This window comes from Solanum verrucosum, unplaced genomic scaffold (genome assembly GCF_900185275.1).
Source record: "Solanum verrucosum unplaced genomic scaffold, falcon-dt-bn FXZP01000230.1, whole genome shotgun sequence".
Classification (NCBI taxonomy): domain Eukaryota; kingdom Viridiplantae; phylum Streptophyta; class Magnoliopsida; order Solanales; family Solanaceae; genus Solanum; species Solanum verrucosum.
In genome coordinates, this window is record NW_026019954.1 from 1180163 (window position 1) to 1244051 (window position 63889).

Genomic DNA, 63889 nt, shown 5'->3' on the forward strand with positions numbered 1-63889 from the left:
GTAACCAGAAATAAATGGTAAGTAGCCTACGATAACAAAATCATTATATTGATGGTATTAAAGAGTCATTACATTAAACAAGTTAATTGTAGAGTCATAAGTCGAAATGTTGAGTGATACATATGAAACATGATTTTGGCGGCTTAGGTGATAAATCAACATCAAGATGGTACCATAATTAGAATAAGCAAGGTTGTTTGCAAACGAATAATTAATTATCATATTATATATCAGGGTAGTGGGTATCTGTCGAATTCCTAAGCGTGGAACAAATAATGGTTATTAAATCTCAATCACTACTAGTATTAATTTTGTTTTGTCCAATCAATTTCTCTATACTTTTCCTTCTTATTTTGTTAATTAATAATATTGAGTTTTTTTGTCAAAAAAATTAATAATATTGAGTTTTATGCTTTTGCTAAAGCCAATATTCGTGAGACACAAAGGACGTTATATTATTGGTAGTTTCTCTCTAGGTTTTGTAAAAATGGGAGCTAAAATTTGGATTAGTTTAAAGATTTACTAGTATTGAATGGGTAAATTATCAAATTTAGGCCAGTAAAAAATAATTAAGTGGATGAAAGTGTTATAAACTTATAATTCACCCTCCCTATTTTGGGGTCAATTTGGGACAAGGCAAGATGAATTGGGGAGTGTTAGGTGAACTGAGCAATTAAGCCGATTTTGGAACCTCTATTTAAGACATAGTCGAAATTTATAAATTTTTGTAACAAATTCAGACATATATATGCGATCAAAGTTAGAAAAATTTGCCTATGAAGTTATAAATGTATATAATTTTTATTTTCTTTTATGGTCTCAAACTCCAAAACAGGTTGACCATAAATATTGAAGAATTTTGTTTAAACTAATAATAACTATATATATATATATATATATATATAAAATATGTATATCAGCTAAGTGGCTATTACATAGAGATTAAAATAGTTAGTAGCTGACTTGTAAAATTATGCTCCCACTCCTATTATGTCTAACTTAAAGTTAAGTCTTTCTATACTGGCCAGTGATTTGGGCTTGGAATTTACATGTTGGAAGTCTCAAGTTTGAAACCTTTTTGCCAGGGAAAGCAAGGAGTTTGCCTTCTGGATTGAGCTCATCGCACTGGACTTGTCTAGTGCTTGTAACTATCTTGTGTGGTTTGCGAGATATTGCATAGGAGCGAAGGTTTTACCCTATGCACATCCAAATGATAGCAACTACGGATTTCCCATTTTCATCCAAAAAAAATAAGAGTAAAAAATTAAGAGTCTGTTTGAATTGCTTTAAAAGTTAGTCAAACTTATTTTTAGTCATTTTTAGTTTTTTGAAGTGTTTGACAAGGTTTAAAATAAGTTTAAAATAACTTTAAAAAGGTTTAAAACCAAAAGTAGGACTTCCCTTTCTTTTTATTTTATTAACTTACAAGTCATTTAAGTTTGACCTTTTATTTTTTGATTTAAAAATTACTTTTTTTAAGTCAATCTAAAGGCAAGAAGTTGTGAATACTTTGGTAGAGATTTTGTTGCTATTGTTTGCGATTAGAGGAATCTTTGGACAATGAGCATGGACATGAACTATTTAATCATGTAGCCGTTGTGTGTGGCCCAATTGCCCCAATCTCATGACTCCAAGTTACAGGGAATTACAGCTAATGACAATGGAAATGGGTGGTCATGAATTTTTTTATATATTCTGCTTGCGTTATGGGCCAGCATTCACGATCAATAGTTAAAAGGGAAAATTGTATATAATAGCAAATTATTAGTTTAAATTAAATGCTATAAATATAGTTTGATTTAATTGTATCCCATAGCAAACTGTTGCTAATTCACCTCTCTCCTGGTGAATCTCGCTCGCCACTATTGTTCTCTTCCTCGCCTCTCTCGCTTTTTATACAAACACAAATGTATAAAATGCGTTTGTGTTTGTATAAAGCGAGAGAAAATTATATATATACATATATTTTCGTTCCTCTCTCTTCCCTCTCCCATATCTCGCTCGCCACTCTCCCAGATCTTGCTCGCTCACTCGCCTCTCTCACTTTATACAAAAACGCAAATGTATAAAATGTGTTTGTATTTGTATAAAGCGAGAGAAAATTGTATATATACATATATTTTTGTTCCCCTCTCTCCCCTCTCCCAGATCTTGCTCGCTCACTCACCTCTCTCACTTTATATAAACACAAATGTATACATTGTGTTTGTATAAAGCGAGAGAAAATTGTATATACAAATACAAATGCATATATTTTTGTCCTATACACTTATGATTATACAAATACGATCTTCCCCTGCTCAGTTTTCTTTTGTCTTTCTCTCTTTCTCGCTTTATATAAACACAGATTATACAATTGATCTTTTGTATATGTATACCAAAGCAAATTATACAACTACTATCTTTTGTAGATGTATAGCGAAATTATACAACTGCTTTCTTTTGTATATGTATAGCGAAATTATACAACTGCTTTCTTTTCTATATGTATAACGAAATTATACAACTGCTTTCTTTGTACATGTATAGCGAAATATACATATTTATGTTTGCTATGGAGCGCAATTATGCAAATTATAGCTATAACATACAAATATAATTTTTGTGTTTCCTATATGTGAAAGTTGCTCTAGTTAAAATTCGCTTATGAGGTAAGAAGGATCAAACGTTCAAGATCACTCATTTACGATATGACCAGTTTTATAAATCACCCATGACCCACCGATATATGGATTATATTTATAAAAAGTACACCACTAATGAAGCATATGTAGAGAGCTTCCTCGATTTCAAAGGTTTTCAAACCTCTTATTGTTAAGATGTTAGGACAAGTTATTGAATCCAAATTGTGTACTATATTTTCTCTCATGTTTTTTTTTAATCCAAGAAATCTGTAGTCGCTATTATTTGGATATGCATAAAATAAATCTACTCATATGTAATAACTCGCAAACCACATAAAAGACTTGAACCATATCAGAAAAGACCACAGCGACAAACTTTGACTAAGAAGGTTGATGGTGAGAAAAATCAATCCCAAGTCTCTTATATGAGAAACCACTCACCTAACCAACCCAACCCTTAGGCGTACTTTTTCTCTTATGTCATTACTCTAAAATTATCGATAAGTTGTTTTGTAAATAGTAGTATCATTTATGCATTTTAGGACCATTTTGATGTGATAGTTATACTTATTTTTTAGCAAAATTATTCCATAAACTGCGTCCACACTCCAATAATCAAGAAAATGCAATTTTTGGCCATTGACTTTTGGTAGATAAAAGAAAACGAAAAAACTAACCTATAAAGTTTAAGATTGTAACCCTTTTTTAAAATTACAGAGATAAATATAACTATTGTCACACCCCTTTTTCGCGCACGGCGGATAGGGTCTTTCCAATTTAAGCGACAATATTGATTAAGGGATCATTTTATTTGTTTCAGAGTCGCTAGTTGGAATTGAGTTATGGTGTTCCAAGTCACCTTTTTAAAATCCCTAATCAAAAGGAAATGACTCTTTAATTTGGTCTGCGAACCAGAAATTCAGGTAAGGAATTCTGTTGACCGAGGGAAAGGTATTAAGCATCCCTCGAATCCCATGGTTCTAGCACAATCACTTTTATTGACTTATACTTATTTTAAAATTATAATTGGATATATTTTTACAGGCCATGATTTGCTTATTTTTCAATTGTTGAACTTTATTGGGTCTCAACCTAGATGCGTAACCGCATTCTTGATCTTGACATTTAGAGACATAACTGTCTTCTTTGCATCACACCTAATAATCTATTTTTTCTATAAGTCTCTACTTTAAATTAATAAAATTTAATTATATTATTGAACAAGGTGCGTCACCGCATCCTTGATTTTTTTTAATGTCTCAAAAAAGATGCGCAACTACATTCTTAACCGAAACAAATATTTTTAACGTACCTAAAAGTTTGTCTAATGTTAAAAGAAAATACTTAATCTTTATAAAGAAAAATCAAATAAAATAAAATACTAAAATTCTAGGATAATATTTTGGATCATATTCATATCTTTTTATTTTTATATTTTTACTACTCGTAAAATTAACATCAACATTAAGTATACACTTTCTACTCAAACAAAACAATAACGGATTGTTAAAAATAAATCTCATTTTTTGTTTGTTAAATTAAAATAACAATAATTTATTTATTTATTTGTTTTTTTAGCCTAACTATACGTACTTTATCATTATTATCTAAATCAAGACAAGAACAATGTTACGACCCATTCATTTTTAAGAGATCACAACTCACGAATAAAAATAAATAAAATAATCACCGATTAAAGTTAACTTCATTCATTAAACAGAGATAGAACGACTAACAAATTATTCATTTCAATCAAATTATGAATAACACAAAATATAAGAAAACTTATCATAAAATTACATTAAATTCCATGATTAAATTAAAGAGATAAGACAAAATTGAACCTTAAATAAAGAGAATAAGTACCGCAAAATCTTGATCGAACTTCGATTAGAACATCCATGAACCTTTTTACAGATTGTATGTAGTGGTATATTTGTTTTGTATTTATATGAAAGAAAAAAAGGATCTGGATGAATTTGATGTATTTTTAAATGAAAATAAAAGAGATGTGAAAGTTTTTTTTTTGTTTGCTCGTGTGTTTTTGTTTTTGGGTTGTGGGATTTTTGGGTTTCTTTTTTGTCCGGGAAGTGGGTAGTGTTATTTTTTGGATTTCTTTTCCTCTTTTTTATTTTATTTTATTCTTTTGGTGTTGTGCCTCTGTGTGTGTCGTGTGTATTGTTTTATAGGGGTATGAAGTATTGTATGCTGTGTTGTAGTAGTGTGTGTAGACGTTGGGGTAGTGGGGTGAGTGAATGGGAGGAAAATTGGGGGTGTGGGTAACGTGCAGGTGGGTATGGGAATAGGTAGTTTTATAATTTTTATTATTATTTTTTTTAAAAAACATTAAATATATATAAAAATAAATTAAATTAATTATTTTAAATAGAATATAAGAAAAGCTGAATAGTTAGTCTAAAACTATAATTAATAAACCCTAACTTATTTATTAAAGATATTATGGCCAAATGACCCCCCAATCTATAACCGAATTTCCAACTACACACTTATACTTTACAGGGGTCCTATTATCTCCTGAGCTATTTTAAAATGGAATTATTTTCTCCCTAAAATGTCATTACCATGCATCTGTCTTGTGGTGAAATACACGTACTTGACACGTGTATTTCACCATTTAATGATTATTTTTTTTTAAAAAAGTTCTCATCCTTCCTCTTTCTTTCTTCCCCAATCATTTCTTCAACCTAACTACACTAAACATCATTTTTTACCTCAATAAATTTCTATATCTCTAACATTTTATAAAAACGAAAATTCAACTCACCTTTTCATCTACTCCGAATCTCAAGAGTCTAGAAGATAGCAATCCTAATTAATCAAATCTTTCATCCAACTAATTCAACAATTTTCCACATTTTTTTACATTTCGTTTGATTTTCTTCCTTAGACAATTTCAAATACACATTAAATAGGTCATGAACATTCGAGATCAGATTCATCCCTTGAAGATTTCGCCGACAGCTCAAAATAATCGCGGATGAGAAGACCAATTTGAGAAACCTCTCTCTCTTCCCCACTCTTTATTATTTCTCCCTCTAAAACTTTCATGATTAATTTATAATTTGAGTTTTTGATTTTGCTTCTTCTTGAATTTTAGAAGAACATGTAGGATCCTTCTTTTAAAATGTAGAAGAAATTGTTTTGTTTTAGTTTCTTTTATTAAGTTTGAAAATATTTTTTAAATATACAATTACTTCACTTTAATTTTGTTACTCTTGAATCCATCACTTTAAAAATAATAATTAATGGGTATGTTTTTTAAAACTAAATAAATTTAATTTGTTAGATATGTCCTAAATAAGTTTATTGAAAAATTATTTATTCATTAAATGCATTTGTTGTGGATAATTTTTATTTCAAACATCCATTGAAAAAGCTTCAACAATGATAATGGTGAAAAATGTTGTATAGATAAATAAGAAGAAAGAGATAGAAAAAAGAAAAATAGAAAAAAAACGAAAATTAGAAAAAAAAAATAGGCAACTCACTCTCTTCTATGTGATTCTATTTTTGTTGTTTTCAAAACATTTAAAATAAACTTAATAGAATAAGATAAAGGTCAAAATATTTAATTTAGATTTATATAATATTTAATCTCTAAAACTGGTATAAATTTTTAGATTCGATCAAAAATTACGTGTCTACAACTATTTTCTGTTTTTAAAACTATAATGAAGAATGTGTTTTTAAGTTGAATCCCTTCTTTTCTTTAAAAAAAAAAATGGTTTTGAGCTAAATTATTTTTATCAAATTTAAAAAAAAACAGGTTTACTCTTTAATTACGCAAGGGAAATTTGAACGGTAAACATACATGCAACGACTTTACATAACTTTGTTTATTTCTAACCAAATAAAAAAGTCTGACTTTTATTCATTGTGTAAAAACACAATTGTAATTGACTATAAGAACGAAATAAGAATCCAATAAAACAAAATAAGTCGCTTATTATTACAACATATTCAATTTTCAGTATATAACATTTTAAAAGTTTTTTCACGGTCAATAAAGTTAATTAATTTAATAAAATAAAAAAAGTGACAAATTGAACATTGTACTTCTATATAGACATACATTTGACCATTATTATCTTGTTTTATGGGTTTAGAACTTTCTTAGTACCTTCGTCGTAAAATAATGTGCATAGAATGAAGTTATCTACTAGTCAAATTTGCACCAAATGAAACAACTTGTAATATATTGGTTACTTTGCTTTTCTTTTTCTCCTCCTAATGCCTATACATCTATACTAATTATTAATTCAATTCTTTAATATAATATCCTTTGTGTGTTGATTTGTTCTTTCCTCCACGTGAATAGCACATTAGTCTATTAATTTCTAGATTACTACTAGTATTATAAAAATTTGCCAATTGACTTGAATCTCAACTCTCAAGTATTCTATATATATCAAGTTTTCTTCTCTTTGTAAAAACCCAAACATAAAAACTCTTGATTACCAACATATTATTCGATCCATAATTACATATCGATGACAAAATCCATTAGTATTTTGCAAAGTTGTACAAGTATGAACAATGCCTGCAAGTCCCATTATAGCTCTAATAGTAGTTTTAGCTTGAAAGAACTTAATCTCAAATGCTTTGGAGGCCAACAACATAGCTTGTCACTTTTCACCTCCACAAAAGGACGTCTACATGGTGATATAATTAAGAGGTACACATAATCTTGTGTTTTTTCCCCCTTTCTTTCTCGATCTGTTTTGGAGCAACGGTAAAGTTGTCCCTCTTCTCTGACATATTGATAACGAATTCAAGTCGTGGAAACAGTCATTAATGATTTTCTACAATTCTACATCATGCCCCTTGGGTGCTGCCCTTTTCTGACCCTGCATGAACGCAGAATGCTTTGCGCACCAAGTTATAGGTCCTCATTTAATTTATTTTTTTTTTGCCTATAGGAAGTTTGTGGTATGCTGCAATGGTTCCTTGCCTACTCCTCCCTCTTCAAATCCATTGTAAGTTTAACATTTATCAGATCTGATCTCATCTTCTACTAAAAATATTAAATAAACAAATAAAAGTATAATTCAACTTCTCAAATAAACCTATTAATGGCTTTTAATAATTACTTTTTTAAAAAATCTTTTTTATTGGTGCAGGACTGGCTGGGTTATAGGAATCCTACTATCAATAGCTTTACCATTCTTCCGCCTCAAATGGGGTTCATTATTGCAAATCAAAAGTAACATTCCTAACCAAAAAGTTTACTATTACTACTTTATCGAATTTGATAGAATATCTCGTTTAAAATTTTAAGTTATAAGAGAAAAATACTTTATATACTAATTACTTAATTACATTATGTCCCATGCACACGACATACCTCCTGATCACTCTTGTATTATATTCTCCGATATATCATGTTGTGTTGTATACACATTATATAAACGATTATAACACATATTTTATTTACTTAATTATATTATATCTGGTGTCGAACAGATAAGGTGGAAGATGTAATAGAAACAATAGAAGAAGTGGTAGATGGGGTGGAGATGATGGCTGAGAAAATAGATGAAGTAGCTGAACATATTGGGAGTGTTTTACCAGAAAGCCAACTCAAAAATGTTCTTAAAGCTGTTGAAGATTTCTCTGAAGATACAGCTGAGGTTGCTCATGCTGCTGGAGATTTCATTGATCAGGTTTTTCTAACTACTCCACTAATTTCTTAATTAATTTAATTAAACACCTCCCTTAATTCCTAGCGTGCAAGCACTAATTATAACTTTATTAATTATTCTTATCTTTTACTTTTGGGGAGTAGGTACGTTTCAATTCTTGTTCTAATTAAAAATTTATTTCTTTAGATCTAGCAATTATTGACTTATACATTTCAAAAAGATAACTTTGGAAATTTAGATTAATTATCTTTAGTCCATAACACTTATTGATGAATTCTGATTTAGTCTTTATAATATAGAAATATAGAACACATTAAACTTTCAATTAGTTAAAAATTGTGTACTTTTGATGATAACCATATATTTGTGTATATTCACAAATTTACGATAGTTGTTAACAATTCCATCATTTAATTATTTTAATTATTGATGTATTATGTTAAATTTGTATTGTTACTTCATTTGACCGCTTGACAATAATTTAGTTTTATGAATAGTCAAATGTAATATATTTTCTGCCTAAAGAGATAAAAATACAAATTTTAATTAATTTAATGTTAAATGTGTTGAGTCAGACTAGAATCAAAATTTATCAAGAATTTAAGGATAAAAATACTATCATCCCTAGTTAATAAAATCGGTAATAGATTTGATATATGGATTAATCATCCTCTAATCTCTCTTCCAGCCAAGAGCCAAACTTAATTATACAACTATCACAGTCTGACCAAACAATTGCTTTAATATAAAGTTCATAATTTGATTAGCCTAATCTTCGATATAAACAAATTAAAAACTCTTCTAGTGTTCATCGACTATGACTTGAACATAAGATTATCATACTAATTAATTTGCTTTCTCCTTGAATTGTCCAAAGGAAATAGTCAAATAAACCAAGAAAATTTGCTTTCTTTTTAAGATTTCCTTTTCTAATTAACCATATCTACCTCTCAATAAATTAATCCTCTATCAAGATATATTGTTTAACTATTTTAATTATATACAGAGATAATATCATATTTTTTTCACGATCAATACATTTGACCAGTTATATCAAGCCACAATTACTTGATTTTTCATATCATACTATATTACATTTGAGTTAAGTTCTGTCGATCAACGATGTGCTAAATCTTTATACCATCAGATAAGATTGACCTATAACAATAAGTAACTCTTCATATCAAGTCGATATAATAATCCGAAAAACAAAGTGATAAAGATTGAAAACTTGCTATATGAGTTAAATTGCAATGCTAAAATATTTCAACGATCAATGTATAAAACTTTAATCCGTTAAATTTATTTGAAGAGTTTCTTCACTAATGGTGCAAAATAATGAAATTATATTTGTATATATATTTATATATAGATCCAAGGGGAGGACGTAGAGTTGGTTGAAGAAGTTGATTTGCCAAAAGAACAACTCAAAGATCTCTCAGAAAAAACAGCCAAGGTTGCTCATTCAGCTGAAGATTTGAAAGATAAGGTTTGATTAATTAATTATTCTCTTAATGATAATCTTTGTTAATTAATTAACAGCTTCCTGGTTATTAGCACACTTGATTATTAATTAATCCCACGTTACTTCTAGCTAGAGTGCAACTTTGAAACGAGGGATCAGTAACAATTTGTATTTGGTCAAAGTCACGATTTAAAATTAATGTTTGTTGACCTTTAAAAAGAAAAAAATAATCCTTGGGACTGATATTATTTTTAAATTTCTTCTTAAATCTCCTTTCTATCAAGGATTAGGAATCAAACTTAGACAACTATCATATAAAATTGCTTTAATAGAAAATTCATAGTTTTGTTAACCTTTATCTTCTTCAATATAACCAAATACAAATTGTTCATCAAGTTTGACTTATTCAATATTAGACTTTTATCCTACTATAATCTAATTTTCCTAGTTCCTCCATATTAGAATTGCATTTTCTTTCTCCTTGTCCAACAAGATATATATATAAAAAAAAAAAACAAGAAAATTATGTTTTCTTTTTTCAAATTTTCCTTTTTATAATCCTACCTATTTTAATAAAATCGTGTATTAGTTAATATCGTGTTTAAGAGAACAATACATAACACTTTTTTGTTTCAATTTATATGACGTAATTTGATAAAGTTTAAAATTAATTTTCTCTGATGATAAAATTATAAAATATTTAAAATTAAGTTATTTCTAAATATTATTTTTTGGGAAATAAACTAATATAAATAATATACGTAAATTATTTTGTCTAAATGCAGGTACAAGAGGTGGGGCTTAAAGCGGAAGAGATCTCAGAGAAGAAGTTGGTTGAATCCGCTAAAGAGGAGGCCAATAAAAGTTTATAACACCTTGTATTAAAATAAATATAGGTCCCTCTATATAGGTTTATAACACTTCTAGTCATTTGATTTTTGATAAATACTAATAGTAGTTTTAATTCTTGTAATATTTGATTTAATCATATTTACTTTTTAATTGGTTGAAATGTGTCTGATTCCTTTGCTTATATATATTCAATTAAGAGAAGAAGTTAGAATTTAGAGTTTATAGATTCTGAACTTATCGCCAAACTCATAGTCATCAAAGTTATTAGATATGCAACAACATATTGTATGTTTTTTATATGTCAATTATATATTTTTATCTAATTGTATATATATATTTTATCGGACTACATATATTTTATAAAAAAAGAATCTTATTATTTTTTGAAAAATATTAGTTTTTCTTTTTCTTCTACAATAACAACAAGTGAAATTTCACAAGGCATGAGGAGGATAGAATATATGCAGACTATACTCCTACCTCGTGAAGGGTAAGGAAAATAAGTTATTCTTCTAAAACGAGTAATTTTACTCCTAATTTTGTATCTCTAAATAATACTCGTTCCCTTTTATAAACAAACAATTCCTCCATGGATGGGCAATAAAAGAAAATCAGATATATATTTATATTTATTTATACTTATATAGAAGAGATAGTTTCAAGTCCTATTCAACATATCAATTTTCTGACATTAAATTAAAGTTTGGAGGTATTAAAGTCTTTTAAAAAAATTGCAAAATAAGCTTGCTTAAAAATGTTATAACTTTTGCATTGTTATTTGAACCTAAACAAGAGCTCTTAAAAAGATCCTCTTTTTTCTATTTAATTACAAACTATGCCCTGCCCATGGTGGATATGATGGGTCCCACTTCCTATTTGCCATAAATGTTATTAAGTCTTATAAAAGATTTTGCAAGATAAACTTGCTTCAAAAAGTTGTATTTCTTGCTTTGTTTTTTGTACCTCAGCAAGAGTTTTAAGAAAAGTCCAATCTTTTTTTATTTAATTACAAATACTGCCATGTCATTGAATAATAGGGAAAAGGCATAAATTCCCCCTTCAACTTATACCGAAAAGTCAGTTACACACTTCAACTATTATGACGACCTATTACACACCTTTACTACTTAAAAGTGAATTTATTTACTCCCTGAGACGTGTAACACCACTCTCACAGCTAGGGGTGTACAAACCGAACCATAAAGTCAAACCGAACCGATGAACCAAGTCAAACCGAGAAAAAAAACCGACTTATGGTTTGGTTTGATTGGTTTGGCGTTGAAAAAAAAAAACCGACCATTCTTGGTTTGGTTTGGTATTAATATAAAAAAAAGTCAAACCGAATCCAACCCAAACCAACATAATACATATATAATTTTAACTTTTTATACATAAAAATATTTATATAATCTATTTTGTAAATATTTTAAAATTAGTTTTATTAATTTTCAATATGTACAAATTAGATATATATTCAGATTTGGGCTTATAACTTGTAATTGGTGAAATGATCCAAGCCCAATATAAACCTAAAAATTAAAACTCTAGAAACTAGTCATATTCTCATTTCTCACTTTCCACTTTGCAATCTTTCCACTTTCCAGAGAGCTGCTCAATCTTCATTTGCTCATTCTTCTCATTCATCCACTCGTCTGTAGATAGTCAGGTATATTTTTCTTTTTCTTTTTCTTGCAAATGTAAATTTATCAATGAAGTTCGCCACTTACTTTTTCTTGCAAATGAGTAACTTTATTTTGAATCGTTGTTGACTGCTGCTACAAGTCTTATTTTTTTGTGTTTTGCTTCCTTAGATGGAGAATACGGTTGGAATTGATGTAGAAATGATTATCGACAGTCCTCCAGTTGTATCAATACCTCAAAAGAAAGGTAAAAGCACTTCTCATCTCCGCACTCCTCCCAAAAAGCAAAAAAGAACAACCCCAATAGATTCCATTCCTACAAATGGTAATACTGGGAGAGAAACGTCACAGATTTGGGATCACTTTGTTAAATTTATTGCTAAAGGAGGTAAACAAAGAGCAAAATGTAACTATTGTGTAAAACACTTTGCTGCTGAGACAAAAACAAATGGAACCTCTGTATTGTGGTCACATTTAAATGACAAATGTCTCAAATCTCCCTTTAGATTTGTTGATAAAAGGCAAACAACTTTGAAATCTGTCCCAATCAAAGTAGGGGGACAAGAAAATGGAACAAGTTCTATAGAAAAGGTTGTGTACAATGTGGAGGATATCAGGAGAGCCATCGCTGAATTTGTCATTATTGATGAACAACCATTTAAAGTTGTTGAAGGGGAAGGTTTTAAAAAATTGATGGCCAAAGCTTTGCCTAATTTTGAATTACCTTCACGGGTAACTGTGGCTAGACATTGTTTGAAGATCTATCAAGAAGAGAAAGAGAAGCTTAAAAAACTTGTCAAGAATCAACATATATGTATTACTAGTGATACATGGACATCACTTCAAAATTTGACTTATATGGTCGTGACTGCTCATTGGATTGATGATGAATGGAACTTACAGAAAAAAATTCTTAATTTTTTCCAAACTCCGGATCACAAGGGTGAGACTATAGCTAAAGGTATTGAAGCATGTTTGTTGGATTGGGAAATTGAAAACTTGTTTACAGTGACTCTAGATAATGCATCTGCCAATGATGCTGCCATTAAGCATTTGAAGGCACGTATTGATGATTGGAAAGGGGTCATATTGAGAAATGAATTTTTACATGTTAGATGTAATGCTCATATTTTGAACATAATTGTAAAAGAAGGTTTAGATGAACAAATTGAGCCAATTTCTCGCATAAGGAATGCAGTGAACTATGTCAAGTCTTCTGCTTCTAGGTTTGCCTCTTTCAAGTCATATGTTGAGAAGACTAAGCTAGACACTCATGGTCTATTAAGTCTTGATGTTGAAACTAGGTGGAATTCTACATATACAATGTTAGAAACCGCTGTAAATTTTGAAAAGGCCTTTGCAAGAATGTACGTGGATGATCATAACTATCGAAAGTATTGTCTTCAAAGTGAATTGAAAGGACATCCAACTACAAATGATTGGCAGCTTGTGAAAGGTTTTATAAAGTTTCTTAAAATCTTCTATCAGTCTACTTTAAAATTTTCAGGGAGCTTATATGTTACTTCTAATATATTCTTCCATGAATTTTTTAATGTTCGAAGTTCTATATTGAAGTACTCTTGTAGTGAAGATCTTATTTTGATTGATATGGCTGGAAGGATGAAGGTTAAGTTTGATAAATATTGGGAGAATATTGAGAAACCTGAGAATTTGAACATATTGTTGTTCATTGCCATTGTGTTGGATCCTAGGTATAAGATGCGATATGTCAATTTTATTCTTAGCAAATCATATGGCTTCTTATTGGGAAAATTAAAGGCAGATAATGTGGAAGGTGTCTTGAAACGTTTGTATAATCACTATAATTATTCTTCGACTGAAACTTTTACAAATAACATTGGAGGTGACACTAACATGATGGGTGAAGTTGATGATATATTGCATTCTCAATGGGAGAAACATTTAGAAAATGAGGAAAACATTGAAAAAAAATCTGAGCTTGATCAATATTTGATGGATAATGTAGAGAAGCCAAAAGATTTTAATATCTTGACTTGGTGGAAAGCTTCATCGAATAGATATCCAACTATTTCAAAAATGGCAAGGGATGTTCTTTCTATTCCCGTGTCCATTGTTGCATCTGAATCAGCCTTCAGTACAGGTGGTCGTATTCTTGATTCATATCGAAGTTCTTTATCACCAAAGACAGTAGAAGCTCTTATTTGCACTCAACAATGGATATGGTCACCTTCTAAAGAATGGAAGGTTCAAGATTATTTGGAGGAAGTTCAGAAAATTGAAGAAGTTGAAAAAGGTAATTTACTAATTTAATTCTTAATTCTCCATCTTTGATATTAATTTTCTACTTTGAAAACAACTTTATGCTAGTTGCGATCTAACAAAGTTGAGTTGACAAATGATTCAATATCTAATTACTCATTTATGTGCTAATAATTCTTTTCCTTTCAGAATGTCCAGGTGCTCCTTTGAGTATCGATTAGTTTAATGAAATAGCTTTTTGCAAATCTTTTGATATATAGGTATTTCCTTTCCCTTTATTGAAATGGCGTTTTATAGTTCTTTATTATCTAACAAAGTTAATTTAAAAGGCTAGTTACTTGTTCACGTGCTGATAATTTTCTTTCTTTCAGAATGCATGTCTAGGTGACCTTTTGAGTATATATTAGTTTGGATGAAGAAAATATGCAGCTGGATCATGGTAGTTGAAGATTATTGGAGTAGCTTTGCAGTTCTTTTGTTGGGTTTTTAAGAGGATATTTTACAAACATAATGTGAAGTGTTGTGTTTTTAATTTTCAATGTTAAATAGACTTATTTTTTATAAGATATTTGCTCCTGCTGATCATGTGAGATTTTGATAATCAAAACTTGTAGAAATCAGATTGAAATGAAATGGTTATTGAGCAGTTGTCAGGATGATGGGTTATTGAGTAGTTGTCAGGTGGCGTTTCTCTTTGTATCTTCTTCTATCTCGATGTGTTGTCTTCTGATGTTATAAAATCCTCATTCTGTGGTTGTTTGCTTTAGTTTGCTGTTGGGTTGATGATGTCTTAGCGTGATGGGTATTGTTTCTTAATTGTTCTTAGTCGTTTCCTTGAGTCGGCATAATATCGAGTTAAAAACTTTGAAGATTCGTGGTCTGTTGGCATTTTTATGCTACTTTTTTGAGGTTTTTGCTTTATTGCTCCCTTTCCTGGGTCTGTTGCTTAATTCTGTGATTGGGTCTAGTCGAAGCTTGTGGGTTTGCAGTTGGTATTGGTATTTCTTGGCTACTCTTTTGAGTTCTGTTTTTAATTAGCTCTAAGCTTGCCGTTCCAATGCACATAATTTCATATGTGCAATTGTGCATTGACTAACATATTCAATTGATGCCACTTAATGACATTCAGGTAGAAACTACAATTGTCACTTAACCAATTGAGTATATACATGCATTTATGTACCTATCAATACATATGGAGCCATAAGAGAAAAAAAAAACACTTGCATTCCACTTACAATAGTGAATGACTCTATCAAAGAGTTTAAGTAATTTGTTTGACAGCCAATAGATATGTGTAACATATGAAATGATTATGTCTGCATTAAATTGGCCAGAAACCAAATAGTTGTCCAAATGTAGAATAAAGGTTATTCTTGTACTAAAAACACCTCTAGCTTGTATGAAGAGGGAGAGATGAATATTGACTTCTCCTATTGTAAAACCTAAATACTCTTTAAAAAAACCGATAAAACCGATAAAATCGAAAGAATCGAATAAAACCGAAACCGAAAAAACCGATTTATATTGGTTCGATTTGGTTTATAAACTTAATAAACCGACATAATTGGTTTGGTTTTTTTTTTGATAAAAAACCAAACCAACCCGACCTATGTACACCCCTACTCACAGCATGTAGTGTATTACACTCGCTGCCACGTCATCGCCATGTCAGTGCCACGTCAAATTTTATAATTTTTTCTATTCTTTTTGTTTTCTTTTCTTTATTAATTAACTTTCTTTTTGTTAACTCTATTTTACACTAATTAATCTCTAATTAATTATTAAAATTCTCTAATAGTTGTATCTTTTTTATAATCCCACCCACTTTCTCTAATCTCATCGGAGAAATCATTCATTTGAATTTATACAAGAATTTTCTTTGTCTTCTCCGGCGAAGAGCAACCAACCCATCACCACCATAAGTCCACCTCCACAACGCCATTTGTTCTTCTTTTTTGACGAACCATCAGCCAACAACCACCACAAAACAGCCACTCAAAATCCAAATCAATCACCAACAAACACCAAACCAAACCCCCTTACCTTATCCCTTTGCGATTTTATTCTTTTGATTTGTTTTAAAGGTGCGTCGGCAAGCTCAAAGCTTCAGCCATGGCTCCGATGAAGTTCCAAAAAGCTCCATACTTTCAGATCTGAAAAATCAACAAATAATCTGGACAACCAACAACACCACTACTACACTCACGTCATTGTGTATCTTTAAGGTTGTGATGAAAAATAAAAAGTAGTGATGAAAATTAAAGAATGAAGAAGAAGAGGGTAATGGGTGGGGATGGAAGATTTTGACTTTTTTAATTCTTTTTCTAAAGGGTAATGGGAGGGGAAAGGAAGATTTTGATTTTTTAAATTCTTTTTTTAACTTTAATTTTTGCTGACGCGCCAGTTTTTTATTTATTTTTTATTTTTTTGCCACGTCAGTTTTAGGGAGTAAATAAATTCACTTTTAAGTAGTAAAGGTGTGTAATAGGTCGCCATAATAGTGAAGTGTGTAACTGACTTTTCGGTACAAGTTGAAGGGGAAATTTATGCCTTTTCCCTTGAATAATATGATGAACCTCACTTTTCTATTTGCCATAAGTATCATAAGACGTGGGCTTTGGTCCACTTCTGTTTTTTCCCTCTTCCATTTGGCATAAATTTCATAGATACTTTCTCCGTTTCTATTTATTTGTCAAATATATTTAATAAATCAAGAAAAAATTCTTTTTCTAAAATTCTTTTTCTCCTATTATACCTTCAATTTATTAACATTAAATTAATATTTTTTTTTAAGTATAGTGAGTAAATATGTTTAAAACTTTATCAATTAATAAGAGTAAAATGATAAACTCATTATACCAATCATTATTTTTTTAAGAGGTGTGTCAAGCCAAAATTTCACAAGTCAAAAGGATCGAAGGGAGTACATACTTCATCCGTACTTGTCCATTATTTAAAAATAATTTATTTATTTTTATTGTCAATTTGCATATATTAAGAATAATTTTTTTAGTATTAATTAACCTATAAATTATTTTTTTATTGAATATATAAGCCCAAATATGACAAGTAAAAATGAGCCGACTTAACATATTATGAGAAGAGATGGTAGAAAGGACAAAATAATGAGAAGAATCAATTATAGGAATCAAGGAAAATGTTATCCTCTTATTGGCTGAGAGTTTTCTCGAAAATCAATTCATATCCACTAATTATAATTAATAAAGTAAATAGTAAATGTTATCTTTAATTTTACTCTTATAATAATAAAATAATATTTTACTTGTTTATGTCATTAAATTAAGAAAATTAATTATTTTTGCCTGACTTTATCATTCTCGTTAAGTAATTCTATAAAATACTAATAGTCAAGTTAAACTCCTAGATAATTGAGAGTCAAAAATTAAATTAATTAGTACAGTATGCACATTTTATTTATTTTTATCCTAATTGTTATTTTAACAATGATATATTAATAATAAATTTTAAAATATAATTAATAAAATTATTCCGTAATATGTTTTTGGTAAAAAAACTAAAAATAAGAACCTTGATGACTATTGAAAAAAATGTATCATCTTTCACTAATATATAAATGGTAACACTCTATATGTGTACAAAGTGTCGCTTTAAGCATCTAATGGTATAGTGCTTCCATTAGTATAATAATTTATTATTTGACAATCAATATCTATTTATGGATCGAGAGCGTATTCAATTTTTAGTATGCAATATATGATTAATAATTACTTAGGATGTGTTTGTTAAGATTAGAAATATTATTTTAGAAATGATTTCTAGGAAAATAAATATTTTTCTTATTTATTTTCTTGTTTTTGATAGGTTGGCAAAAATTATTATCCTAAAAGGATTTTTATATAATTTAGACAAATACTATAAGAGGTGAAGGTAGAGGGTAGGGATGTGTGTGGTGGTGGAGATGAAGAGGGGGGGGGGATCCATATTATGGAGTAAAGATGAGGTGTGGTTGAAAACGGAGGAAGACATTATCAATGACGTAGGATATCATGTGTAACTTTTTTTTTCATACGTCTATTATAGAAATCATTTCCTCATTTTAAAAGGAAAAAAAATTATTTTCTAGAGAAAATATATTGCAAAGATTTTAACTAATCAAATATAGAAAAATTAACATTTTACATAACGAATACCACCTTAGAACTATCAAATTTCTTTTCTCCAATTTCACGTAAAAACAAACTTAATAAAAAAAAAATAAGGGAAAATTTTCAAAACAACAATATTTTAGCTTTTAATGGGACTCCTTAGCAATAGTTTCACTATTTATTTAAAATGTCAATATTTTAGATTGTTAAGGATTGAGTTATGTATTTATTTTATTTTGATTAATTTGAAAGAATACAAATAATTAATAACTGAATAGAGAAAATCATGGAATAAAAAAATTTCAAAAAAGGTAATTTTTTAAAAAAATTTAACATCAGTTACATTTTTGAAAGAGCATATGTTGCCATTTTTCTTTCTAGTGTTTTTTTCTTTGTTCTTAAGAATTTCATATTTTTTTTTGGAAACAGTAGTTTTTATTTTATATCTTATATGAGTGGAAGTATTGGAAAATTTCTAATGCCCTCTGTTTTGGATATTTAAATGTTTGAACTTCTTTGAATATGTGTTCATCCGAAATGTATTCGAATACCTAATGATATGTATAACTAATTTAAAATACAAAAAATGTTGGTATTGATTTATTATGAATACAACTCTTTGGCATTCTAGTTCAAGTACAAAAATAAAGGCAGTTGTGTAGTATATACCAAAATATAAATACAAATTAATTGTAGATCGAAATGATATTGAAAAATACAGTTGCGATGAATACATATATAATACATAGAATAAGTTTATTCAAAATAAATTGTATTTATATTTCAATACCCAATTTTGTTATATTATTATTTCACTTTAAATTTGCAGAAAGTATTTTCTAGCTTAGTTTTTATTTCAAATATCATGTTGTATTTCAATATAATTTTGTATATCAAACGCAGAATGAATACCAATAATTTTGTATTCCCCTTCTTGTGATGTATTCGTCGCACAATTTTATATATTATGTATTCATAAAATTATATTGCTTTAGCCAAATAAAATACAAAATATGTCTTACTAAGTTTGTATTTCAAATATCAGGTTGTATTTCAATATGATTTTGTATTTTAAACGAAAAAATGAATACCAATTAGTTTCCATTTCCCTTCTTATAATGTATTCGTCACAATTCTATAAATTATGTATTCAATCATAAGATATAGAATTGTGACGAATACATTATATACCTATTTAAATTACTACAAACTAAAAAAGAAATACAATATTTTAAAATAAAAAAACAAATGATGAGTAAAAGAAAAACAATTGACAAACAAAAATTAATAAGAATACAATTGTGGTATGAATACAATTCTGTAACCTTCTTCTTTGACTGTCTTTCTTCTTCTTCATCATCTACTATGTTCTTTTTCTGATTTTTTTCCATCAAAATCGAATCTGAATTTGTATTAACTTGTGCATTAGTAACCCTATAAGCAAAATGCGAAATTATTAAATATGTATGTATAAAAAAATCAAACAATATATGATGTATGTGTGCTAATGTAGTTACTACAATCTACTAAATCTCAAATATGAAGACAAAAATTTTGATAATTTGAATTTCGAAATTATCAAAAATTAGAATGTATTAAATATCAAACAAAATAAACATACATATGAATTTCTAGATTCTCCAAAATCTGAAAAATTAAAAGAAAATCACAAAAAAATTGAAAAAATTGAAAATCATAACTATTTGATGAATAACTAAACAAAATCACATAAAAATTAAAAAATTCGCTGAAAATCCGTAATATATAGAATCGGTGATTTAAACATCAAATCAAAATGGATAATGAAAATTACCTTGTCAATCGATAAATCTTTTTGAATTAATAAATAGATTTCATTTAACAATAAAGAAGATTTCTTGATGAACAACAATTTAGCACCTTGAAGAAAGATAAACTTGAAACGTGAAAGGTGGGGAAGAAACGTGAAAAGTGGGGAAGAAACGTGAATGGAGTTGAAAAAAGGTTAATGTGTATTGGTTTAATTTTTTTTTCTTTAAACGGTTATTGGTATATAATTTGGTCCAATATAGGACTCTTTCCATAAATAAAATTAATTTTAAATACTAAAATCTGAATACATATTATTTTATAAAAATATTGTCATTCTGCCATTTTAAATAAATATTTTAAAGTGTTGTTATTTTGACTAATTATGTTAGGTATTATGACTTAATTACTAATTTTACTTAATAATATTGGGCCCGTGCTGACACGGGCCATTGCTATCTAGTATATATATGGGAAAATTAGCAAATAAGTCAAAAAGTCTAACTTAATTAGTAAAAACCTCCATACTTTATAAATATTAGTAAAAATATCAAAATGTCATTATTTTGGAAAAGCTTATGTATCCTAATTTACTTCTTATTTTATCTCACCTTAATTACACATTTCCCAATTAATCCTCTATCATATGTTTAAAATAAAGGGAATATTTTCTCTCTCTCATATTTTCATCTTCTTCTTTTTTTCTTTTTTTTTTTGCAATATATTTACATCTTCCAATTCTTCTCCATTTCAAAATCCGCCTCTCTCTTCCTTTTTTTTTTTTTAAGAAATTGAAAAATATATTTATAAAGATATTCACACAATCCCTTTTATTGAGGTATGCATCTTTATTCGTTTTTTAAGATTTATTTTATGATTTTATTTTTGTTTAAAATTGTTGTATGTAGTTGAAATCACGTTTAGGATTTGATAAACTCTAAATCACGTCCAATGGTAGAATCTAAGAGAATTACTAGAGGTATCCAACTTAATCAACAATTTTCTATTTTTCAATATCACAATTTTCTACTTAGAACACAAATGACGACAATTTTGTATTTTAATTTGCTTGTTTTGTATTTCAATATCACTTTATCTACAAACAAGTTCTACTTTTTTTTTTTTGTATTCACCATAATGGCATACCAACAAAGTCACATTTGTATTTCAATTGAAATGAGTATTTATTGTGCTCATTTTGTATTTTAATCTCAATTTTCAATGACAACATATTTCTTTTTTATTATGTTTTCATCATAATTGTATACCAACAACTTTTATATTTTATGTGCTCACTTTACCATTCAAATTAAAATTGAATATCATATTGTGGTGCATATTTTACTGTGATCATTTTGTATTTAACTCTCACATTGTATTCAGAAAAGTTTGTATTTTTTTTTTGTGTTCATCATAATGACATACCAACAAAGTCAATTTTGTATTTCAATTGATGTGAGTATTTATTGTGCTCATTTTGTATTTCAATCTCAATTTCAATGACAACAAGTCTGTATTTCTTTTTATTATGTTTTCATCATAATTGTATATCAACAACTTTTGTATTTTATGTGCTCACTTTACCATTCAAATTAAAATTGGTATTTTACTTTCATAGTGAAAACTAAAAATTATATTCCAGTGATCAAAATTTTATTACATAACTGCCAAATATATTTTTCTTTTATTCATATTACAAAAATATTATTCATTGTATTACAATATAATCTAATCATTACATATGAATACGTTTAAAGAAAGATACAAGATTTAGATAAAAGAATAGCATACAAAATAAAAATAATACAATTTGTTGAGGAATTAATGATATAATATTCTAAAAAAAAATACAAATTGACTGTGAAAGAAATATGATACATCTATGTTTAAGAAATACAAATCAATTTGGCATACCAACTGGAATGACTACAAACTAAAAAAAATTACAATGTTCTTAATAAAAATATAAATGTTGAGTAAAAGAAAAACAATTGACAAACAAAAATTAATATGAATACAATTTTTGCAACCTTCTTCTCCATTCTCTCATTCTTTGCAACCTTCTTCTCCATTCTCTCATTCTTTGCAACCTTCTTCTCCGATTCTCTCTCTTTTTTTCTTCTTCTTCACGAAAGTCGATTTGGTTCTAAAAGCTGATCCGTTGAAGCCATGATTGGATATAAAAAATGTGATTTAATCAAATTCATTTCAACAGAAATTGAGTATTATCAATGAAAATTTAAAAATCGATACTAGAAATTTGATGAACAAGTGGGATGAGTTCATTGTGTTTTTTTTTTTGAATTTGTATTTAGTTTTGAATTTTTGTAACTGATGAGACTTTTAAGCAATTGTTCCTTTTTAAAAAAATTCTCTCCCCTAAATTTCTCCTTTCTATTATTTAATAATTGTATTCTTTAAATAAAACAAATAATAAAAACTTAAATAAGATACATATTAAACTAAAATTCTGACATTTTTACTAAATATTGAAAGTATTGACAATGAGTCCTATTAAATGTTAAATTATTGACATTTTGAAAATTTTCCCTATATATATATATATGATGTACAATTATGTATAAGAGGTCATATACACCGTTATACATCATTACAATGTATATACGTAATTTCATTTTCCTCAACGAGTCGATTTTTTTTCAATCTCGATCACCTCAAATCTCTTCTAAACATTTTCAAACTTTAGATATGAGCTCTCCTCGATATTTTGATTCTTTTATATTAATTAAAATGATTGATTCACATTTACAACATATCAAATTTTAAATTTTAAATTTTAAATTTTAAATTCTTCAATGACAAATTTAATTGACAGTAACTTAAATCTTCCTCTATACATCTCAAATCAACTCGTTCACACAAACAAGGGCAAACTACATAAATCCCACTAGTTTATGTCCTAATTACTAACATTCCCTATAGTTTCAAATATTACTTCATCTACCATATTTCATGCATAGGATACATGAGTTTGAATCTGCGAGATACATGTATCTACCGAATAGACAATTAATTTTGAAAATTTAAATTAATCAAATCCCTTAATATAAGGCGGAAATCAAGGAAGTATCTATATTTAATTAATTTCATTTCATTATTATTTGAAATAATAAATTCATTAATATTATTAAGAAAAGACAAAAATATGTATATCTTGATCATGTGATTTGATTAATTTCATTTTATTACTCTTAAAATAATAAATTCATTAATTTAATGTATCTATTTTAAATATATGATGTATACAACAAACCAAATACTTAGATACATAAGTATCATACAAGTACATTCATATGTATCATAGAAGTATCTAGTATTAATTTCATGTATTTGTTATATATGTCTAGTATTAATTTCATGTATCTATTTATATGATCTAATATTAATTTCATGTATCTATTTATATGATCTACTATTAATTTCATGTATCTATTTATATGATCTAATTTTAATTTCATGTATCTTTTATATGTATCTAGTATTAATTTGATGTATCAAGTGTCAATTTCATACACTATATTCAAAACATGTATATTGGATACATAGTATGCATATACATAGAATTATGTGTTCTAAATATGAAATGTAACTGAAACACATGAATTTAGGAACAAATCACGACGGTAGATCAGTATCTGTCATATCATTAAATCAAGAACAAAAGTAAAAAAATTCAAAATTCTTCATTCTTTTTTCTCATAAATACATATAATCTTAACTCAGATACACGAACTCTTAATTAGAGACATGTACACTTAATGTGTATCCAGCATTGTTGCACTTGATATGTACTTAATGGTGTATTTGTTCTATTAATTAAAGATTAGCGTAATTCTTTCATCTTATTTACGTTCATAGCTGGTCAGGACATCTCACCGCGGCGGTGTTTGCTCTCACCTTTTGATTTGTCAATGTTGCTCACTTTGCCTAGATCTGACGGACCTCCGACAGAGCCATTGCAAATTTCACTTTTTCGTCCCTTCGACTAATAAAATTTTGAAGAAGAAGGCCCTCAAATCGCCAGAGATGAAATTTGAGTCAACTAAAGAGTGAAATTGTTAGAAAAAAATTGTGACTAATTTGGCAGCAAAAGGCACAAACAAACTACTTGCAAATAACACTAATTGCCATTATATTGTAGCATCCTCTATACAATAAAATATAATTTTCTAAAGATATTACATTATTTGCATTGAATCAGGTTGTTTGCGACAGTTGATACTCGTTAATAAGTGGGAGGTGGGTGGGGGAGATTAGGGTTGGAGATTGGAGGAGATGTTGAAAGAGAAATATATTTAATTGTTATTAAAATGTTAATTGTGTAGTTTAAATGTAAGGATAAGTAATCAATCCTAATTTTAAGGGATGTGAGTATCAAATTGTATCTTCAATAATATATGGTATAAAATATTAAAAGTGGTACTATATGTAATTGTTTGAAAGTAGAGATAATATTAATATATATGATAGTAATGTATGTCTAATAAAGTAGTTTATCCCACAAACAAGGGCTTGATAATTAACGAAAGAAATGACGAAACAAAGGACAACCACCCTCCCAATAATTCTTGTTCGAAATACCAAAGAAAAAAAAAAGACTATATAGGTATATCTAATAATTTAAGTTAATATAAATCATTTCATTGATCTAAAATAAAGTGGGAGACATTATCATGTGCAATTAGTATCTCATGTCCGCCTCAACTTACTTGCCAAATATTAAGTAATTACTACGTTGCTTGAGCATTTGCTAATTTTGGAGTTAAATAAACATTTCATCCTAACAATCAATAAAAATTTCGTAGGAAATTAAAAGACGTGCTTCACCATTTATATTTTAAGATAATTTGATTGGTATATATACCATGTGATTCTCGTGGTTTTTGAAGGAGAAAAATGCTAGTGGAAGCTTACATGATTGACCACTTTTGTTTGAAAGCAAAGGATATCAATGATAAAAAAAATTTAATTAGAAATATATAATGGTACAAAAACTAAAGTAAAACCTATCTTTATTCTACTGCTATTTTTGTGCTACAATTTTTTTTCCAGAGTAGCTTTCACAGAAAGTTGGTAAGTAAAGAAAGGACTAAAATCAGGATAAACACGTGGGCAACTAGTAATATTTTATGTTATTTTTGTTCTACAGTTTTTTTGGTTAAATAAAAACCCACCACATTAGGACTAATATTATTTTCTGGGCTTCAATTAATGTGATGTAATTTAATTTGATATGAAAAAAATATTAAGCAATTCAAAATAAGAATTGCAAATGACTGTGAAAAGTAAGAGTCATATTTTGTTAAAAATCAAATTATCTTATTGAAACTGAAATTTTTGATATCATCATGATTTCATGATTCAATATTTAATACACAGTTTAATAATATATGTCGGAAAAAATGAGATTGCAGCTTAGGAAAAGTTAATTTGTTATATTATGATTCGGAAAGTTGATTTCTCTTATGTTCACTCAACTAATAGTTCAATATTATTTTAAAAATTACTCTGTTAATTAAAAAAAAGTTAAAATTCATCTGAGAAATCGATCCTTAATTTGCATAACGATTAAAGTGATGCACCTTCTTCAAATATATAGTAGGTCTAGCAAATGATTGTCCAAAAAAGAGAGGACACACCTTCAGATGCATCTTTTTTTCTTCTTTTTTTTCGTTTTATCTATATTTAACTTTTATTCGTATGAAAAGCAAGTTGGCGTGTTAGGTCTTAAAAGTATAATAATATGAGCTACTGGTCAATGATATAATACTATATATTCTTTATTCAAACCCATTCGTTCCCCATGAATTGACTATATTATATTAAGAAAGGATCTTTTTTATTATAATATTCCAAAGTGCAATTAATTAATTAATTAAGTAGAGTATATATTAAAAAAAAGATATCTGAACAATTATATTACTACTATGTAGCACAAATTCGACTACTTCAATGCACCTAATAAATGTGAGTACTATATCTATCTAAGTTGACTTCTCATTTGGCTACTACATTTCTTTCTTTCTTATTAGATCTATAAAGAATAGAGATCTTCCCAAAAGAAAAAGACTCAAGAAAATAAATAAATCTTAGTACAAACTATGTCACTAATTATGATCCCAGCAGCTTGTTGCATGTCAACAAATTTAGTTAATCCTTGCAGCAGCAGCAGATCTATAACTCAGATCTTCAATCCTTTAGTCAATTCTAAAATCAACAATGGCGATCGTGTTCTCACTGTTACCACCTCCAACAGATCTGGTGTTCTACGAAAAACTAACAAAAACACGAGGTAATTTATCTTACGATATTTTGTATGATTCACTTTTCTTTTTATTCTGTCTCAATAAAAGATATTGATACATTTCATAAGTTTCTTTTTTTTTCTTAAATTACGTGTTCAGTCAAAGTGATCATAAAAATTGTGGTGATGTATAGGGATTTAGTTGTCCATGCAACTGCTGAGACAGGAGATCTGCTTTCAAGTGTTGTTCCCTTTTTGCCAACTGGTGAAAATTCTTGGTATGAATTTTTTTTTTAAACAAGTTAAATAATGCACGTAAATTTTGAGTATTCTTACTTAATTTCACATAATAATTAAATGTTATTGGCAGGGTTAGCTGGGCTGTGGGATTAGGTGTAACAGTACCTTTGATAACAGCAAGATTATTAACAGTAACAAGTAAGGATCGGATAAATATATTTATTTTTTGGTATACTTTTTATTTTATTTATAAAAAAAAAAAAAATTGATTTGGGATCAACGTTCAATAGAGCAAGTTTCACTTGCGGCGGAGACGGTGGAGAAGGTGGCGGAAGCGGTGGAAAAAGTGGCGGACGATGTGGACAGGGCGGCGGAGGAATTTGCTGCGAAGCTGCCGGAAGGTGGAAAACTTAGAGGCATAGTGGAATCCATTGAACATTTAGCTGAAGAAACTGAAAAGGATGCTCAAATAGTTCAAGATCTCATGGACAAGGTTAATTTTGTCTTTTTCCCTCAATTTTAACTTTCACCTACTTAGCAATTCTTTTTAAAAATTATGCAATTTTAAAAAAAAAAAAAAATTGAGTTAAAAATATGTAATTAATATAAACACAGTATCATTTATTCAGATGATCAATCAAATTAGTGATAGTTGTTATTATACTGTAGAATAGATTTCGAATGGGTTGATTTCATTTTGATCCCTTTGTTATTGATAAATTTTAATTTCAGTCCTTAATGATTATGATATTTAATCTTTAATTACTTAAAATGTGCATTTTTAATCGCTTTGTTGATGAATATTTACAGAAATTAATCTTGTTTGGTATGATTGATGATTATATAGGTTGAAGAAGTGGATGAAAAGTTGGAGGCATTTATCTCTAATCAATTGACAGTGAAGGTACAAAATTCGTCAAATGATGGAAAAAAGAAATAATGGATTGGTAATTGTTGTTCTTCCACTTATTATACACTATGTATCATTTGTATTTTATTTTTCTTTAGATATAAGTTTGATTCCACTTGTAAAATATTGGCATCAATAAATATTTTAGTATGTTATTTATATCACTTTATTATAGAATCCACATGGTTCTACAGATGTTTTTCAGAAGTGTACTTATTAATTATTATATCCTCAACAACTGTATGCTCCACGGGGGAATTATTTATTTATCGAACAATTTGATAAATATATTAAAGTATATCATTGTATTACTAGCAGCTTGCTATATTTTACGATTTTTAAAGTAGAATGAAATAAATAAATAAATAAAGATATTTTATAGGTTGAAATATCTCCTTTAAATGTTTTATCAAATCTTTTATATGAGATAGTAATTTTTTTTTACCATATAAATGATAAAATAAATATTTTTTCGGAAATTAACTTACATCTCAAACCATATTTGGAGTTTCTAATAACTTGAAATTGAAGATGTTTGTGGCAATTTGTCAATCATTTTGCCATATATTTAAATTGCGACTATTTTTTAAACTACTTTGCTGGCTATGTTCACTAGTATAAAAGTTCTTATTTGGTATCATTTCTGTCGATTCAAAGTCAATTAGTTCGGGTAATTTGTGGTTTACCAGTCTAATTCTTGGGGCTACATCACGTGTTAAGTCTTTACAATTAATACGTAGTTTGTTTGGCCAAATTTTTAACACAAGTAATTTTCCATAAGTTAAAAAATGTAGTTTTCTCCTAAAAGTACTTTCTTGAAAGGGACTTTTGAGAAAATTACATTTAAAAGTATTTTGAATAGATTGCCAAACATGCACTAAGACTGAGTTTTTTAAATTACCCATAAAACATAAGATCATATATACTTAAGTCAATATATCTACCCTATTAAGCCAATGGAAGATTAATTCATATTGAAATATTATTATTGTCTCAGTGTTTGTCTTTGGCTTTAGAGGAGTTGTGACACTAGATAGGAAACATGATTTTACTATGTTTGAAATTTATTAATTTTCATGATGACTACTTTTTTGTTTTAGTACAAAGTTTTTATGTTTGGATTTGTTAATTCCCAAATTGTAATGCTTCTGTTGCTAGGTATTTACCTTTATAATAATTTCGTTATTTGCATGAAGACAAATTTTGATACAAATATTTTATTTGGATGTTTATTATTTGGTAAGAAGAAAAGGAAGCAAATAGGAACTTAACTTATAAGCTCACAAAAACTCGAAATTACAAAACCGATTCATTCAAAATACTTAAAAGAGTCGATGCAGTCCATATTTATTTGGATCAGTTAAAATTGCAATTTCTTAGATACAAAATTAATTAAGAATTTTTACGTCACTGAAGAAAAATCCTATATTACTAATATATGTACTTTTAAATTTTGTTTACCAAACGTAGCAATTACACTTTGTAGCAAATTTAATAATAAGAAGAAAAAGTCTAAACATGTCTCCTTATCTTTATACGGTACAATTACATACCTATTTCATACATAATTTATACAACACTTTATATATATATATATATAATTGTGAGTGAAATTTGAGGTGCGAATTCGTATAAAAATAAATACATATTGTGTTTGGGGTAAGAGGAAAACTTTTATCATTTTGATAATTATGGATCTTCTTCTGTAGATATAGAAACTTGTTCGAAGTTAAAATTTTCTTGCAAAGTTTAGTCACAACAACTTCAGATATTCGGACTTGAAGTATTGTCTTGTGAAGAATAAATTTTAGATATTTCTGCTTAAAGTTTGGTATGACTTGCAAAAGCCAAGTTCAAGCATATTTTCCTAGAATTGTGGACTTGACAAAGCAAATTTTAAATATTTTTGACTGAAAATTTTATCTAACTTGCCAAAGCTACCCTCAGACACTTTTACTAAGGTGCATGTAAAGATTGGTTGAAATTTTAATCATGTGTTTAAAATTAGGCATGACTGACGTACATATAAAAATTAGCTAAAATTCTAGTTATATGTGCCTGCTTATTTATTAATTTTTTTTGTCAAAAATAAATAAATATTTGTTCTTTGAATTTCAATAATCCAACACATAAACTCAACATCTTGAATCTACTACAAATAAACTCAAATTTAAACATAAGTTCAGCTCTATGTGAAGAACAAACTCTAATCATCAATTTGTCAAAACAACAATTAATCCAACAAACTATTTTGTATTCATTTGATTTTAATGTATGCGACTCAAGTTCATGTACAAACTGACTATAGTTTCAGTCAATGTATATCTGTATACATAAATAAAAGAAAAATATTTTTTTTATCTGAAATTATCTAAATTAGGTATTCATACAATAAGATAATGCAAAACGGGAGCAAGTTAAATGGCACGACCAAAATAGGACGCCGATGAAACTTTTTAATTTTCTCCCAATTGAAAATTCAAATGGACTCCGCTCTACGCCTAACCCTAGAACCCATGAAATTATTCACTTTTTTTTATAAAGATATTTTAATATTATTTAAAAATTAGTGTTTGATTATAAAAAAAATTCATATACAAGTTAAAATTTAGCCATTAATCAGTTTTTGCAATTTATAATTTTATGGCTTACAATAAAGCTTATGAAATAAAGTTAGATCATAATCTATGATTTTATAGATATTAGATGATAGTCTAACATTTTGTTAAGTTTCATAAAGGGAAAGGCATAGATTCTCCCCTGAACTTGTTCCGAAAAGTCAGTTACACGCTTAAACTATCATGGTGACCTATTAAACACCTTAACTATTCAAAAGTGAATATATTACCACCTTGAGACGTGTAACACCACTCTCACATTATGTGGTGTATTACACTCGCTGCCACATCAGCGCTACGTTAGCGTCATGTCATAGATTATAATTTTTTGTTTTCTTTTCTTTATTAATTAACTTTTCTTTTGTTAACTATATTTTACTATAACTAATCCCTAATTAATTGTTTTAATTCTCTAATAATTATATCTTCTTCCTCACTAATCCCACCAATTTTCAATTCTCATTTCATCGGAAAATCATATCCGGCCCCACCTTCACTATTGATTTTGTTCTTCACCACCACTATATCACCTTCAATTCTTCGTCTTCTCTATCACCCAACACCAAATATCACCACCACCATTATCAATATCAATTTTTTCTTCTTCACCACCTTCAATTACCTCTTTTAATTGTAACACCCTGTATCCTAGATAGACCAAAATGCAGATTTTGAGAAGTTACAGGTGCAACCCACAGACAGTAGGTCAGACCACGGCCCATGCTGGTGGTCTGTGGTTCACCACTGCAACCCCTCCCCAAACCCAGCTCAGAAAATCGGTCAAGTCTCGACCCACAAACAGACACACGGTTCGTGGTCTGTGTCCGTGGATCAAGACTCATTTACCCAGCCTCTGACACAAACTACGGTCGACTAGCACGGACCGTCGTTTGATACACGACCCGTAGGTCTCATCTGTCAATCACTCCGACAACAGTTAAGTCAGGGGTCTTTTGGTCTTTTCCTATTTCGTTGGACCCCTAAGCTACGTCGTTTAGACCCTAAATTATGAGGTTTTATTCAGTTTAAGCCTAGAAACATAACTATAACTTACCTAAGTCAAATCATTAATCAAAACTTAGAAAATTAGAACGCTAAGAGGAGAAAGAAGTCAAGAACCCTAGTTCAAGAACGCAACAAGTTTTCTTCAGTTCCAGCCCAGAAATCCGTGAAATTCGTCACCAGGTATGTGGGATTTCACTAATGGGTTCCTTTCATCCATTAGATCCCTAGTTTTCAGTCAGTTTCTTGATTCTCTTATTATGACTAGACATAGGGTTTCTTTAATATTAGAATTATTGGATTCTTAGCTGTCAGAATGATCCAAATCAGATTAGTATGTTAATATTCAGTTTATTGCATGAATTTCAGAACCTTAGCTATGTATTTCTTTAGTTCTTGAATTACACATACTAGGTCAGATATTTCAGCTATTCAGTTATACATGCCTCAATTATTAATGCATCAATATCAGTTTAATTGTTGCATACTCAGTTTTGCATGTTCAGTTCGAGCTATCGGTAACTTACAGAAATTCAGTCATAATGTGTTAATTACTTAATTCATTGGGAGTAGCATAATATCGAGTTGGACTAAGGTTCAGCGTACCCAAATAGTCCCAGAACTACTAGCCATGTAGGTTGTAAGTCCCCTCTATGGGCATCATTTCTGTGATCACGCGAGTATGTCTCTATACCTCTAGCAGGGTATATTGGGTCCTCTCGATGGGGCGTATATATCGGACTCCACATTTAGCTCATGTGGTTTTATTATCAGTTATTAGTAGCTCCCACAGTTCAATCAGATTCTATTGCATTGACCATTTATCAGTAGTTAGTATTCAGTTTCAGTATGTTATAAATTGGTCACTGCATTCAGTTATCTCAGCATTCAGTATCTATATCATGTTCAGATTATGTCATTGCTTATTTGCTTTATTCAGTTACATGTTATTCCAGCTGTATTCTATCATGCATGCTCAGTACCTTTCAAGTACTGACCCATACGTGTGCTACATCTTCTCGTGATGTAGGTTCAGGTTCTCAACAGTTCCCGATCTCTAGTTCAGCAGAATCAGTGGTGAGTCCTCATTCTCCGAGGACAATAGTCATGAGTCTCTTTTCAGTATTATTTTTAGTCCTTTAGTGTTTAGTTTTGCTGAACTTAGCTGGGGCTTGTCCTAGTATTTCTAGTCAGTTAAAGGCTATTTTTCAGACATAGTTAAATTCAACTTAGTATTGAGTTAATATCATCTTTGTATTAAACTCATCAGTTATCATTTATCTCAGTTATAGTATATGGGTATTCCCCATCTTTTCATTTTTATTTATGATTTAGCTCCCGCATTAGTTTATTATCTTTAGTATGCTCATGATCAAGCCAACAGGGTTAGCTTGAGATCATTTGTGGTCCTAGGTCCCGTGTCCACGTCTCGGGGATAATCTCAGGGCGTGACATTAATGTTTGTCACCCGCCACCCATCACCATCAAACCCATAAAGCTGCTATTACTACCAAAACGAAAAATTGATTAACAACCAAAACTTCTTTAACAAAGTCAAAAAAAGAAGAAGATAGAAGCAATCAATCAATTTTTTTCTAGATAAAATACAATTATTCACTAACAAATCTATGGGAATTAACCTAATTGCAAATCAAAAAAAAATTGTGCTCTAAGATTTTGATAAAAAATAAAGGAAAAATGCATAAGTACCCCCCAACCAATGCCTGAAATCTCAAAGACACACTTAAATTATACTAAGGTCCTATTACCCCCCAAACTTATTTTATAAATAATTTTTTCGGCCTACGTGACACTATCTTCAGGGCCCAATGCGTGTTGACAATTTTTTCAAGTTATCTGGTTGATAGTGCCACGTAGGCCGAAAAGGGGTAGAAAATTATTTATAAAATAAGTTCGGGGGTAATAGGACCTTAGTATAGTATAAGTGTGTCTCTAAGATTTCAGGCTTAGGTTGGGAGGTATTTATGCATTTTCCCAAAAATAAAGAAGTGTGATGAAAATAAAGAATGAAGAAGAAGAGGACAATGGGTGGGGTTTGAAGAAGAAGAGGTGTGGGGGAGGGGGGGGGGGTGGAAAAGAGGATTCTAAATTTTTTTTTTACTTTAATTTCAAATTTACGCGCCTATTTTTTTTTTTTTTTTTTTTTTTTTGCCACATCAGTTTTAGGGGTAAGAAAATTTATTTTTGAATAGTATAGGTGTGTAATAGGTCACTAAAATAGTTTAAATGTATAATTGACTTTTCGGAACAAGTTCAAGGGGGAATTTATGTCTTTTTTCCCTTTCATAAATGATATTTGCCATTTTAAAAAATAGAAAGAAAAATTTAACTAATAGTCAAAAGAACCTTTGCATTAATCATCTCCTTGAGTCCAACATTTAAATACACAAACAAATCTTTTAAGTTGTAACGGCTAGATCTTCCACTTCCCAATTCGAAATTCCAAACAATCACTATAAAGAAAAAAAGATATATATATATACAATTCAGACCCCAAAACCCCTCATTTCAGACCGCAACCGCTCTCACTACGCACAACTCTCCGATCAAATTTCGGTAGCCGGGAAGATCGATTTTCAATTCCCATCGCCGGAAACATTTAATCGGAGTTTACGGTTTGTTTGAAGTTTCAAAATGGATCTTTCGCAAGAGACCGAAGATTACATTCGTGAATCGATTGAGTACTCTCTTGGTCTCCCTGTTTCGTCACAAACGCTTCAATTAAAGCTTCGAGCATCTGAAGAATCCCTTGTTCGTCTTCGGAATCAATATTTTTCTCTACAAGCCAAATTGAAAGAGAAAGATGAAACGATTGAGCGCACTAGGGTTTTTACCTTATACTCTCCTCTTTGATTTACTTTAATAAAAATACTGAAATGTTTGTTTTAAATATTGATCTTCTTTTATTTATCTTTGTATATATAGAAAATTTCATATGCTTATGTTAAGATTTTATTTTATTTTGTGCTTCTTCTCTTAATTGTTGATGTTTTTACTTGTTAGGCTGAGTCAAGTATGAATGCTTCGGCACTGAAGAGGTTTGTGGATGAAAATCAGAGGTTGGCGGTGGAGTGTTCGAATTTGTTGGCTCAGTGTAAGAGGTGGGAGAAAGAGTGCGCTTTGTATGATCATGACCGTGAGGCATTAATGGATTTTGGAAATGAGGCAGATGAGAGAGCAAAGGAAGCTGAGATTCGTGTTTATGACTTGGAGGAAGAGGTTCGAAAGTTATCTGAAGAATTGCATTTCTACAAGTGTCAATATGAGACCCAAATGGTATGTAATTCCCCTTTTTTTTTTCTCTTGGTTCCCTCCCATGTTTAACTTTATGTTTATTCAATGTTATGTGGTGTTATTGATGAATTGTTTATAGCATTTATCAGGCCAACATGGGTGACTTCCTTTTAATTTTAAAATTTAATGTTGTTCTGAATGTACTAACTTAGGTCTCCAAAGTATTTACATAAAATGATTTATTGCATAAAATTTGGAACCAACTAAGTATGAACAGAAGTTGTGAAGAAAAATTAAGGGAGCTTATATTACAATGTCTAGTATGAAATGGAGGTTTGCATCTGAAGTTTAGTGTGATAACCTAGACTTAAAGGCAAATTCCATAGAGTGGTAGTTAGACCAACTATGTTGAATAGTGCGGAGTATTAGCCGGTCAAGAACTCTCACATCGAGAAGATGATGAGGATGTTGTGATAGGTGTGTGGGTCCATACTAGAAGAGATATAATTAAAATTGAATATAGCTAAGACAAGTCGTGAGAAGTAAGGTTGAGATGGTTCGAGCATGTGATGAGGAGATGCACATATGCCTAGTACGGAGGTGTGAGAAATTTGTATTGATGGATTTAGGAGAGGGAGAGGTAGACCAATGAAGTGTTGGGGAGAGGTGATTAGATATGATAGGACATAATTGTAACTTATCTAGGACATGACCTTAGATAGGAAGATGTGGAGGACATGACCTTAGAGAGGAAGATGTGGAGGACACGAATTAGGGTAGAAGGTTACTAGGTAGGAGTGTGTCCATACTAGTAGGTAGGAGTGCTACTAGTAGTCGTAGGACTACTCTTGTAGTTTCTTGTTCTTCGATTTCTGTGATTATTTATTATTTAGTGTAGTTTCTTTGTAGTATTATTTTGTTGTAGTACTATTATGTTACTATCTATTGTCTATTGTTCTTTCATTATGTCTTTTCCTAGACTGTTTTTGCCTTGTGCCGGAGTTCTATCAAAAACAACCTCTCTACCTCAGGTAGAAGTAAGGTATGCATACACTCTACCTTCCCAAGACCCAACAATGTTGGACTACACTGTGTATGATGTTGTTGTCGTATGTAATACCATTATGTACGTAGGTATGTTATGAAGCACACAATTAGTAAGTCTGGTCATCTTATAGCAATTATATTGCTTCTTCCAAGAAGCTAGTTTTCTTACACATTTTCTGATAAACATTGCTAATTGGTGGACGCTCTCAACTTTTTGCCCAAAGGGTACTTCAAGATATGTTGTGGTAAAGTTTCTAAATTTGCATCCCAGAGTACTTTTAAGAGATTCAGTGTAAGTTGAATGCATTTACTTGAAATAGATGATAACAGATGAATTTTTGCTACAACATTAATTATTCACATTATTTCATTAGGGTTTTTTATATCTACTCAAACATGAAAGGGGTTTCCGACCCAGAAAGCTTCATAGAGCTGTTTTATCTAGATATCATGAGGCTCACTGCTTTGTTGACTCCCCAATTTTTCAACCATGGGTTATGATGTGGTTAAATAACTCTGATGGTAGCGTACATTAAGCTAGAGGTCTCTTAAACCCTATGTTGTACCACTGTCTCCATTTTTAGGGTTTTAGGCATAAGGTCTCCACTTTTGGATTTTCAGAATTAGGTATACGTACGTTGTTAATTGCCTTATTCATCTATGAGTTATGATGTGATTTATGTATCTTTGATGGTGACTTACAGTTTGGTTTGAGGCCATTCTTGGCAACAATATGTCCATTTATTCTTGAAGTAAAAGTTATGAAGTCAAAAAAAAATCTCTGGTAACAATGTTTATTTAGGCCTAAGGTCTCTAAAACCTACTAGTGTCACACTTTTTTTTCTGATAAGATCTCCATTTTAGCATACACATATGTCTTCTATGATGTTGGGAGTTTGGCAAGCAAATGCATTTTTAACTATTCCCAATTTTTCATTAGGATCTTTGAAGTTGGTTCTGACGTGAGAAAGTTTTCGACCCAAATGCTATACAGCTATTGTATCTGGATAATATGAAGGGTTTGACTTTGTTGATCGTCTCATTCTTTAACCATGAGTTATGATGTGGTTGAAGTTCTTCAATGGTAGCGTTCGTTAGGCCAAGGTCTCTCAAACCTTGTGTTGTGTCAATGTCTCGATTTTAGGATTTTAGACATACGATCAATGTTATGTGAATTCTCCCATGTCGTTGTTGACCGGTGTTGACATGACAACATTGGCATGCCAGTGGAATTGTTGTTGTCTCTGTCCAGGTTCCGATAGGGAGTAATTTTTGTTCTCCATTTCCTGTAACAGAATTGGGCTTTTAGGCCCCTTTTCTATTACATTTTCCTACTACTCTTTATTGGTCTTCTTCTTTTTTGTTTTTGTTTGTACTACTATATATGTGTTAATGTAGAACAAACTAAATAATATTGTAGACATTTCAATCCTTATAAAAAAAATAGATACTTAACTAACAAAACATTATATTTATTTTGACTCTCAATGGCCTTTATATATTTCGGATCCTAGATTTATGTGATTTATGAATCTGACACCTAGATCCAGTGTCGGATACTGGTAATGTAACATAATATTAAGTAATGAAACTCCTGTCCAAACTTTTGGTGGTTATGAGAATGAGAGAGCTTATTGGTCTAATTTTATTTTTCCTTGATATCAGTAAAATAACTGGTGATTGCTCTGTGAATAACGCTTCCTTTCTCTTTCCCGGGATTCAAGTTGTGCCTTTTCATGTGTAACGGCCATTCAGATAATTAGATCATTCTTCTGAGGATATGCAATTAGCCCTCTGATTACTTGGAAACCTAACTAATTGGCTGCTTGGAAAATAACATGGTCAATGTAGTCGGTCAATTAGTTAGTTATAGATCCTATTTGATACATCTCTAGATTGCTAGAAGTAGAATCTTTCTTCTTGAGGCTAATAATTAGATTACTTTACTCATTCTTGAAGGATGACACAGCCACAGATGATGCTTCGTTGGAACAGAATCTGCTTGACAATTTGCTGGAAACTGTGATTGGTAGAGATGATGTTGCATCGACATCACATGCGTTTCTGGAGGCAAATAGTGGTGTAGAAGTTTGTCAAAGGTTGATGACGAAGTGGAAGCGGTGAGTTCAACTTCTGTTTCTCCAAATGCCTACAGTTTTGTGTTTTGTTTTAATTTTTAGCTGGGCGCCTTTTGCTTTGATAGATTGAGGCCATCAACACAAAAGGTTATTGCTCTGGTTGCTGAGGTCAATACTCTGCAGAAAGACAAGGAACATTTGAGGATAAACCTCCATAAAGCTGAAGATGAGGTGAGTAGATTTAAAGAGAAAGAAAGTGTTTGATCTCCTGCCTGCCTAGTAAACTAAGAAAAAAGGGATAATTTTCTGATTTTAGGTGAACATATTGTTTGAACAAAACAATGTTTTGGATGAGGCAAATAAAAGGCTGATAAGGCTGTACCAGAAAGAGAAACACACACCTGGTTCTGGTGGAAAACCTTCTTCTGGCAAGGTAAGCTTATACGAGTTTCTTTTAGTCTGTTCTTTTGTTTCCTCTCTATGTTGCGCTCATAGCTTAAGTTTTGTTTAACCTTTAACCAGTGCTCGCAGGGCAACAAAAGGAAATCAAGCCCCAAGATAAGCAGTCCAGTAGAGGGAAAACTTGATTTCAGCGAGGTTGATTCTTTGAGGCAGCCTTTATCACCTTTGCGATCAAACTCACCTGAATATAGATTATGCAAGAAGTAGCAAAAGAAGTTCCTCCTTCCTGACCAGTTGCAATTTCTTTTGATCATTTTAGTCTATTCTTGCATTTAAAAGTGTTGTTACGATTCTCGGTAACTGTAAAAAGTAACATATTACATTCTCATCTCCCTTATATAGCCTTGAAGAATTTGGTTGTTTTTCGCTCTTGTAAGGAAATTATTGTTAGTGCATTATGGATGTATTTTGCTTGTGTTATATTGGAAAGTAGGGAATTTTGGTTACTGATGGATGAATCTTGCGACTGCTGCATGTGTTCTTGTGTTAAAAGTCAATGGACATGATTTGCCATTGATCTTTCAATTTCCATATCCTAGTGTCGGGATGATTTTTTGCTCAAAATTCCTGCCATGGGACTGACTACTGTGGAGCTTGCTTGTCGAATCGTTAGATGTATGGAACTGTGAAAATGTTTTTTTTCAACAACAATTTAGTTCCAATTTTGTATTCCAAATTTATGTTTTGCTTGGATTTGATGGTGGTTGGTTGTTTTTGTTCTTAAAGGAGATCTTTTCTTTTTACCCTTTCTAGAAGCTCCCACCTTTTTGCTTCCTTGGTGACTAAGCTCAGAACCTTAAGGTTGAAAGTGATGAATGTTTATCATCCGAGCAAGTTCCTCCTTCCTATTGAATAGGAGAATCTTTCTTGATTTCTTCTGGATGAAAAATGTGAGTTTTTGAGTTTTGTTGTTAGAAAATTGGTCATTACCTTAGAGGAAAATTATACGTGTGTAGATCCTTGACGACACAAAGGAAGTTGGAATAAAAAAGGCATAGCTTTGGTGGTCATCACTCATCACAAATGGATTATATTATTTGCAGGCTTCTTTTTGAATCTCAGAAAAAGAATGGTTCAACATAATAACAACAAATTTAAATAGACAATCTGACTATATGAAAATCTTGATTGAATATTTTTTTAAATCACTCTTTTTCCGTGTAGTATTTTGGAGTTAATTTGATTAATTATATATTTAAATATAAATTAGAGTAAATTAATTTAATATTTTAAAAATTAAAATTTTAAAACTTACGCGAAAAACACTATAAGTTATCATTTATGTCCTAGACTGATGACACTTGCTCAATCTCTAATGCAAATTCGAAATCTTTGGAAGAACCAATCTCGAGAGGAGATGATTCATACTGGTGTGGAAGGGCTTCACATCGAACTTTCATTGATATATACAAAGACACTAAAACTAAACGTTGCACACCTCAGAGGTGAGGGGGACTAGATTTGAATCTCATTTACTATGACTAGTTTTGAACTTGGAGCCTCATGGTGCAAAGTAAAGTTCAAAATCATCCCTCCACAAAGTTCGCCTTTGCATGTTACTCTCTCCGTTCACTTTTACGAATGTTGAGGATAAAATAGAAAAAAATAAATAATTTTTCTTGATAAGTTAAAAATAAAGTGAACACATGAAATATGATATTATTCATATTTTATAATAGGGAAAAAGGACAGATATACCCCGAACTATCGTAAATGGTATGCGGATATCCTCCGTCATACTTTTATGACATTGGTGTTCCTATCGTCCAAAAACTAGAGCATATATGCCCTTCGCTCTAACAGAAGACTAAATAGGGACACATGGCACAATCTTATCCGTCGATCCGATATTTAATAAATATCGGGTCGGTGGATAAGATTATGACACGTGTATGTCCGTTAGTATAAAGGGTATACATGCTCTATTTTTTGACGACAAGGGCACCAATGTCCCAAAAGTATAACGGATGGTATGTGCATACGATTTACGATAGTTCAGAGATATATTTATTTTTTTTCCTTTATAATATTAAATAAATATTACCGTATTTAATTTGATTCTTGAAAAACTAATTTTAATTTTTTGGGAGGGAGGAAGCGGTTTATATTACCCTGAAAATTCCAGTTTATGACCCTTATCCAGTCGTAAACTATCCCCAACTGCAGCTGCCTTTGAATTGCCCATTTACACAACTCTTCCGCTTCATCAATGGCGTTACTTCGCTTACTATGTTATCCATCTCTATTTCCTTCTTCATCATCCACTTTGTTTCCCCTTCACCACCATTCTACAACTCCCATTTTACTATCCCCATCCTCCATTTCTTTGCGGACTCCTTGTTTCTCCCCATTAATCCCCATCAAAGCTCAAAGACCTTACCTTTACATATCCAATTGCTCTTCGTCTGCCCAAACTCCAGAAACTGCACAAGACCTAGAAGAACAATTAGAAGATGAAAGTTTGAAAAGAAGAGTGCTTGCTCAGAATGCTCCTTGGACCTATACAGCAAATGACCTTCGACCTCTATTTGAGAAATATGGCACTGTGGAGGATATTGAGGTTTGCACCTTTTTAAAATTTCTGCTTTATGTATGTAGAATTATATTTGTGAAAACAGTTACAAGGGTGCAGTATAGGGTTATAGTACAACAACAACATATCAGTATAGTTCCACAAGTGGGGTCTCGGGTTTGGGGAGTGGAATGTACACATACATTAACCCTGCCTTTATGGGGAGAGAGGTTAGCTATTATTTTTGTAGTAGTATTGGAAATTGAAAAGTTGGTTGACGTTAGTGTTATGGATTAAGAATTTCGGAAGGAAACTGACTTACTTCCACAGGTGAAAAAGTCTACTTTTGGATGGAGAAATTTTGTTTGTAATCAAATATTGGTAAGTAGGTGACATGATAATGATACTAGATGCAGTATAAGGTATGATGATGATTTCTAGTATTGAAGGTTGGAAGCATCGTCTTCATGTTGGTTGAATTTGGTGTTATGAATTAAGAATTGTGATTTTTGGAGAGGAAAATGACCTCTAACCATAAGTGAATGAAGTCATTTTTCCTTTTGATGAAGAATTGTTTTCAAGGAGATTTATCTTATAACCAAATACTGAAAAATGGTTTCAGGTGAAAAAATATTTTTCGCCATACCAAACTTGCCTGAACTCATTATGTTTCTTGAAGGTTCGATTATACTTTTTAAGTTTTTCTGAGATGGGTTAGTTGTCTGTTGTTTGTCCTCAAGGTTGCGATGTATAACAAGACAAGAAGCAGGGGTTTGGTCTTTGTCACAATGGGCTCACATGAGGAAGCTAAGGCAGTTCTTGAAAATCTTGAAGCGTATGTAAGGATTTCGAATGTTAACTCTTCCTGAAAAATTCTGTCACTATTTGACTCTTTTGAGATGAGTTTGGGTTACATTATTGGTTGTTAACACTTGACAGGAACTTGAGGGTAGACCTTTGAGACTTGCATGGGCTAAGCCAAAGACTGAGAAACCTTCTTCTCCACCACCATCCAAGCCGCTGCCTATACACAATCTCTTTGTGGCTAATTTACATTTTGAAGCAAGGTCTAACGACCTGCTGGAATTCTTTAAGGCTAATGGTGCAAATGTTGTTTCTGCTGAAGTCATATTCAATGATAATCCCAGAAGATCTGCAGGATATGGATTTGTTTCCCTTCATACCAAGGAGGAAGCTGATGCAGCATTATCCTCCTTTGACGGAAAGGTAATTTTGGGTTTGGCTGCTTGTTGTGATGAATTTCAGTTTCCATTTATTGAATGTTCATTGCGGTTCCTGTAGTTTATTTACTCTTTTGAACTTGAACCATGGATCTGATTAATGTCAAAAACCTGATTTGAGTATATCTTCATCCATAGGAATTTATGGGAAGAGCTATAAGGGTGGCACAGAGTAAAAGGTTTCTTAGAGAAGAGACAAAAAAGGCTATCCAGTCCCAAGAACTACCATCTGAATTGATCTCTGTGGCAGAATGAGCTAATGCTGCTGAATTTTGGAAGTTATTCCTCTGAGGAAGTGAGTTTCCATGACTTTTTGTTTGTATAGTAGAATCCAGGCAGATATCTTCAAAAAATTTGTGTCAGAAATTTTTATATAGCTTCATGTACGTTCCCTGTTCCTTTGGTTTCCTCTATTATTCGGGATTACTTTCTGTTTTCTATCTCTTCGTTTTGTTTAGAGGTGCGGAAAAAATGTTTAATCAAGTATAAGTTTCTAGAGAAATGTCCACTACGGAAATTGAATACAGTCCGAAGGTGACATCTCCTCTAAATTCTCATTGCAAGAGAATCACTACCGCTTGGCATATTCTCTATGATAATTGAATGCAGTCCCTACATGACATGCCATGTATCCTTCAAGGTCTCATTGCAAGAGAATCAGTATTTCTTTGTCTACCCAGATATCCAGATATATGAAAATGCGTGCTGGTGACCAGTGGCGGATGTAGAGTGTGTCCAGGGGGGTCATCCGACCCCCCTCGGAAAAAAAATTACACTATATATATAAGATCAATGTTTTTGTGTACGTGTATATAGTTAAAATTGAACCCCCTGAGCATATGTCAAAGGAGTAGCTCAATGGTTTATGGGGTTCAGGATTTCGCCTATGTTTTATTTGAAACCCCTTGATAGAATTCCTGCCTCCACCACTGCTGGTGACATATTGGTGCTTTGGGTAGTTGCTATGAAACAATATTTGCTCTGGCAAATTATGAATCATTACGGACTTCCCAGCATTTGATATGTTTGAAAAAAATTATCGACTTATTGTCCTTTTTGTTTAGAAGTTTGATTAAATCAATTCATTGTAGGATATTTTAGCAGATATATGATACTACTGAGTGCTGATCGGGGGTATGGAGTAGGATCATAGCTATCTGTTTCTTCCCGTGTATTAGTGTCTTCATTTTGTCTGTTTTTCCAACATATACACTCATCTCCTTAATGTTATGAACAAGCATTAAGTTTTAAGTTGTAGTTTTTCAAGATTAATTGTCAAACGTAGTTCTTCCATGTATCCTACTTAGGTGAACCCATTTGGTTATCTATTCCATAAGTAACATCCCAATACCGTAGGGTAGCTTACTTTGTCTCTGTTCACACTCTAGGCCGCATTTGCTCCTATTTCCTCGTACTAATATATAACAATTCATAAATGTGTAAGGTGCGTTGTGCTCTCTATTACACTTCATTTTCCACTTATTTGCACTATCACTTTCTTTTACATCTACTTTTTATCTTGACAATTTTTTTTGTCTGATTTTAAGTTCTTAGCACCTGTGTCTTGAATCAACAATTAAGAGATCACTTAAAACGTATGCACATCCTTCTTAGAGAGCACAAGTCTTGTTCTGAGGTTTATTGTTAAGTTACCAAGATGTTACTAAAAAGATACAAAAGACCTGCAGGGCATGGGAATGCAGTCAGTTACATCCTTCTTCCAAGTAAGTTCTAGAAAACTCATATATTGGCTAAGACCATCCACCATACAACTTCTACTCCAGAAATATAAATTTTAGAGGCAGTTATCCTTGATTCTGGAGATATGATTGTTCTGACTTTCTAAACGTGTCTTGTTCCTCTCTAGCCAAATGGTCCAGAATATACATAGAGGGATGGTTATTCTCAAAAAAAAAAAAAAGATACAAAGAGGGATGGTCCTCCAGATCTGCTTCAATTCTCTAGGAGTTCTTTGATGTTGCCAGCATTCCATCAAATCTCTTACCTTGAGTGGCATTACCCAATAGATTCTACATATACTTAGGAACAAATCCTAGCATTGTCTAGTTAGTTTGCAGAGTATGAGGAGGTGATCTACTGTTTCTTGGTCATTCTCACATAAATATCATCTATTGCACAATAGGAATCCTCTTTTCTGCAATTTGTTTTATGTTAAGCAGTCCCCCCAAAGAGGCAACCTACCCAAACCATACTGCCTTGACAGGTGCCTTAGTCTTCCTAATTGGTTTCCAAAGCCAGTTATCATCCCATTGATCAGCTTGCTTCATTAGTAAACTATAGCAGTTTGCTGACAGAGAAACTATTGTCTTTACTTGCTGCCTAACTGAGAGTATCCTGTTAGATTTGAATAATCTGGAAGGGATCCAGCATCTGAAGTAGGTTACAAAAGCCTTCTACGTCCCAGTCATTCAAGTTTCTCCTAAAGCTTAAGTGCCACACTGTGATTGAAAAAAATTTGACACCACACCATATTTGTTGGTACTGTATCACCATGAGTTCACCATGATTTGTAAAACTCATAAGGACAATAGTAAAACCTTCTCCACCTCCAGCCATGCTCACACTTGTTTCTTCTTTTATTGAAAAAACAGTTTCTTTATTATCCTCTCGTTCTCCATATCTTGTTTTTAATAATGCGAGTTAGTAAAGTGTAATCTACCATGAAAGACAAGTAGGGAAAGTCAGCTAGATTAAGTTGGGTTAGATCCTGGACTATCAATTAGTAAGTGAAGTGTCTTCTTTACCCAAATTAAATGTCACAACTCTTATAACAGGAGATACCACTTGAACTAGGCATTGTTTTATACTGAATGCCATTTGGGAATACAAATGGAGGTTTCCTTTTATGATACTTATAGAACCGTGTATAATCCAATGAATAATATATGTTCCGACAATCCAACTCCAAAAAGTAGGGCTCAGCAATGCGATGTACATTGTCATGGCATCGTTTAGCCCCTAACATGAAACTTAAATTTTGAAGTAGCTCTTAGTTTTATATCGCGGTGCTTCATGTCAATAGCTTTGTGGGGTTTGGGAATTTTCATCAAGTATAGCTCCTGAACTATAAGATAGTCTGTGGGATTACTTTCCAAAAACTATTCGTCCTGCTCCAAATTCAATCTTCCTGTTTGATTGCTGTGGATTTTAAAATGAGAGGTATATAGAAAGGCTATGGAAGCCTGCTGATGCTAATTTTTACCGTCCCTTTTTCTTCTTTTTTTAAGTACCTTTTTTGTCTTTAATTTCACCGTTCCCTACGTGAAATGCAATCACTGAGTTGTCTATTTTTCTCTTTCGTTCTTTCCCTTCTTCTCTGCAGTATCACTCTCTTCCGACCAAGGGCTGTCGATAGAGAAATGAAAAGTTCATAGTTTTGGCAGTGGAAGCTGTTGCTAGCAATAGGAAAAGGGCTGTTTATAAATTTGTCTTGACCATGTATCAAATTGCATGATTATTCCTTTTAGGAGTTTGTTGCTAAGAAGAAGAAAGTTGTTTTAAAGGCAAGTGAACATTTTAAGTGTATGAACGGTACATTTCCATAGAAATCACCTACATCCAAGCTGTTTGGTGCACATTACTTTTCAAATTTGGCCTTTTCTACCTATCTTGAATTAGCTTTGGTTTCTGCAATTACACATATTTGTATTCTTTATTTTGAGTAAATTTTTGAGTGTGGGACAACCTTTTTAAGTTTTGACATTGATGAATCTACAAGTAACATATAGGTTCATGTGAATTCAGTCTTTCTGCTCAGACATTGTATACATATTAAGAAATCTACTAAATTTCTCTATAGTATGTGATTGGAAACAAAGTTATTTTTATACATTAACTTGAGATTGTTATATGAATTCATAAACTTTAAATCATGAGTCCGTGTCTGAGTTTTGAAGTAACTTTTTGCCAAAAGTTAAGAGTTTAAGATCCGTTAAAGAAGGTACTCATCAAAAAGGAAAAAAAAAAAAAAAAAAAGGAAACCCACTAAGAATAAGAGTGATGTTGAAGTGCTACCAAAATTTCAGGTGAGATGTAACATTTGACGAGATACCATTTCTATAATTAGCCAAACCTCCGAATCCCATGTCAGAGACCTCGTCTTTTTGGTTAATATTTTCTATCTTTACTAAAACCAGAAAATTTGGATGCGTCATATTTGTTCCCCGTATTGAAGTTCCGATTTTATTTCATACTCAGTGTTCGAATATGAGACCTCATTGGCAAATGATCAAATTGGACAGCTAAAAAGGAGCAGGCGCAGGAGGGGAGCAGTTGGCCCGACCCTCTGGACCCTAACAAACCCAACAAAATTAGTTTCTAATTCTCTCAAAGACCCATTTGTTCATGGATTTTTGTTTTAAAATTTTGAAATAATATTTGGAAGGCATTTTTTAAATATAAATAGATGTTTGTTTTAATCTATTTGAACCACTATTTCAACTTCAAACTCCAAACTTGAAATATGAAATTCAAAATTTGAGAGACAAGTTTTTCGAGTTTTATCAAGTTTTCATTTACAAAACTTCAATCCTAACTCCCAAATACGTTTTTTCAACTAAACCTCAATTTATAGAAATGTAATGTTGAATTTGACTACTCGATCCCAAATAAGTTGGTCTCATCAACGTGTGATTCAAATGAAATATAATTTGAAGGAGAAATAACGCAAAGACCTCACCTTAAGAAATGATCATTAAAGGAGAATTAATTGACTTTAAGAATGATTCCAAAGATAACAATATTGAATTTGACATCTAAATTGTTGTTAGATTGTCTCACTCGGTCGTTTTATGAGTCCCCACTATCGTAATTTTTGTGCTGCTCCTATATCACCTTGTACACGTGGCTTCGTCATATTCATAAATATAATTTGAATCATAATATCAGAATTTAAATCGTCCAAATTGCAACTTTAAGATCAGTGAACTTTCTTTTCCTTATTTTGTTTTAATAACTGTGAGAAATTTTGATTTCAAGTTGTGATCTAAAATTGCATCTTCAAACGCAGGAAATAGTTAATATACAAAAAAAAAGTATGCGAATTTCTATAATCAGAAAATATGAACGGAAGAAGCAAAAATAAAATAAAATGACGACACACCAACAAGGTTGTGATGGGGGTATGGGGTTAGAGTTCCCTTGGAATGGAATTTGCCTTTATCAGAAAATTTTGAATTCAAAGATTAGGTGTATATATCGTTAATATTCTTTTATTATTATTTATGATATATAATTCAATGTTCTTCATGCTTCAACAATTTTATTGAGTATATTGTTTATCGTTTATTATTTTTATATTATTAATAATTAACAATAGGCATGAAAATAATAGCACTGTAGCGATGTGTAAGGAAAAAAAAAATCTAATTTAAAATCGCTGCTCGCTGCTAGGGTAGCGATTTTGTCATTGTGTCAGAGGGAAATCGCTTCGTCAGGAGCGATTTTGCCCTTTTGATTTTAACAAAATTTGATGTGCCCTTTTGAAATTTTTGACAATTTCTTTTGCCCTTTTGGCTCTGGACTCCCAATATAAATACTAGACACCAAATTTTTTTTATAAAAAAAATGATGACACTTTAATTGAGGTTGGCATGTGGCGGGACCCCCTAGTCACCTTTACACCAATTGTTAGGTGAATATTTTGTAAGTTTATACGAGAAAGACTATCCCTCATCCCTAAACAGAGGGTCAATTTTTCTTTTCTTTTTTATATTTGAAAGAAGTCTATTTATAATCATTTTAAAAAATAAATAGATGTGTGGGTTTTTTTTTTTTTTTTTTTTTTTTTTTCGGGTGGTGGGGCTGGGGGACGACCTTTAACATGTCTTTGGTTTTTCTACAAAATTCTTTCGAATTAATATATAAGACTATATATATAGTGTCACTTTATTCTAGCTAATTATGAGACCAATCTAATATATATTATCTTGAATCTTTTTATCTATATATCATTACTCCTAACATAAAGAGAGTCCATATATACTTTATATATGGAATTCCCCCAAGTTGTTCGAAAAGTGATCTTCCTACTCCCAAAAAGTACCTCTCAAAATAATATATATATATATATATATATATATATATGAAAGTTTGATCGAACATGTTATAGTAATTATCAAAATTTGATTTTATTTTTTTTAATTCATGGTGTTTAGTTATATAAAAGTTTGATCAAACATGTTATTGTAATTGAAATTTTTTGATGCATCATACATTTATTCTTTTCATATGATCGTGGGGGGTGGGGTGGGGGGTGTATGAAAGTTTGATCGAACATACTACAGTAATTAGCAAATTTTGATGATTCATACGTTTATCTTTTCATATGATCGTGACTCCTTTTTATTTATTTTTATTCATGGCGTTGAGACTTTAGGCCGAGGGGGTTATGAAAGTTTGATCGAACATGCTATAATTAGAAAATATTGATGACTCATACATTTATTCTTTTCATATGATTGTGACTCTTTTTTATTTTTTTGTATTCATGGCATTGAGACTTTAGATCGAAAGAGATTATGAAAGTTTGATCGAACATGCTATGACTCATATGTTTATTCTTTTCATATGATAGCGTTGGGACTTTAGGGGAGGGGAGGTTTGTAAATTAGCACTAATTAGAAATTAGTGAAAATGGTCAAACATATATTTGATTATACATGACTTGTTCTCTACGCATTTCACATCATGTAATATAATGTTTCAACCTCATGTTTTTCATCAGGCAAACAAGAATATCTTAACTAACATAATTCATTTCACCAACCTAATTCTTCAAGGCTAGAAACAAAGAGATAAAAGTAACCACTTTTTCAAGGCATTAGGTATAATGTATGTCAAACTGAAATTATGTGACATCTCCTTTACAACTATATATGCACCCCATTACAAAAATATTAAGTGACCCACTCCATTTCCTTTTCAATGCATTCTACTATATAAGAAAATCAAATCAAAGGCATTCTTCACTCAAAATTAAGAATACCAACTCTCTATCTTTTAGATTCATAAAAAAAAAATGGGAAAATTTTTGGGTGTAATTGTTTTGTTCATGTGTTGTGTTGTTCCAAGTTTGGCCAAAGTTTATACTGTTGGAGACTCATCTGGATGGGGACTTGGTGTGGATTATACCACTTGGGCTAGTGGAACAACATTGAATGTTGGTGATTCACTTGGTAAGTTTTCTCCCCCATATATACACATTTTTTTAAAAAAAAAAAATGACTTAGCAAATCAAGAAATTATCTTTACATATGAAAATATCAAGTAATGCACTCCCTTTATTCCGATTTATGTGACATCATATATATGAAATATTGATAATAAAAAAAAATGTTGATAAAATTTAAGAAAGATTTTTTTTAACTTTTGATTTGAAACAAACCTTAGATATACTATTAGAAATTTGCCATTTTCAGATTGCCTATTCGTCCATACGTCGTTGAAAATCCTCGAGGTGAATGTTACATTTTTGCCGGATACCGTTCAAAAGCTATAGATTATCTTGTAAAGATAAAATGAAAAATTTAAAGTTACAATTAAGTTGCTTCTAAATATAGAAAGATATTATTCTTTCTGCTACAATATGAAATATAAGTTCTAAAAAGAAAAAGTAAGTCACATACATTGTGTATAGAAATTAAACTCGTAATAGTAAATAATACTTTATTTTATTTTTGCAGCTTTCAACTATCCAAGTGGTCACTCGGTGGACGAAGTAAGTTCTAGTGACTATGCTTCATGCACTACCGGTAATTCCATAACGTCCGACAATAGCGGCGCCACCACTATCCCTCTCAAAACCGCCGGCACTCATTACTTCATTTGCGGCGTAATGGGCCATTGCAGCGGTGGCATGAAGCTCGCCGTTACAGTAGCAGCAGCCGGAGGCGGTGGTGGTGCAGGTGGTGGTTCTACCACACCGTCACCGGACACCACCACACCATCAACCGGCACCACCACACCAACATCCGGCACCACCACCCCTACTACTGCACATCCATCTGCATCAGTAATTTTGTCACCATTTATTCCTTTGTTAATTTCCGGTGTGGTTGCAATATTTAGTTATTTTGTTACTATTTAATAAGCTTAGCCAGGATAGAGGCAGTGCCATGTTGTGACCATTTTTTTCCCTTGTTACTTTGTTGATTTTATTTATGTTTACTGCTTTTTCTATTTGCTTTGCTCTTTGTAAGTGGTTGGGTTGATACATGTCTTGTTCTCACTTGTGATTTAATGGCATGTCATGACTCTTTTGGTAAAGTACTCCCTCGTTTCATTTACTTCGTTGTTTCTTTAATAGATGTTTTTACTTGTATATCAAACCTCGATTCAAACATGAGGAGTACGTTATGCTAATGCGCTTTGGATGACCAACATCTCAGGGTCATGAGTTGATGTGCACATTGAACTATTCATATGGTTGATAGACCTCACAACTCAGGCATAACGAGGCAATAATAAGAGAATTTTATTATATTTTCTCATATTACTTTAGTATCAAATAACTATATAAAATACGTAATAGTAGTCAATTTAAAGAATCATTCATAAGATTAGTTTTGGCAAAATACAATTTTAATTAAAACTTTCTAAAGGATTGTGTTAGATCAATAAGAGTCAAATAATATGAAACGAAGGGAATACTTGATGCATGATTATGATTATGATTTTTGAAGGTTCGTCAAAACAACATGTTTACATGATCTAATCAAATCAAAATTCAATTCATTAGGGATGGGTTGGGTCTTGTTGAGCCACCACAAATTAGAGCAACTTTCACATATAGCAAACATAAAAATCATATTTGTATGGTATAACTATAGTTTGTATAATTGCGCTCTATAACAAACTTTATGTTTGTTATGGAGCATCAGATTGTATAACTCGTTGGCAAGAGCTTCAGATTTGTATAATTTCGCTGGCAGGCCATTTGTATAAATCATTGGCAGTCTCTCGTTTGTATAAATCGTAGGCAGTCTCTCAATTCAATTTCATGTGTTTGTATATTTGTATAAAATTTGAATTTGTATACAATTGAATCGAAATAAAACATGTGTATATCAAATCTCTCTCTCTATCTCGCTTTATACAACACAAATTATACATTGTAATTTGTATAATCTATGTTTGTATAAAGAGAGAAAGGCAAAAGAGAACTGGGAAGGGGAAGATCTGTATTTGTATAATTATAAGTGTATATGACGAACATATATGTACTCGTCTTTGTATATACAGTTTTCTCTTGCTTTATACAAATACAAATGCATTTTATACATTTGTGTTTGTATAAAAGCAAGAGAGGCGAGGGAGAGACTGGCGAGCGAGAAACCTAGGGAGAGAGGCGAATGACAATTGTTTGCTACATGTTATAATTAAATCAAACTGTGGTTATAGCATTTAATTTGAATTAATAATTTGCTATTTCATACAATTTTCCCCACAAATTAAGTCCACTTCATAGTTCTAAGCCCAAGATTGTATTATATTGATCCAATATCCAAGCCATGTATCAAGAGACATAACATGCCTAGTAAATTCCAAGCCCAAATATTGTGTCTCTCAGTCAATAAATGAAGGCCCATTGAACATTTGATATTTCAGTCCCATCAAATACGGCATTATGGCATATGAAAATTGTATAGTTGCGATATTTAAGCTACCAATCAAATATTTTGCATTTCAAGACTAAAAAATCATCAATTATATAGGGAATTTGGACATATATAAAACATACATTGTACTTCACTGTTTATTGTCATTTAAAGTACTTATGTTACTACTGCTTTAATTTCAGTATTATCTATCTATACACTAATACAAAATGTTTAGTTTTGATGAAAAAAAAAAAAAACTTCGAATCTACAAATAATTGAAGTGTTGAAGGGACCAGTAATGTGTCACATCGGCCGTACTTGATGGTCTGTCATCTGGCAGAAACAAAACAAAATGGAAATAATCATATCAATAAAGAACTAAGCTTTACTTACTCCTAGGTATTTGTATAACGTGATTCCGACTTAATCGGCCCCCAGAAGCACATGCCGCACTATAACCAAAAGAAGTTGCTTCTACATACAGCTGTCAAACCACGTGTCTACCTAGCAATTTCCTACTGCTTTCTTTTTCACTTTTAGATAGTCGATTAACCGAGTTAAATAAATTTATTTATGATAATGGAACATAAACATCATAGTGCACCATGAATAAACAAAGAATCCATAACAAGTAATAATAGTAATAACAATGGTGATGATAATAAACAATAACCATAGTAAAAATCAAATCAATAGCATGTACGTAATCGTCACCATCACCCAAAGGTAAAAGTAAAAGAAGAGCAAAACGAATAATAAACATCAACGAGTAAGATGAACTAAAAATAAAAATCCTAAAATCATAAACATCTCTCTCTCTGGCAAATCCCAAATGCAAATATCTCCTCAGATCTAAAACATCAAAGACGCAGCGAAGATCGCTACAGCGGCAGATCCAGCAACAGCGACTCTGTTCAAGGATGCAGCATTTGGAGAGGAAGTTGGAGAACCGCTTGGAGTAGCGCCGATGGATGGAGCAAGAGCACCGCCGGCGGAAGGAGCAGACGCCGGAGTGTCAACGGTTGGTGGAGCTGGTGGAGATGACACTGGAGAATCAGAAGGTGAACTAGCAGCAGGAGATACTGATGGAGCAGATACTGGTGTAACAACAGGAGTTGGAGGTTTTGCTACCGGCACCGGAGATGGTTTTGGTGAAGCTACCGGAGAAGCTCCCGGAGCTTGAGCAAAAGCAGATCCGGTGACCAAAGCGAACATGAAAGCAACGACGATTATCTTCGAGTAAGCCATTTTCTTCCCTTTCTCTCTCTAGAACTTTTCTGTATTATATATTGTGATTTTTTTGTAGAGAGAGAAAGTGTATGTATTGTGGTAGAAGAAGAGTTGTAGAGACGAAGAACACCGCCACAGGGAATGGAGTATATATAGGAGGGAAATGATAACAAATTAAAATGAAAATGTTCACGTCTTTTGTTTCGGTGTTAAGATATCAGGAGCGTACACGTGTATAATTAGATGATCGAACAGATGAAGAGTTGCGAAACACTAAGGACCGTTTGATCAATTAATTATTCGCATCAATTATGGTTACCGTTATGATTGGCACGTTCTAAGGTGGAATTAAAAACTTTGTTTTTGTGTTGCCCACCTGGTTGGTGGGACCTCACAACGTTAGAGTGCTAATAATAGTCAACAGCGTATAGAACTTTAATATATACAATAATTAAAATTACTTGAAGATTAATATTTCTCTCTAGTATCAATATGTAGAAGTGTGGATTAATATGCGAGGATGTTACACATTGTATTAAAGTAGAGTAGATAAAATGAAAGTTTGTATTGTATGGATTGTGTGATAATTGTGCTATCAAATTCTAAATGTAAGTTTTATAAAGTGACGGTTAAACAAGCAATATATTGAATGAGGCGTAGTGTTGATTTGAAATGAATGTGTGGACATGTTAGGTTAGATAGAACTAGCTAGGAGCAAATATATGCGGGTAAGGTGGAAGTAGTGTTTGTGCATGGTGGATAAGATGAAAGAGGCGAGACTAAGATAATTCGAACATGTAAAGCAATGATGGACGGACACCATAGTGAAGAGGAGTGACAGATTGGCTATAGTAGGTATAAAAAGTGATAAAAAATAGCATGAAAAAATATTAAGAAAAGATAATTAAACAGGATATAAAACATCTTGTAGACCGCAGCTTAAGCTCAGACCCTAGATAGAAATTGAACTCATAATAGTAAATGCTTTTTTTTAAGTGTGTCAAAAAGCAAAACCACTAAATAACATGGACGAAAGGGAGAATTGTTTGCTGATTAAAGGTTATTAGCATAAACTTTACATAAAAGTTGATTAAGCATTTTAGAATTCGAAGATGGTCAAGAGTAGGAGAGGCTTTGAGATAAGCTTTCCCAGAAAATAAAATTGTGACCGTGAATTGTATCTGAGGGCGTTTCCTATTGGCTATTATCAATGAAATGACTAAAAATTATGAAATTTTAAATTTGAATTTCTCAAAATTTATTTTTATTTGTTTAAGTTTTGATAGACAATGTTACTTGTTTTCATTTTCTCAAGTCTTGATAAATAATATTACTTGATATTTTTATATGTTGGTGGGATATAGCATAATACCTGTAAAATCAATTGAAGCATGTATGAGTTGGCTTGAATCGAATACAATGATTATTAAAAAAAAAAAAAGAGGTGGTTGGTTCTTGCTCCCTCCATCCATTTTTATAAAAATAATTGTCCAATAATATTTGTTCAGTTTAGAAAATTAAGAGATAACTTATTTTTTTGGTCTATTTTATTGATTTTATTAAAGATTATTCAATATCTAATACATTTCTCAAAATATTATAATTTGATGGTATTATTTATTATTTTTTAAGATATATGTCAAAAGTGGACAACTACGATTGAGTTGGAATAGAAAACATAGTCATTATGAACTGCCGCAATCATGAAGAATAATTGCTCACAAAACTCACAAACCAGATGGCCAAGAAGCCAAAAAAAAAAAACGTAAACGAAACAATATAAGATACTTTTATATTTTAAAAAGTTCATTTGTGTTACAAAATTCGACTAATAAATATGATTATGTCCAACTTTTACAACTATTAATAGTTTAAATTTGTAATTAACGTCTAGATTATAACTTTAAATGATATTTTAGTAACATATATTTTGTGTCAGTCAGAATCAGAGAGCGAACCTTTTTGGAAAACAAGACAGGCTAAGGGACAGCTGTAATTAATGGGATAAGAGTAAAGGAAAAGAAAATATTAAAGTACAAAGTCGTAAACGTGTAAGCACACTATAATTTGTAAACTGGCCCTAGAACGTGCAGCTCCTTTTCCATCTCATATTCTTTTTTTTCTTCTTCGCCGGAATAAACGGTTTGATTTTGATTTTATTTTCTTATATGTTATGGATAAATCGTTCTCTAACAAAGGGAATTTTGTACTTAGAGGAATTTGAAATTAAAACATTTGATTAAGAATGAAGGAGTATTTAAGAAAATTTTGATATGGTGTAATAAATAAGTCGAAGTCAGACAAGAAAGTTTTTTTTTTGGCATAATACATAAACATGATCTTTAACTTGATGTCAGCTGGCAACTATGACCCTTAACTTTGGGTGTGCACAAGTAGACACTTAAACTTGTATAAAATTGAACAAACAGACACATTCGTCTTACATGGCACCCTACATGACAATTTTGTGTCCTACATGGTGTTCTACATGTATTATGTCACGTGGGACACGTGTCTACTTGTTCAATTTTATATAAGTTTAAGTGTCTACTTGTGCACACTTAAAATTGAAAAACATAATTGTCCGCTGAAAACAAGTTAATGATCATGTTTATGTATTATGCTTTTTTTTTTCCTTTCACACACCACAAGAAATATTTTGTTTTGACTGTTGTTTGTCCTTCCAAAAAATAATCCAAGGAAAAGTAATTTGCACAATACACGAAATTAGAGACGTGGTTCCAAAAACCCAAATTCAGTGAATTGATTGTGAAATGTAATTTACTAAGTTTCCTCTGTTTGGTCAACAACGTCGTATTCCGCGTAGGATCCAACAATTAAAAAAAAAAAAAACGTGTTTTGTTTTCATTTCTTGTCTTGTGGTTAATTACAATACACAATACACAACAAATATTGTTTGCTTTAAAGGGAGAATACCCTACGCATCTCCAGAAAACGGTTACTCTTCATCACCCGAAATAGTATTTTCTACGTCTCAAATTATTTATCATTTTTTCTCTCAAATTATTTATCGTTTTTTCTCTTTTATACGCCTCTTAAGAAAATATGTAATTAGTTCCAAAATAATAGTCATGTTTCCCTTTATGAGGGTCAAATTTTAACTAATTTTCAAAGCTAAATTTGATATATTTAAAGACTGTAGAAAGTACAATAAATTGTACAATGTTTCTTATATTAATATAATGAAAAAATACATCTTAAAATATTTACCAAAGTTCATATCGTTTAACTCTTAAAAAAGAAATGTTCTTGCTTTGTCTGCTAACAATGTTTACAAAAACAAACACAAGAAAATTGGTGTGTAAATAAAATGATCAGAAAGTTTAATTTCTTAACTCCTTTTTTGTTGGCTATTCGAAACATTTTATTTTGTTCCGAATGATTGAAACTTCTAATTAAAAATGAAAAAATGGGACTAGTTCACCATACTCTTTGTGGTGAGTGAGTTTATGATACCCTGCTACATTTTCTTTAACTTGTAAGGTAGCTTAAATCACCCTTCAAGATAAAGATAGAGTAAAGATTATTTTTCTGAATTTGTAAAGCCACATTATTGCTATACAACTAGACAAAATTTAGAAAGGATATATTTATTGCACGTTTTACCCGATGGACTGATTTTTAATTTCTTTTTATATAAATAAATTAATTTTTAATTTTTCCCCTTTAGCAACTAAACTTATATTCAATGAGATGTAGTTTTTAAAAAAAATTAAAATTACGTCGATGGATACAATTTATCAAATATTATAATACAAAAATATAAATTTATATCTCGAAAAAGTTATTTGTCACGAAGAGCAAAAGTGCAAATCACATTTTATTTGGTCCTAATTATTAAAGGTACGAGATGGGCACCAAAATTAATGGAAGTGAATCTAAAAGTGTGTAAAATTTTTACTTCCTTCGTTCGCTTTGATTTATTTATTATATCAAAATACCTTTTCATTTTTATTTAACATTTTTTTTCATATTAAGAGAGAAACAGGTATTTTTTTATGTTTTATTTTTCAAGATTCAAAACTACACAACAATTCATATGAATGAATTGATGGTAAAATATTTATTATAGACATCGAAATTTTGTGGGACTCTACAAAACAAACTCAATTTCCATTAGACTTCTTAGAGGCTATTATACCCTACACCCTAGCTAGTACATGCTTATATAAAAGGATAATATATTCTCTTTGCGAAGACATCTTGAAATTAATTTCATAAATTTAAAAAATATTTATAAAGAGATCAAAATGTGACAGAACTCTTCTTGACAACCAAATATGTCAGGAAGATCCACAATTTTTTTTCATGTAAATTAAATAAATTTTAAGTAGGTCCATATCACGAAAAATCTCATGATAAAAGAATAAAAATCAAGGGATAAAGAGATTTGTGCTCACATTGTTCTATCAATAAAATTATATTTCTTCATATTTTATTTGTAGTTGCAATTTATATTCTATCACTTTAAAAATTGTTGAAAATATTCATATTAATTATTATTCCTTAAGAAATACACAAACCGTAAAGTACAAAATAAATATGTATAAGTAAAAATGTTGGAAGTAGATTACAAAAACTAGTATTAAATTGTGTAAGGAATAATCAGGGCTTCAATTTCAAGGAAATTAGACACCATTTTGAACAGATCAAAATATAAAACAAACAGTTAAATCAAACAACCAAAAGAAAAGAATTTGCCATTGTTTTGATATATACATGAACTTTTGGATCTCTTTTGACATAAGAAAAGATATTAATATAGTAATTATAAAGGGGTTCGAAAATTTATCTTACGTAACAAGTTCAACTTCTATGTGACATTAGTATATATTCTAATCCTCATTGATGATTTTTTTGGTTCTGTTACTCTCCAGTATTGCGATAAATAGAATGAGATAAACACTACGTTAAGGATTTGTCTAATCATAGGAATTTGCAGGACAAATTCTTTTATATTGGTACTCCTCAACTATTTTGTCGTATAATATTAATTATTCATCGATATAAATGTATTAATCTAACTCTGTTCACTAAAACTTAGTTGTTAGGTCGCATTTTTGGTTGTTTTGAAGGATAAGTTAATTTTTAGTGCATGACACCAAGAGTACTTCTTTTTGCAAGTAAGAGACACTTGTAATGAAAGCATAAAATTGCCACTAAGAGAAATTACTTGGTTCTTTTGGCATGAGCCTTAAAAGGATATTTGATTAATCTCTATTTACTAACATAATGACATAACCGGCCTTGACCACAAACGTTCTAAATAATGATATTTATTTCTTGATACAGACCCATGGCATTAATATTATAATCTTAATTATCTTAACGTGTGGGATATAAAGTTACCTAAAATTATTGTCCATCAAAGTCAAATGTACAACAGATCATAGCACCAACTCATGAATGCTCTAGTTACCTAGCTAGTACTACCTCAACGTTTGAATATTTCTCTAAAGGTATAATATGTAAATATATTTTTAATTTGACTTCAATTGATATTTATGTTTTTCTTTTTATTTTGGATATGTACAAGTAAACATGATTTAAATTTGTATAAAATTGAACAAATCGTTCTACATGGATCCTACATGATAATTTTATGTCCTAGTGGCGTCTTATGTGTATTATGTCATGTAGGACAAGTGTGTCTAATTATCTAATTTTATATAAATTTAAATGTCTACGTTTGCACATTCAAAATTAAAGGACTTAAATATCTGTAAAAGCCAAGTTATATTTCCCGCGTGTTCTGGATGTCTATTTATTCACTACAAAAAAAAAGGAAAAAAAATACCAAGAGTATATTAACTTTATTTTTGGGAAAATGCATAAGTACCCTAGCCTATGCCCAAAATTCCTGAGACACACCTAACTTTTACTAAGGTCCTATTACCCCCGAACTTATTTTATATATACTTTTCTATCCCTTTTCGGCCTACGTGGCACTATCCTTGAAAAAATTGTCAACACGCGCTGGGCCCGCAAGATAGTGCCACGTAAGTCGAAAAGAGATAGAAAATTATATATAAAATAAGTTCGGGGGTAATAAGACCTTAGTAAATGTTAAGTGTGTCTTAGAGATTTTGGGCATAGTCCCCGTACTTATGCATTTTCCCCTTTATTTTTCAACCAAACTTGTGTGTACGTGACAAGTCCTCGACTTTACCTTAACATAAAAGGTTCTAAAATACCATGGAAGCTTTTAATTTTCGCAAAAATATATGCCGTGTATCACTAAAATAAACTTTAGTACTCATTGTAACTATATACTCCCTCCTTTCATATTTACTTATATTTATATTTGACTTGACACACTATTTAAGAAAATAGTAAATAAAACAGTAATTTTACTACTATATCAACCCTAATTATTACTACAAGTTATCTTATGTTGGGAATGAATTGGAAATAATTAAAAAGCATTAATAATAAGGATATAATTAGGTATAAAATTATAAATTATCTCTTGATTTTTTAAATTAGATTGACAAATAAAAATGAATATCTAGTTTTAATATAATGGACAAGTAAAAATAGACCGAGCCACATAGAGGTAGTATATATATAGGCAAGGTTCATCTTTTACATGGTTCATAATATGTAGTTAGAAATGCGTTTTTGGTTGTTAAAGTTTTTCTTTTTTTCTAATTAATTAGCAACAATATTCCAGTTCTTCAACCACCTATCTCCTAGCGTATAGAAAAGAAGATGGAAAAAGTTAAAAGAACAAAAGTTGGACTTTATTTTTCAACAACTCAAGTTAGGATTTTTTTTTTTGAAGAAATGCAAGCATCAACAAGGTTGAAAATATTGTATATTCATTTTCATTAACTATAAAGCTTTAAATTATAATTTCATAAAGTAAACTACTCTGATCGTCCCTCATAACTAACAACTAATTATTCTAAAAAAGTTATAACAGTAATAAGTCAGTAACTAACTCTCACTTTGGATAGTACTCCTGTGTCCCTAATTACTTGTCCACTTTTGAATTGACACACCTATTAAGAAATCAATTAATGACGACATAGTGAGTTTATCATTTTACTCCTATTAATTATGAAGTGGATGAAAAGTTCAACATTTTTCAAAGTAATTAGTCATTTATATAGTTGATGGTATAATAGGTAAAAAAAAATTGTCCTTTTTTTATTTGTTAAAATGGACAAGTAATTAGGAACAACTATAAAAGAAAAAGTGGACAAATAATTAGGGACAGAGGGAGTATGAAAATTAGATGTCTAATTAGGACTTTGATGAAAAGGCAGGAAATAATCACGCATGCAAAAAAGGGTATAATTTTCCAACTTGGTCCAGCCAAAAAAATGTAATTAGCCTCTGTAGACATTAATTTTTTTGGAACAGGTGTTCAATTCGAGTTGAGACTCTACAAGATGTGTTGAATTTTAATTAGGATTTTTAGAGGCTACTCAACTCTAAACCCTAGTTCATGCCTACATAAAGGATACTATATTCCCTTGAAAAGGTATCTCGAATATTCCGCAAATTCATGAAATATTTATAAAGAGATCAAATCCAAATCATCCTAGTTTGGAAATACGTCACTAATGACCCTCAAATTTTATTGAGAGTAGAATCAAGGGAGGAACAAATTGATACTCACAGTCTTGATTAATAAAATTATGTTTCATATATATTTTATTTGTAATTACAATTTATTTTCTATTACTTTAAAATTTGTTGCAAACAACCTCATTTCCGTCATTTGCAATATCACCATTCACCAATCACAAGTAATATAATCACTACCAGAAAAAAAAGGTTTTTTTGTTCCACCGCGTATCAATATAAAATTTATATTACAAAAAAATGATTTTTCTACTCATTTATCATCGAGCCATTGCACCTTCCTAGTTTTTCCTAGAGCAACTTTCACATATAGCAAACACAAATCATATTTGTATGCTATAGCTATAATTTACATAATTGCGCTTCATAGCAAACATAAATATGTATATTTCGTTATACATATACAAAAGAAATCAGTTGTATAATCTGCTTTGATATACATATACAAAAGACCAATTGTATAATATGTGTTTGTATAAAGCGAGAAAGAGAGAAAGACAAAAGAAAAATGAGCAGGGGAAGATCGTATTTGTATAATCATAAGTGTATAGGACAAAAATATATGCATTTGTATTTGTATATACAATTTTCTCTCGCTTTATACAAACACAATGTATACATTTGTGTTTGTATAAAGTGAGAGAGGCGAGTGAGCGAGCGAGATCTGGGAGAGGGGAGAGAGGGGAACGAAAATATATGTATATATACAATTTTCTCTCGCTTTATACAAATACAAACACATTTTATACATTTGCGTTTTTGTATAAAGTGAGAGAGGCGAGTGAGCGAGCGAGATCTGGGAGAGGGGAACGAAAATATATGTATATATACAATTTTCTCTCGCTTTATACAAACACAGATGCATTTTATACATTTGCGTTTGTATAAAAAGCGAGAGAGGTGAGGGAGAGAACGAGAGTGGCAAGTGAGATTCACCAGGAGAGAGGTGAAATAACAACAGTTTGTTATGGGATACAATTAAATCAAACTATATTTATAGCATTTAATTTGAATTAATAGTTTGCTATTATATATAATTTTTCCTTTTTCCTATGAAAACATTACTATTTTTTATTTTCTCACAAATTCAATTAAAATATTTGTTTGAATAGCCTTTGATCGAGCATATTTCGGTGGAAAAATAGTGACTTTTAATAGTAAATTTAGCCTAAGTCAAGTCAAGCTATACCAGGTTTTCTTAATGTTCATTAACGATCGTTAATCATGGTCGAAAGTATCTTCAATTTTGATGCTAAAATAATGAAAAGATGTCGTAGAGATAATGTCTTCATTAGGAGAAACTGAGATTAGGAAAATTTGGTGCAAGAAAGGGGAGTAACAATTAAGGGGGTATCATATACTAACCACGAGTAGTATATATGTTTTTTTATTTTTCTTATTCATCTTCTAAATAAACTTATAAATAAGTCAGGAAGCGAATTATTCATATATTAATATTAATATAATTAATATCATATTTGATTGTAATTAATCGTTTTGTATCAAAATTCAACACAATCTCGCATAATTAAATTACGTATAAATTGAGTCAAGTTATATAATAATATTTTATGCAAAGTTAAGACACTTTACATAATTTTCTTCTTCCATTAAATTTTTTTTTATTCTAGGCACCCCACAAGCATCTTGCATGTTCCCACCTCCATTGTTTAGTGACAAGAAGAATGAGCAAAGCATGTGCAATCAGATGATCAGTGATTGATCCTAACATGCTATCCAACACAAAACCAGCAAATAGTACAATTGTCATGATGACAGTGGGGTCTAAGGCGAATTTAGGACGAGTTTTATGAATCAATTAAATTTGTTACTATATATATAAATAAATATCATATAAAATGATCATCGCCTTGATGTAAGCTATTGCCTCACCACTAAAATCGAGTCTTAGACAAACGAATCTTGTTTAACGAATAGGAATAATAACAATAAAAATTATCACCCTCTTTAGTGAAATTATATGAGCAAATGTCAAAATCAAGATATGTTATTGTTATGGGAACTATATGCATTTAGTAAAGTTATGCTTATTTTGAATTTACTAATTCAAGATCTTGAATTTGTCTCTTACTTCGGTCATTCACCATTAGCAATTTAATCATCTTTATGTATTCAATTACTACCAACACCAACTTATTTGAGACTGAGACGTAGTTGTTGCTGACGTATCCAATTACTCAGAGTGTATTGGCACTGTTTCTTTAATAATTTTAACAAATTGATCTCACTTTATCTTGTTACTGTGAGGTGTTTGTATTTCACTTTAATGTACCTAACTACCTGAACAAATGAGTTGGTTCTCATACTCTCTTTGTCTATGGTATACAGGTACTTCTTTCACCAAGAATGGACACTATGGAAAGAAAATTCCAAAAATATTTGCTTTATCTAGTTGGGATGTCATTCCAATTAAAGGATGATGTACATTCATAAGAAACATAACATGTTAAAGCCAAAGTATTATTGAGCCACTTTAACTTTCTAGGACAGTACAGCTGTTATTTGGGAACAAATTTCATCAAATAGGAAAAATAAGAAAGCCCTTAATACTGAGACTTGTTTAAATTAAACAGATGAATAAATATTAAAGTGTTCATATTAGACACTTTCACTTTAAATTTTGAAAATTTTTAGTGTGCGTTCTCAAGAGTTACGTAGACAAGTTGAAAGCTCAACATATTTCACCTTCTTTAATTATATACATTGTATATACCTCAACAAGCTGTAAAAACTAAGGTCAATTTCAATTGAGGCTAATTAACCTACTTAAAGAAAATGACATTATGAGAACAAAGTTTGAATTGAAGTGTCTAATACGAACATTTTAGTATGTATTCAGGTGCTCAATTACTGCATGGAATTTGCTCACAAATTAAGGGAGTAGGTAAATGTATAAAGGCTAAAGCCATAAGAAAACTACATGAAACATGCAGTTAACGTCAAAAACATCATATGGTCAGTTGATTGGGTAACAACTAACAAGGCAGAAGCTTTGACCTTTTTAAACAAAAGTACAGCAAATTAATGAATGTTGCTGTTCAGACAACGATTGGTTCGTCTTCCATAAATATGAATACCACAATTCATCCACAACAATTGCTCCTAAAACCATATACACATTGTTTCCATAAAACAAACCAAAAGGCAAAAAGCTAAAGTGTTTCACAACTTCTTTTTGACAATCTTTGAACGTTCAACTTCTTTTCTCAATTACACCATATCGAATATTCAAAAATTAGTTCTCCAAGCTCCAAATTAAAATGGAGCCTTAAACACCAATACTCAGCTGATGCGATGTTCAGATAGCAATAGATACACGTGGAAATAAATGTGGCACATCAGCAACATCTTCGTCTAGTTCCTCATTATGC

General features: G+C 30.8%; 6 protein-coding genes across 7 annotated transcripts; 5 read left to right on the forward strand and 1 right to left on the reverse strand.

Annotated features, from left to right (window-relative positions):
• Positions 1-7080: 7080 nt before the first annotated feature.
• LOC125814290 (uncharacterized) lies at positions 7081-10720 on the forward strand. Its single transcript, XM_049493760.1, has 6 exons — positions 7081-7320; positions 7565-7621; positions 7766-7848; positions 8109-8308; positions 9660-9776; positions 10538-10720. Exons 1-6 carry the CDS (start codon positions 7136-7138, stop codon positions 10622-10624), a joined length of 729 nt encoding a protein of 242 aa, XP_049349717.1. The 5' UTR covers positions 7081-7135; the 3' UTR covers positions 10625-10720.
• Positions 10721-26484: 15764 nt separating this feature from the next.
• On the forward strand, positions 26485-27983 carry LOC125814294 (uncharacterized). Its single transcript, XM_049493763.1, has 5 exons — positions 26485-26716; positions 26863-26946; positions 27039-27106; positions 27199-27401; positions 27756-27983. The coding sequence occupies exons 1-5, from the start codon at positions 26526-26528 to the stop codon at positions 27846-27848; spliced, it is 639 nt and encodes a 212-aa protein (XP_049349720.1). The 5' UTR covers positions 26485-26525; the 3' UTR covers positions 27849-27983.
• A 5957-nt stretch (positions 27984-33940) lies between these two features.
• On the forward strand, positions 33941-38599 carry LOC125814283 (uncharacterized). Of its 2 annotated transcripts, none has more exons than XM_049493750.1 (6): positions 33941-34285; positions 34463-34735; positions 37700-37860; positions 37944-38049; positions 38135-38251; positions 38341-38599. In XM_049493750.1, the coding sequence occupies exons 1-6, from the start codon at positions 34094-34096 to the stop codon at positions 38485-38487; spliced, it is 996 nt and encodes a 331-aa protein (XP_049349707.1). In that variant the 5' UTR covers positions 33941-34093; the 3' UTR covers positions 38488-38599. The 2 variants fall into 2 exon arrangements, with proteins under 2 accessions (XP_049349707.1, XP_049349708.1); XM_049493751.1 differs by having other exon boundaries at positions 38350-38599.
• Positions 38600-40422: 1823 nt separating this feature from the next.
• LOC125814285 (28 kDa ribonucleoprotein, chloroplastic) lies at positions 40423-42473 on the forward strand. The gene is made up of 4 exons (XM_049493754.1): positions 40423-40840; positions 41533-41631; positions 41732-42019; positions 42172-42473. The coding sequence occupies exons 1-4, from the start codon at positions 40490-40492 to the stop codon at positions 42286-42288; spliced, it is 855 nt and encodes a 284-aa protein (XP_049349711.1). The 5' UTR covers positions 40423-40489; the 3' UTR covers positions 42289-42473.
• A 6329-nt stretch (positions 42474-48802) lies between these two features.
• LOC125814296 (blue copper protein-like) lies at positions 48803-50223 on the forward strand. The gene is made up of 2 exons (XM_049493766.1): positions 48803-49229; positions 49737-50223. The coding sequence occupies exons 1-2, from the start codon at positions 49073-49075 to the stop codon at positions 50138-50140; spliced, it is 561 nt and encodes a 186-aa protein (XP_049349723.1). The 5' UTR covers positions 48803-49072; the 3' UTR covers positions 50141-50223.
• A 2038-nt stretch (positions 50224-52261) lies between these two features.
• Positions 52262-52993, reverse strand: LOC125814302 (classical arabinogalactan protein 5). The gene has a single exon (XM_049493772.1). The coding sequence runs from the start codon at positions 52899-52901 to the stop codon at positions 52506-52508; it is 396 nt and encodes a 131-aa protein (XP_049349729.1). The 5' UTR covers positions 52902-52993; the 3' UTR covers positions 52262-52505.
• Positions 52994-63889: the final 10896 nt, after the last annotated feature.

Coding starts and splice junctions, on each gene's coding strand:
- LOC125814302 (XM_049493772.1), bottom strand. CDS start 52,901: ATGGCTTACTCGAAGATAATCGTCGTTGCTTTCATGTTCGCTTTGGTC.
- LOC125814285 (XM_049493754.1), top strand. CDS start 40,490: ATGGCGTTACTTCGCTTACTATGTTATCCATCTCTATTTCCTTCTTCA. Junction 41,632..41,731: donor TTGAAAATCTTGAAGCGTAT/GTAAGGATTTCG, acceptor AACACTTGACAG/GAACTTGAGGGTAGACCTTT. Junction 42,020..42,171: donor TATCCTCCTTTGACGGAAAG/GTAATTTTGGGT, acceptor CTTCATCCATAG/GAATTTATGGGAAGAGCTAT.
- LOC125814290 (XM_049493760.1), top strand. CDS start 7,136: ATGACAAAATCCATTAGTATTTTGCAAAGTTGTACAAGTATGAACAAT. Junction 7,622..7,765: donor CCTCCCTCTTCAAATCCATT/GTAAGTTTAACA, acceptor TTATTGGTGCAG/GACTGGCTGGGTTATAGGAA. Junction 8,309..9,659: donor CTGGAGATTTCATTGATCAG/GTTTTTCTAACT, acceptor ATTTATATATAG/ATCCAAGGGGAGGACGTAGA.
- LOC125814283 (XM_049493750.1), top strand. CDS start 34,094: ATGGATCTTTCGCAAGAGACCGAAGATTACATTCGTGAATCGATTGAG. Junction 34,286..34,462: donor AAACGATTGAGCGCACTAGG/GTTTTTACCTTA, acceptor TTTACTTGTTAG/GCTGAGTCAAGTATGAATGC. Junction 34,736..37,699: donor GTCAATATGAGACCCAAATG/GTATGTAATTCC, acceptor TCATTCTTGAAG/GATGACACAGCCACAGATGA.
- LOC125814296 (XM_049493766.1), top strand. CDS start 49,073: ATGGGAAAATTTTTGGGTGTAATTGTTTTGTTCATGTGTTGTGTTGTT. Junction 49,230..49,736: donor GAATGTTGGTGATTCACTTG/GTAAGTTTTCTC, acceptor TTATTTTTGCAG/CTTTCAACTATCCAAGTGGT.
- LOC125814294 (XM_049493763.1), top strand. CDS start 26,526: ATGTCACTAATTATGATCCCAGCAGCTTGTTGCATGTCAACAAATTTA. Junction 26,717..26,862: donor AAAACTAACAAAAACACGAG/GTAATTTATCTT, acceptor GGTGATGTATAG/GGATTTAGTTGTCCATGCAA. Junction 26,947..27,038: donor CCAACTGGTGAAAATTCTTG/GTATGAATTTTT, acceptor TGTTATTGGCAG/GGTTAGCTGGGCTGTGGGAT.